The 69,512-nt window shown below is 52.7% G+C and overlaps 3 protein-coding genes across 5 annotated transcripts in view; all 3 read right to left on the bottom strand.

Annotated features, from left to right (window-relative positions):
• Window positions 1–11,758, bottom strand: part of PPM1F (protein phosphatase, Mg2+/Mn2+ dependent 1F) — a 21,704-nt gene extending 9,946 nt beyond the window's left edge. The window contains exons 1-3 of the mRNA XM_037823626.1: window positions 11,705–11,758; window positions 5,608–5,859; window positions 2,148–2,290 (exon numbers count right to left, since the gene is read on the bottom strand). Coding sequence (XP_037679554.1) covers window positions 2,148–2,290; window positions 5,608–5,798 — 334 coding nt within the window. The 5' untranslated portion in view covers window positions 5,799–5,859; window positions 11,705–11,758. The remainder of the gene's footprint in view (window positions 1–2,147; window positions 2,291–5,607; window positions 5,860–11,704) is intronic.
• A 4,344-nt stretch (window positions 11,759–16,102) lies between these two features.
• Window positions 16,103–47,724, bottom strand: TOP3B (DNA topoisomerase III beta). 3 transcript variants are annotated; one of them, XM_037823615.1, is made up of 18 exons: window positions 47,664–47,724; window positions 41,268–41,427; window positions 31,962–32,093; window positions 30,755–30,861; window positions 29,957–30,031; window positions 28,167–28,363; window positions 27,702–27,858; window positions 27,394–27,507; window positions 24,731–24,821; window positions 23,453–23,607; window positions 23,234–23,339; window positions 22,759–22,905; window positions 22,495–22,668; window positions 20,131–20,259; window positions 19,544–19,693; window positions 19,091–19,191; window positions 18,420–18,621; window positions 16,103–16,681 (listed from the first exon to the last, which is right to left on the bottom strand). In XM_037823615.1, exons 2-18 carry the CDS (start codon window positions 41,335–41,337, stop codon window positions 16,200–16,202), a joined length of 2,589 nt encoding a protein of 862 aa, XP_037679543.1. In that variant the 5' UTR covers window positions 41,338–41,427; window positions 47,664–47,724; the 3' UTR covers window positions 16,103–16,199. The 3 variants fall into 3 exon arrangements, with proteins under 3 accessions (XP_037679543.1, XP_037679545.1, XP_037679544.1); XM_037823617.1 differs by lacking the exons at window positions 29,957–30,031; window positions 30,755–30,861; window positions 31,962–32,093; window positions 41,268–41,427; window positions 47,664–47,724 and adding an exon at window positions 28,654–28,787; XM_037823616.1 differs by lacking the exons at window positions 29,957–30,031; window positions 30,755–30,861; window positions 31,962–32,093; window positions 41,268–41,427; window positions 47,664–47,724 and adding an exon at window positions 28,467–28,628.
• A 6,656-nt stretch (window positions 47,725–54,380) lies between these two features.
• LOC119524834 (leucine-rich repeat-containing protein 14-like) lies at window positions 54,381–55,666 on the bottom strand. The gene is made up of 2 exons (XM_037823466.1): window positions 55,374–55,666; window positions 54,381–54,933 (listed from the first exon to the last, which is right to left on the bottom strand). Exons 1-2 carry the CDS (start codon window positions 55,664–55,666, stop codon window positions 54,381–54,383), a joined length of 846 nt encoding a protein of 281 aa, XP_037679394.1.
• Window positions 55,667–69,512: the final 13,846 nt, after the last annotated feature.

Below are 69,512 nucleotides of genomic sequence, written 5' to 3'. Positions count from 1 at the left end.
AATGGGGAAGTGACTGAAACGGGAACTGGGACCTGTGATAGTCCTTGAAATTTGGTCTCTAACGGCTTATCAAATTGCACTTGCAGAGTTATCACTTCTACGCATATACGCTATATACTACAGTTTAATAAAAGGAACAAAAAAGGTAACTGCAGGGTCAAATAAAAATGTGATGTTTACAGAGTATAGGAGCATGCAGAATGCCGATGCCATGAAGTTAGGTGAAAAAAGGAGGATAGTGCCTAAGAGTCTCCCCGAGTGCCTCTTTGTTGCTCAGATGTGGCCCTCTCTCTCTCTAACTGAGCCACCTCGGCAGGTGAACTCGCTGCCCTCCCCTCTACGTGGGACCCGACTCCCAGGGGTGTAAATCTCCCTGGCAATGCACAATATGACTCCTGGGGATGAATGTGGACCTGGCATCGTGGGATTGAGAACATCTTCTTGACCAAAAGGGGGATGCAAAATGAAACGAAATAAAGCTTCAGTGGCTGAGAGATTCCAAATGGAGTCGAGAGGTCACTCTGGTGGACATTCTTATGCACCATATAGATAACACCTCTTAGGCTTTAATGCATTGGAATAGCTAGAAGTAAATACCTGAAACTACCAAACTCCAACCCAGCAGTCTGGACTCCTGAAGACAATTATATAATAATGTAGATTACAAGGGGTGGCAGTGTGATTGTGAAGACCTTGTGGATCACACCCCCTTTATCTAGTGTATGGATGAACAGCAAAATGGGGACAAAAAGTAAATGAATAATAGGGGATGCGGAGGGGTACAAGATGCTTTGGGTGTTCTTCTTTACTTTAATTTTTATTCTTACTCTTATTTTTTTTCTGTGGTAATGAACATGTTCAAATATTGATCGTGGTGCTAAATGTACAACTGCATAATGGTGCTGTGAACAAGTGTATGCTTTGGATGGCTGTATGGAATGTGAATTATATCTCACTAAAATTGAATTTAAAAAAAGAAAAAAAAACGAATTACTTGGGGGAAAAAAAAGAGCCACTGCAGAAACCATGATGATTAAAGGAAATACATGGCCCTGGATGGGATCTAGTAACGGAGCAAGAAAAGCACACAACGACAATACTGGGACATATAAAATTGGAATAGACGTCAAGCCTTCTATCAAGGTTGAAGGTTTTGAATTTGATAGTTAAGGCAGATGTGTAAGTGGATATTCTCTTCCCTAAGAAACGCACACGGATGCATTACGCGTTCAAGGGGCATCACGTATGCAATCTGCTCTCCAATGTTTAGGCTACAAATGGGTGTACAGAGAGAAGAACACGGCAAAGCAGCAAAACGTTAAAACTGGTGGATCTGGGTATATGGAGAGGGGCGTACACTGCAGTGCTCTGTACGGCTTTTGTATTATTTTTGCAACTGTTAGGTTCGAAATTATTTAAAAATGAAAACTATAAAGAAAAATAAAGGAATGTCTCAGAAAAAGTAAGGAAGAAAGAGGCCTGCTCGCTTATGGTCGGATCTGCAAAACCGAGAGCCAGTCGGTCAGTGGCCGGGCAGGTCTCGGAACTTTCCTCCCGTTTCTGGGGCTGACTGGGCACCGTCCCGGGGGTCCCTGCTGACCCTCCCAGGCCAGGCCCGTCAGACACGCCTCGACCAGCAAAGCCCCCATGGGCCGGGAGCTGTGGAGTTTTCTCTCGGCTGCACCGTGCTGCCCACCACCAACCCACCCTCGCCATCCTGGTGGACACTGGCTGCGGCGGGACAGAGAGAGCACTTGGATCCGGCCGCGCGGCCTTGAGCGAGTGCCTCGGTTTCCCCACAATGGAAAACGGGGCGAGCATCATTCGTTTCCCGGGCTCCTCTGAAACTCAGGCAAGCCGGGACCCAGGGGTGCCCGGCAACCAGAGGCCACGTGGTGACACCGTCCCACTGGAGCCACGCCGTGCCCTTGCTGGCTTCGGGCCGGGGTGCTGCACGCTCCCTGCGCCTCGATTCTGCCGCCCCGCTGCGAGCAGGCCCCACGGCGCTGCCCCTCTGCCCCCCCGGCCGGCCTGCTCCCCCCAGCTGCACCTTCCGAGGAAAACGGGACAAAGCGTGGACGCCTCGGGCTCTCTGCGGCCTGCCCGGAGCCGTCCGCTCCAGCCCCTGGGGAGGAAGGGGAACTCACAGGTCACGGGGGCCCCCTCCTCTTCCTCATCACCCTCTTCCTCTTCTGGAACAGGTGGCTTCCTGAATTCAGCGAGGTCCGTCTGCAGCAGCCGGGAGACGGCGGCGTGCGTCAGGGACGCGGCGAGTGGTGCTGGCGCGTTCCTAGGGACAGGGCAGGGGTGACAGTGAGGGGGGCAGCCGTGCCCGGGACCCCTGCCCCTCTCCTCCCAGACGATCCTCCGGAGGTATCCTCCAGCCGCGGGCCCACGGGGAGCAGGGCGCCCACTGGTCACTCGCGAGACGTGGCGGCTAATCGTGCAATGAGGGCACACGTGTGTGCTCACACACGCCCTGAAGACGGGTGACCGTGTCCGCCACCCTGGGGACAGGCCAGGCGAACCTCCCGGAATCCAGTCTGTTGACGGCTCCCGTCCCGTGGGCTGTAGGATGAGGGACGAGCGGTGGCTGGGGAGCCCCTGGGGGTCGGCGAGGCCATGTCGGGTGGGGCAGACTCAGTGGTGGGGACGGTGTCTGGCAGAGGGAGGGTCTGTACGTGTCCCTGGGGGTCCTGGGTGGGGCAGGTGCTCGGGGCAGCTGCTGAGAGGGTGAGTTTGGGTGGGATGGGGGTGACCACGCTGAGCCCGAGAGGTAGCCGTCCACACGGTGTGCACATGTGCCGGGGTGGGTGGTGCTGGTGGGCCCCAGGGGGACGGGGAGGAGGATGCAGGGGCCAGGAGGAGCTGAGAAAGGGGTTAAAGGACAGCAAAGCGGAAGAAAGCTTGAGAAGGAAGATGTGGTGAGCCATCTGCAGCTTCACAGCCAGGCCGTGCGAGATGGAGCTAAACAGCGGCGTCTGTGGTCAGGGGTTGGGGGTGACGTGGGCACGAGCTGTGCCCATGGGGTGGGGGGCTGCTGCAGCGATTGCAAGGGGAGGGGACGGGGCCCGGAGCTGAGAGCCCTTCTGCACACTGGCGAGGTGGGGCAAGGGTGGCCGGGGTGAAGGGAGGGTTTTGGGACACAGAGAGAGGGGGCCCCCCCATGGCTGGGAAAGAAGCCAGTGGGCAAGTTTACTGGAAGTTCTAAGACACGCCACACCTTTCCAAGCCTGATACCGCTGCCACCAGGAAGCCCTCCCTGATACTCCGGGGCAGGAGTCGCTCCTCCTGGTGCCCTACACTCTCCAGGATGGATCCCGACTCCCCAGAATCTGCCTCCCCACGCCACGGGGGACCCCGCAAGCGGAACAGAATGCACTGCGCCCCGGGTGCTGCCCCCAGTGCCTGGGCCGAGGCCAGAAGGAGGGAGACCCCGCGGGAGCTGGTGTCTTCTGTGGCGCGTCTACGGTCTTAGGCTCTACAAGGGGGAGCGGATGACGCAGTCGGCCAGGACGGGAGAAACGGGTTCCTCCGGGCTGGGGAGGGGATTTCCTGACAGCTGCCGGGTTCCCTTTTCCACCGCGGAGCAGGGACGTCCCCGGTGGGGTCAGCCCGGGGCTTCCTGGCTGGGGCAGGAAGGTGGCTTCCAGCGCAGGGACGTGGGGACGCAGACAAGGCCTGCGACATCCTGCTTCCGGGACCACCCTCCCGCCTCGTGGACCCAGCATGGCCAGGGGGTCCTGTGCTGTGGACGGGCCCAGGGACCCTCCATACGAGCGGCTGCACCGCCCCAGGCCCAGATCAGCCGCAGTTCTGGTCCCTTCCAGGATGGGGCTCCCAAGCACATCTAGAAGGTTCTCCGGCAAATGAGCCAACGTGCGTGCAAGGCCACGGCCCCCCCAACCTGGGGGTCCACAAGCAGAGACGGGAAATGCATGTAAAAACGGTGGGGGGAGGCCCAGAAGGTGGGACAGGAAACGGGAGCAGCGGAAGGGGACACCGGGAACCCAGGGAAGACGCCATTTAAAATCTGAGAAAGTGTGGGGACCCCACCTCGGGCCGGGGCGGAGTGAGGGGGCTCGGGGAGGTCCGTGGGCCAGGCCCGCACACTCGGGGTGCCCGTGGACAAACACAGCGGGAGTGAACCCCAAACGACGCAGGCAGTGACGCCGTGACGACACTCACGAGCACCCGTGTCCATACAGGGGAAAAAAACAATACTAGAAAAGGACACAATTGCAAGTAAATCCACTAGGATGGCTGCAAACGGTGAGGTTTTAAGTACTACATTTTAGGGTGCTTCGGGGTGGATTCGCAGGGAAGTGCTGAACCCCACGGGTTCAGGGAGGCTGGCAGGGAGCCCCCAGGGCTGGTGGTCTGCCCGTCCCCCACCGTCAGCTTCGGTTCGCTCCCTTCAGCTGTGAGTCACCCACCCGTCACCCACCCGTCACCCACTCGGCTAGACCCTGTCCCTGCCGGGCCTCATGGAGCCCGCTTGCCCCACTCACCCCAGACAAGTCCTCTTTGTTCCCTGCGTCTCGCTCGGACTTCCCACCCCCCATAACTCACACCCGCTCACCCGAGGACCCCACGCTCGGCTCCTGCTCCAGCGGCCACCTCCCTCTGCCCTCCCCACGCCTCGCACCCCGTCCCTTCTTCACTGCCCCCACCAGGGTCCCTCTCCCCCACCCGCTCGGAGGCTGGCACTCGTGTGGGGACCCTGTGCTCTCCTCAGCATCTGTGTACACCCCCACCCCGAGGCCCAGTCATCCCCGGGCTCCAGGCCGCTCGTTGCGTTTCCTCTGCACAGCCCTGTCTCCGGACCCTCTCCCCGCTGCTCACGCAGGCCACGGCGGCCCCCCGACTGCGGGGTGGGCAGACCCCAGGAGCCCCCACATGCCCTGCCAGCCCTCTCCCCACCGTGAACCCCAGCCTGCGTCCTGACATCACCTGCCTCTAACACGCTTTCCCCAAAGCAGAGCAAAACGGGCCAACACAGCCTTCGTAAGAGCTGCAGCCCCTAGAAGACGCAAGGCTCCAAGCGCACTGGGGGGCCACTCGGGGACAGGACAGGATGAAGGAGGCACTCAGCGGTCGCCAGAGCCCCGCTGGCAGGTGCACGGGGAGACGGAGGCTGGGGCACTGGGCAGTGCTGGGGGGACATGGCCGGAGAAGCCACGGTCAGGGCAGGCCACGGCGTTAGGGGATCTGAGGGTGACTGGGGTGACGCCGGAACCAGCCTGCAGGAAGGGAGGCCCGTCAGCCTCTCACCCGCGACACGGCGGTGCCGGCAGCTTCCTGAGCCAGTGGGATCTGACGGACTCTCGCCCTGTGTCATCTTCAGGGGGTCGGGGGGACCAGAGGCCCGGCCTCAGCTCTCCTGAGAGTGGCTCCAGGCCGGCACAGGGACACCCTGTCTGCAGCCTCTTGTCAGACACACAAGCCGCCTCAGCCCCCTGAGCCTTCACCTCCTCCCCCGGGGAAGCAGGACCCAAAAGGGCTCCACTGCCGGGCGCTGCTACCAGAGCTGTGGGGATCACGGGGTCGGTGCAGGGAACGTGCCCGCGGGGCCGGCCTGAATGCATGCGGGGGGCTCGGCCCTACCTACTGCCGAGGAAGCTCAGTGCCAACTCGGCCAGCTCGCCCTCCACCTCCTCCTGGCTCAGGGTGGCGCCTGGGGCCCTCCAGGGCAGGGGGCTGTCGGGGTCAGGCGGGCCCGGGAAGTCCTGGAGGAAGGTGTCCAGGAAGGCCTGGGTGTCCTCGGGGCTGCTCGGCTGGGGGGCTGCAGAGGCCATGCCGGGGCATGCCGGGCACCCGCGGCCAGGCTGGGCGAGCACGAGGCCGACAGTCTTCTCCCTGCAGAGGAACGGACAAGTCAGCCCGGGCACGGCAGTGGGCACAGCCCCCTGATGACGGGGCCCCACCCTGCAGGGCTGAGCGTGGGGGGCTGGGTTTCTCCCCTGCGTCTCTAAGCGCCAATGCGGCTGGTGCCCGCCATGGGGGGCAGAGCCCCCCGAAAGTGCAACGAGATGTCGCTCACGTGCACCGGGACGCTGATTATTAAAAAAACAGGGAACCACCAGTGCTGGCGGGGACACGGAGAGACGGGACTTCGGGTGCTGCGGGTGGGAATGGAGGACAACACAGCCGCTGCGGGACACAGTTGGGCGGCTCCTCGAGAAGTTAGAAAACACAGAATCACCGTGTGGCCTGGCCATCCTGCCTCCAGGGCTGACACCCGAAAGAAATGACAGCAGGGACTCAGAAAGAAACCTGCACGTCGGTGTTCGTCGGAGCGTTATTCACAATCGCTAAAAAACGGAACCCGCCCAGGCGTCCGTCGGCAGATGAGGGATGGATAAAATGTGTTATATCCGTACGATGGAATATTATTCGGCTGTAAAAAGAAGTGAAGTTCCTCTACGTGCTGGATGAACACAGGAAGACACGTTGAGTGAAATAAGCCAGATGCAGAGGGATAAATATGCTGTAATTCCGCTTAACAGAAGTGCTTAGAATAAGCAAACTCAGAGAGATCGAAAGCAAAACGCGACTATCAGAGGCAGGGGTGAGGAACGGGGAGCTTTTGCTTAACAGTTCAGAGTTTCTGTTTGGGGGGATGGAAAAGTTCTGGGGATGGAGGGTGGTGACGAGGCACGACACCGGCCATAACTAACGCCACTGAGTGGTATACTTGCAGGTGGTTAAAATGGGAATTTCAGGTTGTGTACACCACACCACGCTAAAAATATTTTTTTAAAAGTAAAGGAGGCAGGGCCTGTCTGGCCTCGCGGTTCGGGGCGGCGTGGTGAGCGGGAGAGGGGCGCTGGGGACGGGCCGGCCCCCGGGCTGCGGACCCCAATGCCCCCCCAGTTCCGGCTTCTTGGGCTCTCCCTTCCCCGTATCCTCAGGATCACCCAGCACGTCCCTGCCACCAGGCCCCACAGCTCCACCGCAGCACCCCTGGGGGCTGGACCAACACCCCTTTTTACAGAGGAGGACGCTGAGGCTCGGGGAGCAGCAGCAGCTCTCCACCCTTCCACGCTGCTCCTTTTGGGCCTGTAAGAGGTGCGAGGGGCCTGGGGGTCCCACTTGCACCCCAACATCCCTCCTCCATCCTCCTCTCCCCTCCTCCCCAGAGAGGGGCTCCAGCTCTTCTCCCCTAGCTCAGAACCTCCTGTCCAACCCCCCTCTGCAAACCAGACTCCACAGCTTTCTCCCCAATCCGCCCTACCCTCCATGGGACCCCATCCTAGGGGGTCCCCATCCCACCCACCCCGATGGCCAAGCCAGAAATGCGAGGGTTGGCTTGGTTGGTGCCAGGACCCCCAGCCCCCCAGCCCCAAGTCAGTCCTAGATCGCCTCCATCCTAAGCTCCACGAGGATCGCCTCACCCCAAATCGTCCCCCGGCACCCCTTCTGCTCTGCCTTGCTGCGGCCAGGCCCCCCCCAGGACGCGGCCGGCGAGGGCTTCCTCACATGCCAATCCGAGCATGTCACGTTCCCACCGACATCCTCCAGGGCTGCACACCGGCCCTTCTCCCTCCGGGCCGGGCACCCTCAGGCCCACTCCGGAGAACTAGGCCTCTCCTGGTCAGCTACGGGGGCACTGTCCGCGGCCTTCACCCCATGCCCGAGCCAGAAAGCGTTCCCCAGGAGAAAAGCCCGTGGGTGTATGATTCGGGGAAAGAACCAGCATTTCTTTAGGGTGACAAATCAGCTGCAGAGTCCCAGAGGCACCCCCTGTCCTACGAGAGAGGATCTGGGGAGCAATCTCGTAGCCCTGAGGCCGCCCAGGCTCCAATGAGCGACTGGAGAGGACAGAACCACAGAAGAGAATCTTCTGGAATCACCAGTCTCACAGTATCCACAGATTCTGCTTTCAGACTTTACCAAAAGGGCAACTACATACATGCATTTGGAGTTAAAGGATGAAGAGAGCTTAAAATAAGGAGCAACAAAAGAGCTAACTGCCTACTAAAGAACACTGCACAGGAAAGGGGTCTTATCAAGAATTAGGAAGTCAGAACAAGTCCTCTGTCAGGATAAGAGGAAATGGGGGTGCAGGGGAGAGGGGCTGGGGTCAAGATGCCAAGGTAAACTCTAGTCTTTGGAGTTTTAAGAGGAAAGACAAAGGATGTGACAGTTAAGTTAACGTGTTGACTTGGCTGGGTGATGGTGTTTGGTCAAGCAAGCCCTGGCCTGACTGTTACCGTGAGGGCACTGCGTGGACAGATTTGCATCTACAGTTAGCTGACTGCATCTACAACCCACAAAGGCAGTTGCCCTCAGCCAAGGGGGGAGTGAGGCTCCTCATCCAGCCAGGTGAAAGTCTTAACAGCCAGAACTGAGGATTTCAGACGTCAGAAAGAATTCCTGCCTCTACTTCAGCCGGCCAGCTTCTCCTGGGGAATTCAACTTCACGTTCATCGGAATTTCCAGCTTGTGGCCTGCCCAAAGGAATTCAGGCCTGCCAATTCACCAGTCACATGGGCCAATTCCTATAAAAAACCTTTCGACACACATCTCCTGTCAGTTCTACTTCTCTGAAGAATCCTAATACATCACAAACATGGTAAATTAGAAAAACACAAAACCTCTCTCCCGATAGGGACAAGAATCCTAAAATAATTTTTTTAACGCACACACACAAATCACATAGAAATAGGGGCACTTGCTCTTGAAGGTTACCGGGACAGACTTAAATCCACTGCCACCTCTCACGTTTACTCAGGAGTAGAAGTCAAGGAAATGTGTGGCACAAGTTACAAAAGGTAAACTGTAAAAAGGTTAAGAAAACAAAAGCCGAGGATGGCAGGAGGGACAGTTCACCGATCAGCAGATCACCACAAAGCTAGGATGTGTGAGATGGAGAAATGAGGGGGGCAGGGGGAGCACAGAGAAGGCGAGGCTAGCAGTGCTGTGGACTGGAAGTTAAGCCAAATAAAACAGAAGATGGCGTGACTGCCCAGTCAGCCAGCTCGGAAGTCCTTGGGTGGAGAGAGAAGCCCGGTGACCCTCCGGAGCTCAAACTGCCCCAGCTTTCTGTGGCTTATGGGATGGGAATCCGTGTCGGGCAGAGCTGCCGCCCAGCAAGGGCAGAACCTGGAGCCTTGGCTTTGGGAAATGCTGCCCAGCTCCCGGGCAATTACAAGCACAAAAACAAACACTGCACAGGCCTAGAGATCTCGAGCAATGCAAAATATGCTCGTGTGCATTTCTGATTGGGATCCACGTCAAGTGAATCGAAGGGCCCACAGACCCTCCCGAGATGACACTGGCAGCCTGGCCCACAGCCTGCAGAGTGCAGGGTTCTAGAACCTTCTTCGCCTGCAATCCTGCTTTGCTGGTGGTGTCTGTTGGACATTTCGGAAAGCAGGTGCCTCATTCCGGCCTCTGGGCCTTGGGGTGTCCTAACCGCCTGGGCCTTCTTTTCCCTGAGCATCGGAGGCCCCTCTTCTCTGCTAGCAAGATCTTCTCTGCAGACCTCATCTCGCTCTGGCCATGCTCACGTGCGTCCGGCACAGGTCTCTCTGGCCATCTACGGACTGCCTTGTGCGTGGGGTCCGTGGGACAAGGAGCACAGAAGATGCTGAGTACCAGGCACCGCTGGCAAGGGCAGCGGGGACAGCTGGCGGGCCCTCAGAGCAGGCCCCAACTGCCCTTTTTTTCCGCCATAAGGGTGGGTTCCCCAGGAGCCATCTGGCTTCCTGGTTCCCAGCAGTCTCATTTCTGCAACGCCCGGCTATGGTGAGGGGTGTGGAGAGGAAGCCCGGCGCAGCTTTCCTTTTCCAGGGCTCAGCTGGGGTAAAGGACATGCATAATTTCCTTCCTGTCCCTTCCTTTATCGAACAAACTCACGAACTGTGATGCACACAGGCCGAGAGGAGCAAAACAATCCCTGCCCTCGGGAGCTCAGGGCCTAGAGAGAAAGACATGTAGGCAGCCAGAGGGAGAAAGTCCTAACCCAAGTGGTGGACGGGGAAGGAGAGGCCACCCTGGGATGGATGGGAGGGACGCTGGGCTCCCGTGTCCACCCGCCTTGAGCAGTCCGGCCAAGGGTGACCTGAGACGGGCCCCCTGACATCCCGGCCTTGCACTTCTCACCAGCTGGCGGCCACAGTGGTGGTGACAGCAGTGGCATCAGCTAGTGAGCACATGCGCAGTCCCTGCTCTGAGCACTTCCTGTATTCGCTTTAACCTCCCAACCACCGGGGTGGGAGATGACACCTGTTGCCACTACCTCCATCTTAAAGGTGGGGCTACAGTGACCTGTCCCTGGTGGTAGGGGATTTGCATCACATCGGGAAGCCTGACGCTGCAGCCCGGCTGTCCCCACTGCCCACTCGAGACCTCAGGAAGTCGTGCTGACCCTCCTGCCCCGGCTCCTGCTTTCATTTCTGCACTCACTGCCCCAGTGTGGCCACTCAGCCTCGTCCCCTGCTCCTTCTCTGCTCTCCTGTTCCCTGGCTGACTTCGTCTGCCTTCGATTTGCCCCGGGATCTTTCTGATCCTCTGGAAATGGCCCTCTCCCAGACCTCAGGGCCAGCCTCCGTGTCCCCGTGACTCTGCACCGCTCTTCCTTGCACCTGACTTGACTGTGACTTGTGTCTCTGCCCTCTCGGGGTACCCCACAGAGCTCTGTGCACGGTGGGCAGCCAGCAAGCATGAGGCTTCAGGTGGCGCTTCTAGAGAGTTCTACAAAAGCATCTTCTGTAGAAGTTACAGCTTGCAGAGGTTTTATTGGCCTCTCAGAACCACACAGAGAGATAAATATCATTACACGCAGGCTCAGACGGGATCAGGGAACTCAGATCACGCAGAGAGGAAGGGGCAGAGCTGGGACTCTTCGCCACGTCTGCCTCGGTTACCACGTCTGCCTCGGTTACCCGAAGAAAGGAGTGAGATCTGCCAGGAGGCTGGATCCGTGCAAATGAACTCAGGCTCAGCCTTACAGTGCAAGCTCCGTGAAATTCACCCCAGGGAATGCCACAAGGAGTCACGCAGGGGGCCCTGGGGCAGGACTCCAGGAATCCACTCCCAGGGCCGGGGGCTGGGCAACTGGGCTCAAATCCCCAAATCCCCGCGAGCAGGAATTTCCCCTATTGCACAGAGAGGTTAGGTGTCTGCCCCAGGTCACACAGCCCCCCTCAGGGACGCTCTCCTCCCCGTGCCTGGTTAACGAAGCTGCAGCGCAGACACCTGCTTTAACTTCAACACGGGCCTTGGCGACACCTGGGGCCCCGCACGGGAGTGGGGGCACCTGGGGCGGGGAGGGGGCCAGGCCTGGAGGCTGCTGGCGGTGCAGAGGGGCTGCCCCCCGGAGCAGATGGGGGCGGCCGCCTCTCAGCCCCGATTCGGCCCCACTGGCACCCCCCAATCTGGGCCTCGACTCGGCCACGCCCCTGCCGGCCCAGGGGACCCCCAGTTCTGCGCTCCTGGCTCCCCAGCTCCCCCATAATGCCCCGTCTCGGGGTGCTCGGGCCCCCGAGCTCCCCCGCTCGCCGCACCCCATCCGCCCCCGTGCCCCCCGCGACCCTCGCCTCGGCCCCCCGGCCCCCCCCGGCCCCCCGATTCCGCCCCCTCGGCTTCCCCAGCACCGCGTTTCGGCCCCGGAACGCCTCGGGCCCCACCTGAGCCCGCCCCGGACCCCGCAGCCCCGCGCCCCCGGCCCCTCACCCCCGGGTCGCGGGGTCCTCACCTGCCGCTCGGCCCCCGCGCGCCCCACGAGCTGCTCCCGGCGGGCCCCGCCCACTTCCCGTCCCGCCGCCGCGCAGGCGCAGTCGGGCGGCGCGCAGATGGGCGGGGCCGGGCGCTCGGGTGCCCCCTGGCGGCCCCGCGGCGCGCGCCACCCGGAGGCCTCGAGCTGCTTCGCTGCTGCAGCTTTGGGGATGGGGGGCCCCCAAATCCCGAGCTCGCAGTGCCCGGAAATGCAGCCCCGGGCGCAGGGTCAGCAGCCGGTTCAGGGGCCGGGCAGGGACGCAGACCCGTGGGAAGGCCCGGCAAGTTAAAGGCGGGCGCCCATCATCAGTTTTAGGGTTGCAACCTATCACCCCAAAGTTAGCAGCTTCAAACAGCGTGCATGGATCATCTCACTGTTCTGGGGGTCAGGAGCCCGATACGGGTCCGCAGGGCTTAGGAGCGAGGTGTCAGCAGGGCGCATTCCCTCCAGGAGGCTCTAGGGGAGGTCCAATTATAAAACGTGCCCCCGGGGTCAACGTGGAACAAGCCAGGCTGGCTTTATTCGGGGGCTGCTAGGGCAGGGGAGGGGTCTCAAACTCAGGTCCGTTGAAACAAAGGACATCTGGGTTTTTAAGGGCTGGGGGTGGGTGGGAGGGAAAGCACTGAAGATAGGAAGGGGGGTGGTGACTGGGGTGGGTGGGGGACTTACTGAGGATGCCATTAGAGATGAGCACCCCTTGTTTGGGAGGGAATGCTCTCTTTTGCAGTAATTAGGCCACCCGGTGTACGTAAGGGCTGGGAGATAGGAGAAGGGAGATAAGGAACCAGCTGTCTAGTTAGGGTCCTGGTAAGTGGAAGAGAAGAGGGGGAGATGGGGGCGAGATCAACATTTAGAATAGTGTTTGAAGTTATCTTTTTTTCCTTTTCTTTCCCCACCCCTCTGCAGTCTGAGTTATTTTTTCCTGCACCGTGGAGCTGCAAGATTCCTTTCAGGGTAAGTCAGGATGGGGAAGGAAGTGGGTCGGGGCACGAGAGGGGCAAGGCCAGTGGCTCTATCAAGAGAAGGAAAAGCAACCTCGGCCAGGGAGAGTCCGTTTCCTGGCCTTTTCCGGGTTCTGAAGGCCGCCCACATTCCTTGGCTTGTGGCCCCGTTGGCCATCTTCAAAGCCAAGTCCTTCTCACACTGCCACCTCTCTGTTTCCTTCTGATTCCTTCATCCACTTTGTTTTTTTAAGAGCAGCTGTAAGTTTACAGAAAAATCATGCAAAAAGTACCGAGTTCCCATACACTGCTGCCCGGTGCAGTTTTCCCTATTACTAACATTTTGCATTAGCCTTGTACATTTGCTACAATTGACAAAATGATATTATTATAATGAAACCATTAACAATAGCTCATAGTTTACAAGAGGGTTTGCTCTTTGTGTTTCTCTCCCACTTTTAAGGATTCTGGTGATTACAGTGGACCCACTCGGATGATCTGGCATGATTTCCCCGTTTTAAGGTCAACTGATCGGCAACCTTAATTCCACCTGCATCCTCGATTCCCTTTTGCCACGTAACCTAACATGATCACAAGTTCCAGGGGTTGGAGTACATGGAGTATAGACATATTGGGGGGGGTGTGTGTGCATTTTTCTGCATACCCTAGAGGCCCACAAAAATGTTCCCTTTTGAAATCAGAAGGCATGAACTTCTAAGTCAAATAAAATGTTTTAATGTATAATATTAACATACTCATCTGCATACCAATGCATTTGTAAGGTGTAAGTTTAAATATATGTGTAGATATTTGTTTATGGAGGAAGGGGTCTTTGGAAGTCCTGCTGCTGCCCTGCCCACCTGATTTTTCAGTTCCACACATCAATCTTGTGCCCTTCCCAGATACGCAGGTCTTTGGGATGTTTCCTTAGCAGGAGGTTTGGGGGAAGCCAGGAACCTAGAGACCTAGTGGCTGGCAGATGTGAAAGGAAATCATCTTTGGCGGGGAAGGCGTGTGCAAAGGCAGGGCAAAGCTGAGCAGACAAAGCGGGGCTGGCGGAAAAAGTCCAGGGGCAGGGGACGCTTGCCCCACTCTTGCTCAACCCTTCCTGTGGTGCCATGTCCCCTCGAGGACCCCGAGCAAGGCTTGAGGCCACTTCTCACAACCTGAGTTCTTGGGCATCCTCCTTAGCTGGACCTGGGCCTCAGTTTCCTTAATGGAAACATGGGATGATAGTGACCGTGTCTCGTAGATCATGATTGTGTTTCTCAAAGTGTGCCCAGGGACCACCTCCATCAGAATGGCTGTGGGGGCAGGGTGGGGTGAAGTTTGAGAACCGTTGCAAGAGAGGCTGGCGTTAGACCCCAGAGCACTGGTTCTGTCTGAGGATGGTGGCTCGGAGATGCCAGGCATTGCCTCTTGGGAGAACGAGGCCCCCGTGGCTTCTGTCAACGTGCCTCCGTTTGCATTCCACTCCTGCCCCCCTCAGTTCTGGGGGTGACGGCCTCACCCAGCCAGCCAAGGCCAGGCCGAGCACAGGGGTGGGGGGCAATGGAGGGATGGGGACGGGGCCAGGGCTCTCAGGTGCTCCTCAGCCCTGGTTTCCCTCCCCCATCTGCCCCGTCTGACTGAACCCTCTCCCGGTGCCCAAATGTTGCTTGTCCTCGACCCCTGGCCTGAGCCCTCCGCTCCCTCCCTCACCCAGCAGCAGGCCCTTCTGCCACCTTCCGCCCACTCTCCTTTCAAACCGTCAGCGATGCCCATGACCGTGGGAAGTGCAACCCCTCACCTGACTTCCAGGGCCACTTGCCACGGTGTCATCCCGGTTTCTTGCCTACAGGAAACCCCGCTGGGTCTCTCTTGTGGCAGCCGGTTTCATCAGGCCACGAGGGTCTGATCTATGGGGAGTTCCCACCCTTAGATCCCTTCTGCCAGCAGCCCTGGAAACAAGTGGGGTTTCCTTACAGTGTCAGCCTGTGCCAGGGCCTCAAGGTGACAGGGACGGGGTTCTGTCAAGGACCACAAACTGGATCCAGCCCCTGTGGCGGGCCAAACAACCAGGCCCCGCTACTGGGAGCAGTGGGCCAGGCCGGAGAGAGGCTCGCTCGGCAGGAGCCCGGAAGGTACGGTCCCAATGAACACAGCTGCTCGGGAGGCAGCTCCGGCCTAAAACTGCCTGGTGTCTTCTCTCTTCTTGGTGTTTCTGAAGCTGGGTCGGAAACAGCAGTGAAGTTGCCTGCTACTTGCTTGATGGTTTGCAGTAGAAGCGCACGGGAAGGCGGAATCTGGCAATTTAGAAAACCAGGGACTCCCAGGGCGATCCATGCACAAGAGACAACAGCAGGGAGTAATATTTTAGTTCTCTGCTCACGGCTGAAACCTTGGGGTAGACTCGTGGGGGAAGGCAGGTCTAGACAGGTCTACGGCCCAAGCTAAGTCCAAGACCGACCTGGCCCAGGAGTGAGGGGCAGCTGGGTCTTCCTGGGGCCCCTCCCTGTGCCCATGGCCCTGCTGCCTAGAAATGTGGGGAACCCTCCAGGCAGGGCAGGGAGAGAGAAGGGGCCCAGCCTTTCTGTGCACCCCCCAGCCTGGAAATGCAAACCACTGCAGCTCCTCCAACTGTAGTGAAGCCCCCCCGGAGCCCCCCACTCAGTTGACCCCCCACCCCCACCCGAAAAAAAAATATTGGTTTTCAGAGCTTCAAGAGGAAGGTTCTGGTGGGTTGGATGACTGGGAAATGTTGGGTGAGGGAAACAGGTTTATTCAGGGAAACTTCCCAAGCCTTAAAAGTTCCAGTGGGAAGTGTGCACCCTGGATGCTTCTGATCTGCCCTGTGCCCAGCCTGGGGGGCTGCGGTACCACGTCCTGCCTCCTACAGTGGCCCACGGGGAAGGGAGGGCGGAGGGCACTGTGGCCTCCAGGGCATTCTCTGACCCTTGCACCTGACTGGCTTCATGGGGTGCTTGGGCAACTCCCCTTCCCCACCCCGTGAAGGTGCTGGCCTGGCCCAGCGGCAGACGGTGAAGGCCTTGCTAGGAGCACAGGACCAGAACCAGGTCCCAGGAGGCAGCCAGTCCCGCTGAGATGGGAGCAGGGAAAGCGTGCAGAATAGGGGGTCAGGAGGGCTGGGCACCTGGGAGTGGGGCAGGTGCAGGCCAAGGGGGTTCCCGAGGCAGGGGCAGAGAGGGCCCGTCTCCCCTCCGACACCTGCCGGGTGCTCTGCTGCTGTCAGCCCCTTCCTCCCCGTAAACAGCAGTGGCATTGCCTGCTACTTGATGGTTTGCGCCAAAAGCACGCGGGCAGGGGAGGGGAAGCCCCCCAGGACGCGCGTGCAGGCTGAGGAGAGGCGGGAGCGCTGGGAGGGGAGGAGGGAGCCCCAGGGACGCGCTCCATTCTCTGACATCTTTGCACCAACAAAGGCGGCTGAGCTCCTGGCTCTGAAGCGAAATGCAAAATGCGTTTTAATGGAGTCGGGTGGGTGGGAGCGGGGATGGGGACGTCCCAAATGAGGACCGCGCGGGGGTCTGCCGCCCTCACACGAAGTAGGCGGCCAGGGCTGACATCTTGTCCTTGGGCCGCCGCGGGGTGGGCTTGCCCACCGGCCGCCGCCCCCGGCCCCGGCCCCGGCCCTGCCTGCGCCCCGGGCCGCCGCGGTGCATGGGGTGGCAGGCGGCCGCGTGCTTCAGCTCCACCAGCTCCTGGAAGACCGGGTCGCAGAAGACGCAGCCCGTGTGCTGCGTGTCGTCGCCGGGCAGCGGGGACTTGGCCTTGTTGAAGTCCACGTCGAGCAGGGCGGCCTCGCAGGCGGCGCAGGTGTCGGGGGCCACGCGCACGCGGTGGGCGTTCTCGAAGCAGTGCGCCACCACGCTGCAGCGGTTGCAGGCCACCTTCCACTTGGGGCCCGACGTGGGGTCCAGCACCAGCACGCCGCTCTCGCACTCCACGCACTGCCCGATGCCCAGCATGCTCAGCGAGTGCGCGCAGCTGGGGTGCGTGCACTCGTTGCAGCCCATGCCTGCGAGGACGCGCGCGTGCGCGGGGAGGCGCGCGGCTCAGAAGGCGCGCGGGCCCCGCCCACCGCGACCACCCCACCCATACGCCTACGCGTCCACCCGCCCACCCGCTCTTCAGCCCACCTCGTCCGCCCCGCCCACCGCGACCGCCCCACCCCGTACGCCTACGCGTCCGCCCCGCCCACCCGCTCTTCAGCCCGCCTCGTCCGCCCCGCCCACCGCGACCGCCGCACCCCGTACGCCCACGCCCCCACCACGCCCACTTCGTCCGCCCCGCCCACCCGCTCTTCAGCCCACCTCGTCCGCCCCGCTCACCGCCCCACCCCGTACGCCTACGCCCCCCGCCCCCACCACGCCCACTTCGTCCGCCCCGCCCACCCGCTCTTCAGCCCACTTCGTCCACCCCGCCTGCCCCACCCCTACGCCCACGCCTCCGCCCCGCCCACCACTCCCCACGCCCGCCCCACCCTACGCCTACACCCCGCCCACCGCGCCCCACGCCCGCCCCGCCCACCCACTCTTCAGCCCACTTCGTCCGCCCCGCCCACCGCTCCCCATGCTCCCCTCGTCCGCCCCGCCCACCCGCTCTTCTGCCCACTTCGTCCACCCCGCCCACCTCGCCCGCCCCGCCCACCGTTCCCCACGCCCATCTCGCCCGCCCCGCCCACCCACTCCCCACGCCCGTCTCGACCGCCCCGCCCACCCGCTCCCCCACGCCCATCTCGCCCGCCCCGCCCACCCGCTCCCCCCCGCCCATCTCGCCCGCCCCGCCCACCGCTCCCCACGCCCCGGTGGCTCCAGGCAGCACTGCCCCGCTTACCCTCTGCCCTGCAACCCTGTAACCCCCTTCTCTAGAGGTCCAAGATCCTTCGCCCCAGCGGGAAACACTTCTCAGACCCACTCTGGGGGGAGGGGGAAGGCCCTTGCTCACTCCTGGCCCAGGGACCTGTACTGCGCCCCCATCTCCCCCACCCCTGCTTTTCTAAAGCCATCTCAATTTTCAAGGCTCAGCTAGGACACACACCGCCTCCAGGAAGCCCACCCGGCTGCCTCCAGCCAAGGCCACAGGCCCTTCCCTTTGTTTCCCCAGCTCTTGTGGCCCTCCTGGGCCTGGGCCTCCTGAAAAGGCTTGGCTGCTCTGGAAGCTGCTGGAGGGTAGGGCTGGTGCCCCACTCCCTTCCTGGCAGCCCAGGCCCTGTGGGCTCCCCGCAGACCCGGCAATGCAGGTGAATGCCTTACTCTCTGCACCCCATTCCTCGTCTGCACTATGTGACGATGATACACCCTAAGGGGCGGTGTGGAGTGCAGAGGAGATGGCCCTGCTGTGGAGATGGGCAGAGCCCTGTGACTGCCTTTGGATCCCCGGCTGGCACTCTCTACCGCCCGCACACTCGCTCTGTACACACCCTCCACTCTCCAACAGTAAGGCCCGGCGCAGTGACAACGGCCGCCAGAGAGCAGACCTCCTGCCAGTGGGTGCCACTATCTGCTACTTCTATCACCCCAACCAGGTGACGACCCAGCAGCCCCTGCTCGGCTTTGACCGCCAATTCCAACTTGGAGAGAAGATGTTAGACCACCTGGGCAGCGGGACCCCCTAGAGAACCCCCCGTCACCCCACCTTGGCTCCCGGGAGCTCCTGAGGGCAGGGCAAGGGGCTGCCCCCCACCCTGGGGCCAGACTGGGGTCGGCACAGAGATGCGATGGTGGGGACTGTGGGGGTGGCCCAGGGGCGCTCACTTTTCTTCATGTCCCGGAAAGGTGGGTGGTTGTAGCAGTAGGGGCACAGAGGGTAGCTCTTGCCCCGCGAGCCAGAGGACCACAGCACCAGCTCGAAATCGTCCAGCGGGCACCGCAGCTCCTTGTAGAGCTTGATGGTGCCGTTCTGGGGGAGCGTGTAGGTCTCGTCGCAGTGGGAGCAGTGCAGGCGGCTCGGCTTGGCCTGTGGTGACACGGGGGGAGGCACAGGGCCATGGGGCCTCCCCACTGCCTGTCTGCCTCTACTTCCCCTCTGTAACTCGGACATGCTGCTCGCCTGGAGGCACCCACTCAGGCAAGGCTCCCCACACACGTCAAGCCCCCAGCACCCCATGTGACGCCTGGCCATTCTAAAACCCATCATGTAGGTGAACACGTGTGACAGCAAGTAACGTGGTGCTAGGAAAGCTGGGCAACGTGTCTAAGTTATCTGGCAGCCGTGTGCTCCCTGGGCTGTGGGGAAATTGTGGGTGCCTGTTGGCAAGGCTGCTTTAGGCCTCCCAGTTGTTTTTGTGGAGCAACGAGGAAAATAAATAACTTCCTGGACGATCGGAGACAAAGCAGAGGCCTAAAAAGGACTTGCCCAAGTCTGCAGCGAGGACACCTCAGGCTGAGGGATGGCCACGGAGCACCCTCCAGCTCCCCCCACCCACCTGGATGTACTTCATGAACCGGTGGCACTTCCCACACCGGGACAGGGGCTTGCCCGTGGCTGCCAGGGGTGAGAAGGACACCTCCATCAGCTCGTCCATGCCTGAAAAGGAAGGGGGCCCAGGAGAGTCATGGCCATCCCTGGGATGGAGGAGGCTGGGTGGGCGGCAGGCTGGGTGGGGGAGGACCCTGGGCACAGTGCTTAGGTGCCCGTACAGGGCTCAGGGCCCTGCTCTACTGGCCCACGGACACCTCAGTGGGACTGGGCAGGCCAGGAGAGGCCGGAAGGGGCTGGCACATCAGGTCAAGGATCTCGGTGTGAGTGTGCCCCTCAGGAGGGGCAGACAGAGGCCCGGGGCACGCAGGCCTGAGCTGGGGGCTGATGCGCTTGGGCTGGGCCAGGGGCCCTGACAGAGGCTCCTCGTGCCAAGGGGCATGAAGCAGGCAGACCCTACCGGCGATGGAGTCGACGAAGTAGTGGAACTTCCTCTTGAAGATGTCCAGGGTGTGCTCCAGGACCTGCTGGTAGTCGGCCTTGCCCTGGGCGATCAGGTTCAGCTGCTTCTCGACTGCGCTGCGGATGGTGGGCAGCACCAGCTCCGCGTCTGCCGGCAGGACGGGCGAGGCTGTCGTGAGCTCGGGGACAGTCCCAGGCCGGCCCCGCGCTCACCATCAACAGGCCCCGGGAAGACCCCGGGCACAGTGGCCGGGCCAGCCTCTGTCTCTGGGACGGGGCTGCAGACAAGCTCCTGGCAGTCCTCAGGCCGGCTCTGCATTTGTCCATCCCTGGGTCCCTGCGGGGTCTTACCGGGTGGAGCGGAGACGAGTGCCACGGCTAGGACCCCAGGCCCTCACCGCCCCTTTGGGTTCCCTTGCACAGCTCTGTTTGTCCATCACGTGCACCCAGCCCTGCTCTTGGTGGGTCCAGGGGGTCCCCGGTGCAGCACCCTCACAGTGGGAACTGGAGAGGGGTAGGCAGGGAACCCAGGCCCATCTGGAGGCGGCTCTGGGCTGATGGGCCAGGGGGGCCATGCCAGCTCACCAATCTTGTAGTAGCCGTGCACCAGGACGATGCCGAGGTTGGTGGGCCGGAGCCGGCGCCCGGTCTCCACGGTGACGTAGTTCCGCTGGCAGATGTTGTTGATGTGCACGGGGATGCTGGCATCCGTCCCTGCAAGGGCGAGGCTGCTCTGTGCCCGCCCCGCCTCTCTCCCACACTGTGTTTGCCACCCGCGGGCACCGGGCACACTGCATTTTGTGGGCTAAATCCAGGGGCGGCTCTCACGGCACTGGAGGAATGACCCCATTTTACAGACGAGGACACGGGCCCAGAAGGGTTAAGGAGCTCGGCCAAGGCCACGCAACTTGCTGTGCCCTGCTCCCGAATCGGCTCTCTAGTACCCGCACCCTCATGGTCCTGTCCCCTTCCGGAACATGAGAGCCTCTCCCCACCTCGGTGCCCTCCTTCCCTCGCAAAGCCCTGCTCCCATCTCTGCCTAGGGCGGAATATTCCAGAGAGAGCAGCCAAGCCGGGGAGACTGACATGTGCCCCTCCCTCACTGTGCATGGGGCATGATGGTGCCATGTGGTTTCAGGGCCACTTTGGCTGTTTTCAACGCCCCAACGCCCTGCCGCCTTTTGCCACGTGCTTCGGCTGTCGTAACCCACCGCCGTGCAGGGACGCACAGCCCGTCTTGCCCAACTCGTCTGTGAGGACGTCATGGACAAGCTATCAGGTGTCCATCCGGAGGGCACGTCCACTGACCCACTCGACCAGCACTTTAAAATCACAGTATGGTGGATGGGATCAGGTCTTGCTGACTCCAGAAGTGGGGTCAGCGGTGAGGGTGGGAGCTCCCTGCCCAGGGGCTGAAAATCCCCCACGCCCAGAACCACACCAAGAGGGGGGTGAGGGGCCTCGGGGTTCAGACAGCCACCCCTCGTTCACTGCTTCCATGTGTCCCCGAGATTCCAGATCACAGACCACCACAGCCTGGGGAGAGCGAGGAGGGGCGACTTCTGTTTCCTTACACATCCGAAGTCAGCCTGCCCCAAGGACCTCTCTGGAGACAGGCCGTGCCACCAGCGAGAAGCTGGGCAGGGCTGAGACGGAGCTCCCTGCTTACAGGCTCCAGGCCGTCCTGGGGCTAGGACAGGGGCCAGCCTGACACCTGTTTCTGTAAATGAAGTCTTACTGGAAACTCCCGTCAACACACACAGACCCAGGTGATGCTCACAGGCACGCCCCCCCCTTCCGGACCCTTCCAGACCTGGCCGGTACCAGCCCGTGGCCTGTGTCCTGCCCCCGCCCCTTCTCAGGGTCCCTCTGGAGTGTGGCTTTGCCTCACCGGTCCCAAGGGCAGGCCCCACCTGCCTGCACACCCTGAAAGCCTGCTTGGAGAAGACAAAATCGAGGAGGAGGCATTTCTGGCTGGGACCGTGCCCGTTGAGGGGTGAAAAAGATGAGCTTCTTGTGCATTTGCCAGACACACAATCTGCTTTTTCCCTCCCAAAGCAACTCTGAGGAGAACTTCACATGTGAAGGGACCAGGGTTCAGTGGCCAAGGGGCCTGGGGTCGTGCGGAGCTCAGAGGCCAAGGGGACAGCAGGTGGCACAGCTCACAGGGAGGAGGCTGGGCCCGGACCCAGGTCTGGCAGCTCTGAGAAAGCATCATGCCCGCCCGCTGCTGCCCTGGGCGTCTGCAAAGCCCCCGTCCCCCATGCCATTGTCCCAACCCAGCGAGGGTGCCCCTGCCCCAGGGCGAGAAGGGGTGGCCCACACCCAGAGGACAGCTCAAGCACCCCAGGGCCCTGGGGCGGAGCAGGCTGGAGCCCAGGCTCCCCGGCCAAAGGTGCTGAGGCCACTTCAGGACCCAGAGCATGGCGAGAAGCTCCCGAGGGACCTGCCAGGCCGACAGCTAACGGAGGGAGCCCGCTACCCGGCCCTCACTGTCCCAGCCCCGTCGCATCCCTGGGCGGGTCTGCGCAGCCAGGGGTGTGCGTCGGGCCGGGCAGCGCTGGCGGAGCGAGTGCTGGGCATGGAGACGGGCCGCAGCCCCCAGGCCCGGGGCCCTGGCAGGGGCACCTGCTCCCCAGAAGGCCGATGCCTCCAAGCCCCCTGCCCGTTCTGACCCAGAACTGCTGCCTGTCCCCATCCCAGGGTCTCCCACTGCCCTGGCAGGGCCACAGCTCCCGGGAGAGCCTGGGGACTGCCAGTTGCTCGGTTACGGGATGGGCACAGCTGGTTACGTGGACTTGCTGGGGATTCTGACCCGACTTTTGAGGGTGTGTCAGCCCTGTGGCACCCCAGGGTGCAGCATGAGGCCCCACGGAGGCCCGGCCCCCTGCCCTCCCCCGGAGATGAGGGTCCCAGTGGACGGGCTGGGCCCCGGGTGGGCGCACCCACCGATGCCGTGCTTCTCCATGAGCGTGATGAGCTCAGCTTCCGTCAGGTAATCAGGGGGGTTGGTCTGCTTCTCCAGCAGCTTCACCTCGCTGACCGGGAAGGCGTCGCCCCTCTGGCAGGCGGGCAGGCTCTCCTCCAGGGGCACGCTGTGCCAGGGCATGATCTCCGTGAAGCCTGCACACACACACACACGGGGTGCCGTGGATCGGGGGACCCCTGCCCCAGGTCTGAGGGGGAGGCGGTGGGCGGGGGCCTGGCTTCTACCTGGCGAGAGGACGGTCCTCCCCGAGCAGGAGAAGTGCTCGGGCCCGATCCTGAAGGAGATGGAGCTCTGCAGGTACTTGCAGTCGGCGCTGACCGTGGCGATGAAGTGGCGGGTGATGTACTCGTACAGCCGCCAGGCGTCGCCCCCTGGGCCGGGGACAGGAGGGGGTCACCTGGGAGCCCGGTGGGGGGCCCCAGCTCCCACAATGCCCAGCCAGGGACAATATGGGAGGAGTTGCTCCCCTTCTGCGTCCTGTCCCCTCTAAAGCCCTCTCATCTCCCGCCTGGCCTCGTGGCCCCAGGGCCTTTGTACGCTTGCCCGCTGCACTGCACTCGGCTCGCGCTGCACATCCTGGACCCCCGCCCCGTCCCTGTCCCCTGTGATGGAGCACAATGGCCTCCATGACCCTTTAGCTTCCCACCCCGAACCCCAGGGCCCGAGGAGCGTGTGTGTCGGGGTGGGGGGAGCGGACACCTAGTTCAGCCTCCGTGGCTGCCCGCATGGGTGTGATTGGGGGGTGGTCCCCAGCATCGTGCCCTTTCCGGGGGCGGTTGATGCCGTCCGCCAACAACTGCTTCACCTGCGGGGCAGAAAACAAGGCAGAGTCTGTGTCTGGGCCCGGCCGTTCGCCTGCCAGGGGGGGAGCCGGGGCCTTGGGGGCGGCACGGGGTCCCCCGCCAGCCCCCCACGCACCGTGTCGGCCCAGTAGGGGTGGTTGGCTTGCTGCCGCAGTGGGCCCTTCAGGTCGAAGTTCTCCGGGTAGTGAGTGGTCTCGGTCCGCGGGTAGCTGATGTAGCCCTGTGTGTAGAGCCGCTCCGCCGTCTGCATGGCGTGCTGCGGCCCCAGGCCTGCGGGAGACGAGGGGTCAGTGGCCGGGAGTGTGCGGGGGGCCCCCAGGGGTGCTCTGTCCTCACAGCACCCCCAGGGCTGATGGAGACTGAGTCTCGTCCCCCACAAAGTGTGAACCTGTTGAAAATGGGATCTCTTAAGACCCCACTGAGCTGAGGCCACACTGAATCAGGGCCTCGATCCTAGATGACGGGTCATTACAAGCACAGGAGATTTGCAACGGTACGTTCCTGTCGTTGAAGCCACCTGGTGTGTGGTATGTGTCATGGCCACTCCGGCAGATGTGGACCCTGGTGAGAGGGGGGTGGCTCGGCTCCTGCTACCCCCACCAGTGGAGGCTGGTACCAAGTCCATGCTGTCCTCCTGCGCACCGTTTCCCGAGGCCCCGGGCTTCCGGAAGCAGACGCCGAGAGGCTACCAGCGGGTCAGAGACCACCAGCTTCCCAGCCCAGCCCCTCTTCACCCCCGAGGGAGCGAGGCTGAGGGACCCTGTTCCAGCACGTTCCAAGCCGGTGGCAGGAGGGGCCTCGGACACTGCCCTGGGACTAACGTCAGGACGTCCGTCTCACGCGTGACATCCTCATCACTGCTGTTAAGATATACGCTTCAGGTCATTTAATCCTCATGTAGCCCAGAGAGGGGTGCTGTCGCTGCCCACTTTTCCTCAGGAGGCCACAGAGGCTCCAAAACAAGGCCCCAGAGCTGGAACCCTCCTGGATTAAATGCTTCTGCAGGCCCTGCCCTGGAGGTGGGACTTTCCGGAACCTTCCCTGTGTTTGCTCCTGCTGGGAGCCCCTCGGACACCTGGTAGGAGCAGTCTGTCCGTGTGACAGGATGAAACATCCATGTTAACCCCACGCAAATTCGCAGAAGCTGTCGAGGGTCAACCAGCCACCCTGCAACACGGAATCCTCTCTCTGGCAGATTTTCACTTGCTGCTACCCTGAACCTTCTGAAGATGGAATCTGTGTGCGGCCCCGGATTCCCTCCGAGCCGTGTGTCCCCGCGCGGAGGGTGGTGCTGAGCCGAGGGGAGGGTCAGCCCTGCGTCCCCTCACCCCAGGTGGCCGCCGGGTGCCCGCCCCCAGATGCCCGTGGGGCTTCTGGAAACGCCCGCACGTACCCAGGGAGGAGCTGGCCACACGCAGCATCTCCACGGTGTTCAGGGCCAGCGGCCTCTGCTTGGCCTTTTCCTTCCTGCTGGTGGCCTCCACCTGGAGGGGACAGAGGCAGCGAGGTTAGGGGAGGAAGACGCCATGATACCAGACGCCAAGATGCGTGGTTCCCGGATGGGAGGGTCTGCCTGCTTCTCAAATCCACTCTTCCTGGCTATCTAGAGACTTCATTAAATGTTTATTTAGGGCCAGAAAGGGACAAAGAGTGAAAATTCTTTTCTAGGAAAAGAACAAGACCTGGAGTTATGGGAGCAAGAGTCAAGAGAAGGGGCTCCAAGTTCAGAATCTTCCAGAAGGCAGACAGGCAGCCCACAAGGAGGGGCTGGCTCTGGGTGCCTGTCCCAGGGTGGGCCCTATTGCCCGCTGGGCCTGCTAGGATCACTGTGTCTTCCAATTTCCCACACAACGCCGGAAATCAGGATTTTTATGTGAAACCTTGCAATTTTTAAATGCTTGTAACGTCTCTGAAATTTTTGTAAATGCCACGGAGGCCGTGGGCAGCACTCGGCTGGCTTTTCCAATCTCTGGACCAAAAAGTTGTCAGAAGAGACAACTTTTTGTTTTGCCTACAGCAAAAACAATCCAAACAACCCAGCCCCTTGCCCATGCCACGTGGGGCTGGCAAAGGCAGGGCCCTCTGGGTTCCAGACAGACAGATGTGGGCACTGACACTCGTGCAGGGTGGTGGTGAGTCCAGACTGGATGTGGGCAGGAGGGAAGGCCGGGCGGCCACCCAGGGGGAGCTGCAGGGGGGACGGTGTCCCTGAAGGGAGGCTGCTGATGGGGTACGCGAGGAGCAGCTCTGGAAGCCAGGGGCAGCTGCATGGGAGGCAAAGAGGACACCCAAAGACGGGCCTGAGGAGGACGGGGGGCAGGCTAGAGGCGGCCTGGCCAAGCCCCAAGACTGCAGGGCATTTGCTGCAAAGACCACAGTTGGTCCCTGTGCCAGTTTGAATGTATTATGTCCCCCAAACGCCATTATCTTTGATGCAATTTTGTGCAGGCAGATGTATCAGTGTTGATTAGATTGTAATTCTTTGGGTGTTTCCATGGAGATGCGCCCCACCCAACTATGGGTGATGACTCTGACTGGATAATTTCCATGGAGATGTGGCCCCGTCCATTCAGTGTGGGCCTTGATTAGTTTACTGGAGCACTATATAAGCTCAGAGAGAAGGAGCAAGCTTGCTACAACCAACAGGGACACTTTGAAGAACGCACAGGAGCTGAGAGAGGAGCTGCAGATGACAGTTTGAAGACAGCAGTTGAAAGCAGACTCTTGCTACAAAGAAGCTAGGAGAGGACAAACGCTCCAACAGCAACTAAGAGTGACATTTTTGAGGAGCTGCGGCCTAGAGAGGAACGTCTTGGGAGAAAACCATTTTGAACCCAGAACTTGGAGCAGACACCAGCCATGTGCCCTCCCAGCTAACAGAGGTTTTCCGGACGCCATTGTCCATCCTCCAGTGAGGGTACCCGATTGATGATGTGTTACCTTGGACACTTTATGGCCTTAAGACTGTAACTGTGTAACCAAATAAACCCTTTTAATAAAAGCCAATCCATTTCTGGTGTTTTGCATCCCGGCAGCATTAGCAAACTAGAACATCCCCACAAAAAACATGCTCAAGCCTCGAGCTGCCTTCCTGGAGTACAAACCCATTTGTAAAGTTTCTCTGAATAAGTTATGATGAGTCAGGGTGAGGACTCCTCTGTGAATGGGGTTATCAGAGACCCTGCTTGGCTGTGGCCACACTGGAGGAGGTGGGCCTGCCTCTGTGTGCCTGGAGGCCTCACAAAGAGCGGCATTGCGGGAGCCGGCAGAGGGGACCACATGACAGGCAGCGGAGACAGAAGCCACGGAGCCCCCGGGGCTGCAGCAGGCCCCACCAGGACACCACAACTTGGGGGAGAAAGCAGGGCCTTGCTGACGCCTCGGTTTGGACCTCCGGCCTCCAAGCTGTGAGCCAATAAATGCCTATGAGGCCACCCACTGTGCACAGCTGGTCACAGCGGCTCTGGCAAACTGAGACAGCCGCGCCCGTGCAGCCAGGGCCTTGCCAGGCCACCCCACCCATCCCACCCCCTTCCAGCAGCCAGGTGGCATTTCCTTCTGGTGCAAGAACCCTGACGAGGAGACACGAGGCGGTCAGAGGCCACAGAAGCCGACTGAGTTCGTGTGACACTGTGTGAGCAGGTCAACGTGCACGAGGTCCAGCCACAGTCAGGGGCTTCCGGTGTCACAGGAAAAGGACACCCGTGCGACGTGGAGTCCTGCCAGGAGGCAGCGCCCACCGGGTCGTGTGGGAAGGCGAGTGGAAAGGGCCTGGCAGGGCCGTGGGGTGTGAGTGTGGGAGTGTGTGGCGAACAGTCTCGAGCAGGTGTGTGACACACTGTTGCCAGCGTGCGGGGCACAGATACCTCCAGGGGAGGGACTTAGACACGTGTGTACGTGCGAGAGTAACCGTTCTTCGTCCCCAGAAGTGTCTGCATTCGAGACGGGGGAGTAAGATGTCACCCTGGGTTATGAGCCATTTGTCTGGCCAGAGGCTTCCGAGAGCCGCCCCCACCCGAGCCGAAGCGCGACAGGTGTGGGCAGAGCCGGGCGCACCTGGGCTTCCTTCTCCAGCTTCGTTATGTTTAGGAACATCTGTGCGATCTCCCGGTCGAACACCCTCACTCGGTCCCAGTCCAACAGGAGAACTCGGTCTTTGTCGGCGGTCACCTGCGGGGAGCAGGACGAAAGAGGACCCGTGAGAGAAGGCCACGGTGCAGTGCGGGCAGAGAGCTCGGCACGGCCCCTGGCCCGCAGGAGAGCCTGGCAAGCCTCAGGGAGAGTTTCAATCATGTAATTACACAGTGAGGAGCCCCTCTGTAACCCCGGAAAGCCCTGGCGCGCCCCGAAAATGGACAGCGAACCTTGGCCTGTAGCACCCAGTAGGTCTCCGGACGGAAGGACTGGATTTTGTCGTGTCGCTCCACGCAGAAGCCCAGCGTAGGGGTCTGGCAGGGCCCGAAGGAGATGAGAGAGCTGTCTAAATCGCCGTATTTCCCCTGGAAATATTTCGTCTGGAACCTGGAGCGAGAGGCGGGTGGGGGGCCGGGGTGATGTTTGCCTCAGGCACTGGCTCGGGACGTTGGCATCGAAGGTGGGTGTGAGCCCTGCACTGGGCCAGGCGAGGCGGGTGCTGGGAGGAGGTGAGGGCCGTGTAAGGGGCAGCCAGGACACACAATTTTCTTGGGGCTTTCAAGACGCTGACAACCTCCTAACTCACTGCCGCTCACGCGGGGCTCGTGGAGGCCTGGGGCCCATGGACTGGGGGGAGTGCGGGCAGGTGCCCTGGCTGAGGGGGTGTGGGGTGCAGGGCCGGGCCGGCCGCCCACCTGGTGAAGGCACAGCCGATGCGCAGGTCCAGCTCCTGGCGGGCATCCACCGAGAGCGCCTCGTTGTGGTCGGGCTCGCCCAGGCGGGCCATGGCGCTGCAGATGTCGGTGTCTGTGATGGAGCTGAACTTGGCCCGGAACACGGTCTTCTCGCCACTGGAGGCCTTGTTCATGATGGGCAGGACGGCGTCGAGGACCTGGGGGACAGGGTGGGTGTGGGACCCCTGCTGCCGGGCCTGTCAGGCCCTTCCCCTGTCACCTTCTCTCTCCGGGGGCCTTAGGCTCCCCACAGTTCCCTACCATGGGGCATCCTTGTCCTTCTAGCTATAAGATGTCCAAATACCGGTTTCTTGCTCCCGCTACTCCAGCTGCCAAGTCTCTCCTCTTCCTCCTGCCTCCATCCCTTCTTAACCAAGAAACGCTACTACCCAGGATGCAAGGGACACCTGTAAGTGCCAAATCCATCCCACGCGACGCATGTCCCTGCCTTCTAGGAGGAGGGAGTGCTGGGGGTCGGTGTTTGCAGGTACTGGAGAAAAAGAGCGGGACGGACGAGTGACGACGTCAAGGAAAAGGGCAGGAAGAGTGGAAGGCAGCTGGCGGCTCCTGGCTTGCAGGTGGGGACTCTGGCAGCTCGGGGCTGACACGGATCCTCCGTGGAGCAGACGGACGCTGCACAGAGCGGGTCCTGGAGCCCAGGCCCCCGAGAAGGCTGCGCAGGTGGAGGTGTCACCATGGGGAAATGGCTTTGTTTCTGAAGGGGGAGAGCCCCAGAGCTGTTGGGGGAGGGACGGAGGGCAGCGCTGGGCCTTGGGGTGCTGGGTGCTCCCCTGAGGGTCTGCTGGGCCCTGGGAGAGAGCTGGTGGGGGGGGCAAAGGCTCGAACATGGCCCCGTGAGGAGTCACAGCTCGGTGGGCCCTGGAGAGGTGAGTACCTGTGGCCCAGGGAAGAGGGTCACTGGCTTCCCTGCAGGGACGGCTCCTGGGACAGAAAGGGGGCCCGTGGTGGATGGAATGATGGAGCCCAACAAAAAGCACGTTCTTAATTGTCACCCAGGCCCCCGTGGGCGCGCAGCCGTTTGCAAGCAGGACCCCGTGGAGATGTCCTTATCTTGAGGTGTGGCCGGCCGAGCCAGGATGGGCCTCAGCCTGTGTTCTTGGAGGCGCCGGAGAGGAGCCAGAAGTCGGTCCCCAAGGAGAGGGAGATGGCCGCACGAAGATGGGGGGCAGCGACGCAAGCCCAGGGAGCCCCAAGGATGGCGGCGAGCCCGTGCCAGACCCCCAGAGACTTTGGGGAGAAGGCAGAGCCCTGCTGACGCCTCGACTGTGCCTGATTGCACCATAAATGCCTGGTGTTAAGCTGATGCGCTGCGTGGCATCTGTCATGGTGGCAAACGGAGATGGGGCTGCACGGAGGTGAGCGGAGGGGACGGGGTGTGCTGCGGGGCAAAGCCGAGGCTGGAACGTCCACGTGACGGCGGTCATCGACCCCGCGGGCCCAGAGGACGGCGTGCTGGGCCCGGTTTGGCCCCACTCTGCCACTTGCACAGACGCCCCTCCCCGACCGTCCCTGCTGCCCTAGAAGATTCCGCCCCTTTGGCATTTGCTCACACAGTGTCCGAGGCAGTGTCCCCAGCAAGGGAAGTGTTTTTAAAGCACCCAGAAAATTTCCAAAATAAAGGGGGGGAAAAGGCACTTTGACGCGAGCAAGGTCTCCTCCCCGCCTCAGCCCAGGAGCGGTGTGGCGGGGGGCAGCCGTGTGCGGGGTGACAGGAGAGGCCCCCCACTCACCTCGAAGCAGATGTTCTCCCCCTCTTTGTCGCAGTCCAGCCACAGCACGATGTAGTCGCAACCCCGGCCCTCCACCTGTCGGGCGACAGCCCATTTCAACGCACACCTGCCTCAGGTGTGAGCCCCAGTGAGGCCGGCCGCCAAGGGGAGCCGCGCGGCCACTGAGCTCACGTCTGATGTCGCCCCCACCCTGCTCTGAAGTGGACCACGGCCCCCGGGTCCAAGAACTACCTACCCCCATTCTAGGGCAAGTTTCTGGGCTGTGCTGGCCACTGCAAGGCTGGCTTAGCCACTCAGAAAAGAAGTCAGTTTAGAATCACTGTTTTCTTGGATAAAAAAAATCCCATCTGTGACATGATCTTAACTCTGGGGAAAAAAATAACTGCACAGAAAACAGGGAGAAAGAAGCCCAGATGTTCGCGGTGACCGCCTTTGGCAGCGTGACTATGAACAGCTTGTTCTTTCTCCTTGTCTGTATTTTCCGGTTTTCCATCATGAACGAGCGTTTGTTTTAAAATTAGAAAAAACAAACCCTTTTTTAAACACAGAAGCCCTGCTCTCAGTGCCAGGTGGGCGGACGGTGGGGGGGGGGGGGGCAGCAGGCCTGAGAGGGGCTCAGGGGTTGGCAGGGGGCAGTGGGCAGAAAGGGCAGGAAGACTGGGGGCTGCGGGCGGTGGGCCTCCCTTTCCGAGATGCGGGGAAGGACTCGCGGGCCGCTGACCCCCGAAAGTGCTTGGCAGGGACGGCCGCTCAGTGCAGGGGCTGGCAGGGGACCCCGCTGTGCCCAGCCCCACACACCTGCAGGAACTTCACCATGTTCAGCTTGGGGTTGGCCTCCTTCTTCTCCGTCGGGGCCTGGCTGAACAGCTCCGCGGGGTCCACTTTGTCCCACTTGTTATACTTCCCTATAAAGCACAGCCCCCAGGACAGGGATCAGCCTTCTCCGTTTCAGAGGCTGCACCCCACAGCCGCCACGACCCTGGGAGAACGGTGGTGGAGTCCGTTTCATAAATGGGAGGCTCAGAGGGGCCCAGCTCCACAGGGAGAGCTGGGGTGAGAGTTCAGCTCTTTGCGTAAAGTCCTGCCGTGACTTCCTTCTTTCCTTCCGCTTGGCTGCTGGATGCCCACTGCACCTCCTAGCCCCTGCAGGAGCTGAGGCAGTTGGGCAGAGGCTGCTGCTCCCGGCCCCCCTTCCGGCACTTTCCCCTTGGCCCGGCTTAACTGGCCAGAACACTGCTCGTGCCACTTGGGCCTCTTGTCTTCAATGCCAGCCTGGATTTCCCTAACCCTGCCCCCTACGTTCACCCCACCCCATTCGGCACATGTTGGCGCTCGATCCGTCTCCCCAGAGGACCAACCCTTCTGCTTCCGATCCCGCACGTCCCCACAGTTGTCTACTTAAGGCCGGCTCTGCTTCCTTTCAGGCCCCACTCCCTGGAGAACAATCTCACGGAGTCGAGTTCAAATCCTGGCTCCCACCGGCCAGCTGACGACCCAGCTCAGGGTCCAAAAGCTCAGCCACATACCCCAGCACCGCCATCGTCATCATGGCCATCACCGAGTGGCAAGAACCACCCGGAGGCCTTCCCTGGGCTAAGCTCTCTGTCCTCGCAGCCACAGTAAGTCCTTGAATGGCCCTGGGACAGGATGGCACTCACATGACATGCAGAAGCTCGTGGGGGTCCCCGCCCCTGGCCAGGGGGCAGAGCATGGGTCAGAGCCCAGGGGGGGATCCCAGCCAGGCCCCGGCACTGCACCTGGGCCCAGCGGGAAGCACCTGCGGGGTGGCGGACACCTTCCTTCCAAGACAACGACCGGGGAACGGGAACGGGGTAAGGACGGCCACCAAGTGACCGAGGCCCAGTGGCCACACTCGTCAGGAGCAGCAGCCCCTCCACCCCCACGGGCAGCTGGCTGGGGGCCGGGCGGTGGCTAAGGGGTGCCGGAAACCTCTCTGCCCGGGACGCTCCCGAGCAGGAAGCAGGGCAGGCTGGGGAGGGCTCACCCAGGAAATCCAGGGTCATCACGTGGCCACAGACGGAGGTCATCTTGAAGTGGACCGACTGGCCGGCGAAGGTCCCCGGATACTTGTGCACCGAGCACACTCCGTTCAGCCCTTTGTGCGAAGACATGTTCCCTGGGGAGGGGACACGACGCAATGGCAGCTCCCGCTGGCTGTAGCCGCCGCGGGTACCCCAGGGCCGGAAGCCACCTCCAGCGGGTCAGTTTCTGCGCAGAGCGGTCAGCGAGACCTCCTCAGGCCACCGTGGGTCAGCAAGGACTGGGAGACTTTTAAAGGTTCTAGGAGGGCGGGGCAAGATGGCAGACTGGTGAGCTGTATGTTTTAGTTACTCCTCCAGGAAAGTAGGTAAAAAGCCAGGAACTGCGTGGACTGGACACCACAGAGCAATCTGTCTTTGGGCATACTTCATACAACACTCATGAAAACGTGGAACTGCTGAGATCAGCGAAATCTGTAAGTTTTTGCGGCCAGGGGACCCGCGCCCCTCCCTGCCAGGCTCAGTCCCGGGGGAGGAGGGGCTGTCAGCTCCGGGAAGGAGAAGGGAGAACTGCAGTGGCTGCTCTTATCGGAAACTCATTCTACTGATTCAAACTCCAACCATAGATAGACTGAGACCAGACACCAGAGACTCTGAGAGCAGCCAGCCCAGCAGAGAGGAGACAGGCATAGAAAAAAAACAACACGAAAAACTCCAAAATAAAAGCAGAGGATTTTTGGAGTTCTGGTGAACACAGAAAGGGGAAGGGCGGAGATCAGGCCTTGAGGCGCATATGCAAATCCCGAAGCAAAGCTGATCTCTCTGCCCTGTGCACCTTTCCTTAATGGCCCTGGTTGCTTTGTCTATTAGCATTTCAATAACCCATTAGATCTCTGAGGAGGGCCGTTTTTTTTTTGTTTTTTTTTTTTTAAATCCTTTTTGCTTTTTCTAAAACAATTACTCTAAGAAGCTCAATACAGAAAGCTTCAAAGAATTGCAATTTGGGCACGTCAAGTCAAGAGCAGAACTAAGAGAGCTCTGAGACAAAAGGCAATAATCCAGTGGCTGAGAAAATTCACTAAACAACACAACTTCCCAAGAAAAGGGGGGTGTCCGCTCACAGCCACCATCCTGGTGGACAGGAAACACTCCTGCCCATCGCCAGCCCCATAGCCCAGAGCTGCCCCAGACAACCCAGTGTGACGGAAGTGCTTCAAATAACAGGCACACACCACAAAACTGGGCGTGGACATTAGCCTTCCCTGCAACCTCAGCTGAATGTCCCAGAGCTGGGAAGGGGGAGCAGTGTGAATTAACAGAGCCCCATTCAGCCATCATTTGAGCAGACTGGGAGCCTCCCAACACAGCCCAGCAGCCCAGAACTGCCCTGGGGGGACGGCACTCACCTGTGACATAGCACAGTCATCCCTCAACAGAGGACCCGGGGTGCACAGCCTGGAAGAGGGGCCCACTTGCAAGTCTCAGGAGCCATACGCCAATACCAAAGACTTGTGGGTCAGTGGCGGAGACAAACTGTGGCAGGACTGAACTGAAGGATTAGACTATTGCAGCAGCTTTAAAACTCTAGGATCATCAGGGAGATTTGATTGTTAGGGCCACCCCCCCTCCCCGACTGCCCAGAAACACGCCCCACATACAGGGCAGGCAACACCAACTACACACGCAAGCTTGGTACACCAATTGGGCCCCACAAGACTCACTCCCCCACTCACCAAAAAGGCTAAGCAGGGGAGATCTGGCTTGTGGAGAACAGGTGGCTCGTGGACGCCACCTGCTGCCTAGTTAGAGAAAGTGTACTCCACGAAGCTGTAGATCTGATAAATTAGACATAAGGACTTCAACTGGTCTACAAACCCTAAAAGAACCCTATCAAGTTCAGCAAATGCCACGAGGCCAAAAACAACAGAAAATTATAAAGCATATGAAAAAACCAGACGATATGGATAACCCAAGCCCAAGCACCCAAATCAAAAGACCAGAAGAGACACAGCACCTAGAGCAGCTACTCAAAGAACTAAAGATGAACAATGAGACCATAGTACGGGATATGAAGGAAATCAAGAAGACCCTAGAAGAGCATAAAGAAGACATTGCAAGACTAAATAAAAAAATGGATGATCTTATGGAAATTAAAGAAACTGTTGACCAAATTAAAAAGATTCTGGACACTCATAGTACAAGACTAGAGGAAGTTGAACAACGAATCAGTGACCTGGAAGATGACAGAATGGAAAATGAAAGCATAAAAGAAAGACTGGGGAAAAAAATTGAAAAACTCGAAATGGACCTCAGGGATATGATAGATAATATGAAACGTCCGAATATAAGACTCATTGGTGTCCCAGAAGGGGAAGAAAAGGGTAAAGGTCTAGGAAGAGTATTCAAAGAAATTGTTGGGGAAAACTTCCCAAATCTTCTAAACAACATAAATACACAAATCATAAATGCTCAGCGAACTCCAAATAGAATAAATCCAAAAAAACCCACTCCGAGACATATACTGATCACACTGTCAAACATAGAAGAGAAGGAGCAAGTTCTGAAAGCAGCAAGAGAAAAGCAATTCACCACATACAAAGGAAACAGCATAAGACTAAGTAGTGACTACTCAGGAGCCACCATGGAGGCAAGAAGGCAGTGGCACGATATATTTAAAATTCTGAGTGAGAGGAATTTCCAGCCAAGAATACTTTATCCAGCAAAGCTCTCCTTCAAATTTGAGGGAGAGCTTAAATTTTTCACAGACAAAGAAATGCTGAGAGAATTTGCTAACAAGAGACCTGCCCTACTGGAGATACTAAAGGGAGCCCTACAGACAGAGAAACAAAGACAGGACAGAGAGACTTGGAGAAAGGTTCAGTACTAAAGAGATTCGGTATGGGTACAATAAAGGATATTAATAGAGAGAGGGAAAAATATGGCAAACATAATCCAAAGGATAAGATGGCCGATTCAAGAAATGCCTTCACGGTTTTAACGTTGAATGTAAATGGATTAAACTCCCCAATTAAAAGATATAGATTCGCAGAATGGATCAAAAAAAATGAACCATCAATATGTTGCATACAAGAGACTCATCTTAGACACAGGGACACAAAGAAACTGAAAGTGAAAGGATGGAAAAAAATATTTCATGCAAGCTACAGCCAAAAGAAAGCAGGTGTAGCAATATTAATCTCAGATAAAATAGACTTCAAATGCAGGGATGTTTTGAGAGACAAAGAAGGCCACTACATACTAATAAAAGGGGCAATTCAGCAAGAAGAAATAACAATCGTAAATGTCTATGCACCCAATCAAGGTGCCACAAAATACATGAGAGAAACATTGGCAAAACTAAAGGAAGCAATTGATGTTTCCACAATAATTGTGGGAGACTTCAACACATCACTCTCTCCTATAGATAGATCAACCAGACAGAAGACCAATAAGGAAATTGAAAACCTAAACAATCTGATAAATGAATTAGATTTAACAGACATCTACAGGACATTACATCCCAAATCACCAGGATACACATACTTTTCTAGTGCTCACGGAACTTTCTCCAGAATAGATCATATGCTGGGACATAAAACAAGCCTCAATAAATTTAAAAAGATTGAAATTATTCAAAGCACATTCTCTGACCACAATGGAATACAATTAGAAGTCAATAACCATCAGAGACTTAGAAAATTCACAAATACCTGGAGGTTAAACAACACACTCCTAAACAATCAGTGGGTTAAAGAAGAAATAGCAAGAGAAATTGCTAAATATATAGAGACGAATGAAAATGAGAACACAACATACCAAAACCTATGGGATGCAGCAAAAGCAGTGCTAAGGGGGAAATTTATAGCACTAAACGCATATATTAAAAAGGAAGAAAGAGCCAAAATCAAAGAACTAATGGATCAACTGAAGAAGCTAGAAAATGAACAGCAAACCAATCCTAAACCAAGTACAAGAAAAGAAATAACAAGGATTAAAGCAGAAATAAATGACATAGAGAACAAAAAAACAATAGAAAGGATAAATATCACCAAAAGTTGGTTCTTTGAGAAGATCAACAAGATTGACAAGCCCCTAGCTAGACTGACAAAATCAAAAAGAGAGAAGACCCATATAAACAAAATAATGAATGAAAAAGGTGACATAACTGCAGATCCTGAAGAAATTAAAAAAATTATAAGAGGATATTATGAACAACTGTATGGCAACAAACTGGATAATGTAGAAGAAATGGACAATTTCCTGGAAACATATGAACAACCTAGACTGACCAGAGAAGAAATAGAAGACCTCAGCCAACCCATCACAAGCAAAGAGATCCAATCAGTCATCAAAAATCTTCCCACAAATAAATGCCCAGGGCCAGATGGCTTCACAGGGGAATTCTACCAAACTTTCCAGAAAGAACTGACACCAATCTTACTCAAACTCTTTCAAAACATTGAAAAAAATGGAACACTACCTAACTCATTTTATGAAGCTAACATCAATCTAATACCAAAACCAGGCAAAGATGCTACAAAAAAGGAAAACTACCGGCCAATCTCCCTAATGAATATAGATGCAAAAATCCTCAACAAAATACTTGCAAATCGAATCCAAAGACACATTAAAAAAATCATACACCATGACCAAGTGGGGTTCATTCCAGGCATGCAAGGATGGTTCAACATAAGAAAAACAATCAATGTATTACAACACATTAAAAACTCGAAAGGGAAAAATCAATTGATCATCTCAATAGATGCTGAAAAAGCATTTGACAAAATCCAACATCCCTTTTTGATAAAAACACTTCAAAAGGTAGGAATTGAAGGAAACTTCCTCAACATGATAAAGAGCATATATGAAAAACCCACAGCCAGCATAGTACTCAATGGTGAGAGACTGAAAGCCTTCCCTCTAAGATCAGGAACAAGACAAGGATGCCCGCTGTCACCACTGTTATTCAACATTGTGCTGGAAGTGCTAGCCAGGGCAATCCGGCAAGACAAAGAAATAAAAGGCATCCAAATTGGAAAAGAAGAAGTAAAACTGTCATTGTTTGCAGATGATATGATCTTATATCTAGAAAACCCTGAGAAATCAACGATACACCTACTAGAGCTAATAAACAAATTTAGCAAAGTAGCGGGATACAAGATTAATGCACATAAGTCAGTAATGTTTCTATATGCTAGAAATGAACAAACTGAAGAGACACTCAAGAAAAGATACCATTTTCAATAGCAACTAAAAAAATCAAGTACCTAGGAATAAACTTAACCAAAGATGTAAAAGACCTATACAAAGAAAACTACATAACTCTACTAAAAGAAATAGAAGGGGACCTTAAAAGATGGAAAAATATTCCATGTTCATGGATAGGAAGGCTAAATGTCATTAAGATGTCAATTCTACCCAAACTCATCTACAGATTCAATGCAATCCCAATCAAAATTCCAACAACCTACTTTGCAGACTTGGAAAAGCTAGTTATCAAATTTATTTGGAAAGGGAAGATGCCTCGAATTGCTAAAGACACTCTAAAAAAGAAAAACGAAGTGGGAGGACTTACACTCCCTGACTTTGAAGCTTATTATAAAGCCACAGTTGCCAAAACAGCATGGTACTGGCACAAAGATAGACATATAGATCAATGGAATCGAATTGAGAATTCAGAGATAGACCCTCAGATCTATGGCCGACTGATCTTTGATAAGGCCCCCAAAGTCACCGAACTGAGCCATAATGGTCTTTTCAACAAATGGGGCTGGGAGAGTTGGATATCCATATCCAAAAGAATGAAAGAGGACCCCTACCTCACCCCCTACACAAAAATTAACTCAAAATGGACCAAAGATCTCAATATAAAAGAAAGTACCCATAAAACTCCTAGAAGATAATGTAGGAAAACATCTTCAAGACCTTGTATTAGGAGGCCACTTCCTAGACTTTACACCCAAAGCACAAGCAACAAAAGAGAAAATAGATAAATGGGAACTCCTCAAGCTTAGAAGTTTCTGCACCTCAAAGGAATTTCTCAAAAAGGTAAAGAGGCAGCCAACTCAATGGGAAAAAATTTTTGGAAACCATGTATCTGACAAAGACTGATATCTTGCATATACAAAGAAATCCTACAACTCAATGACAATAGTACAGACAGCCCAATTATAAAATGGGCAAAAGATATGAAAGACAGTTCTCTGAAGAGGAAATACAAATGGCCAAGAAACACATGAAAAAATGTTCAGCTTCACTAGCTATTAGAGAGATGCAAATTAAGACCACAATGAGATACCATCTAACACCGGTTAGAATGGCTGCCATTAAACAAACAGGAAACTACAAATGCTGGAGGGGATGTGGAGAAATTGGAACTCTTATTCACTGTTGGTGGGACTGTATAATGGTTCAGCCACTCTGGAAGTCAGTCTGGCAGTTCCTTAGAAAACTAGATATAGAGTTACCATTCGATCCAGCGATTGCACTTCTCGGTATATACCCGGAAGATCGGAAAGCAGTGACACGAACAGATATCTGCACGCCAATGTTCATAGCAGCATTATTCACAATTGCCAAGAGATGGAAACAACCCAAATGTCCTTCAACAGATGAGTGGATAAATAAAATGTGGTATATACACACGATGGAATACTACGCGGCAGTAAGAAGGAACGATCTGGTGAAACATATGACAACATGGATGAACCTTGAAGACATAATGCTGAGCGAAATAAGCCAGGCACAAAAAGAGAAATATTATATGCTACCACTAATGTGAACTTTGAAAAATGTAAAACAAATGGTTTATAATGTAGAATGTAGGGGAACTAGCAGTAGAGAGCAATTAAGGAAGGGGGAACAATAATCCAAGAAGAACAGATAAGCTATTTAACGTTCTGGGGATGCCCAGAAATGACTATGGTCTGTTAATTTCTGATGGATGTAGTAGGAACAAGTTCACTGAAATGTTGCTATATTATGTAACTTTCTTGGGGTAAAGTAGGAACATGTTGGAAGTTAAGCAGTTATCTTAGGTTAGTTGTCTTTTTCTTACTCCCTTGTTATGGTCTCTTTGAAATGTTCTTTTATTGTATGTTTGTTTTCTTTTTAACTTTTTTTTTCATACAGTTGATTTAAAAAAGAAGGGAAAGTTAAAAAAAAAAAAAAAAAGAAAAAAGACAAACAAGGAAAAAAAAAAAAAGATGTAGTGCCCCCTTGAGGAGCCTGTGGAGAATGCAGGGGTATTCGCCTACCCCACCTCCATGGTTGCTAACATGACCACAGACATAGGGGACTGGTGGTTTGATGGGTTGAGCCCTCTACCATAGGTTTTACCCTTGGGAAGACGGTTGCTGCAAAGGAGAGGCTAGGCCTCCCTGTATTTGTGCCTAAGAGCCTCCTCCTGAATGCCTCTTTGTTGCTCAGATGTGGCCCTCTCTCTCTGGCTAAGCCAACTTGAAAGGTGAAATCACTGCCCTCCCCCCTACGTGGGATCAGACACCCAGGGAAGTGAATCTCCCTGGCAACGTGGAATATGACTCCCGGGGAGGAATGTAGACCCGGCATCGTGGGATGGAGAACATCTTCTTGACCAAAAGGGGGATGTGAAAGGAAATGAAATAAGCTTCAGTGGCAGAGAGATTCCAAAAGGAGCTGAGAGGTCACTCTGGTGGGCACTCTGGCGCACAATTTAGACAACCCTTTTTAGGTTCTAAAGAATTGGGGTAGCTGGTGGTGGATACCTGAAACTATCAAACTACAACCCAGAACCCATGAATCTCGAAGACAGTTGTATAAAAATGTAGCTTATGAGGGGTGACAGTGGGATTGGGAAAGCCATAAGGACCACACTCCACTTTGTCTAGTTTATGGATGGATGTGTAGAAAAGTAGGGGAAGCAAACAAACAGACAAAGGTACCCAGTGTTCTTTTTTACTTCAATTGCTCTTTTTCACTCTAATTATTATTCTTGTTATTTTTGTGTGGGTGCTAATGAAGGTGTCAGGGATTGATTTGGGTGATGAATGTACAACTATGTAATGGTACTGTGAACAATCAAATGTACGATTTGTTTTGTATGACTGCGTGGTATGTGAATATATCTCAATAAAATGATGATTAAAAAAAAAAAAAAAAAAAAAGGTTCTAGGAAAGAGCTGACGATGGTGTGTTTGCAGGACACGGGCCCAGGTCGGCTGGCAGCAGGCGGGGAGGCCTCTCCAAACAATCTCAAGAGGAGCGGACAGGTGGGACGTGTGCTGGGAGGTGGTTAAGTGTTCAAGGAGCAGGGTGCAAACAAGCTACTCTCAAAGTTTAGAAAACAGACGACAGACAATGGCATACGACAAACGTGGCAAAATGTTACACGTTGGTAAATCCGAGTATCTGAGAGAAGAGTATGTTGGAGTTCTCTGCATAGATTTTATATTTTTTTGCAACTGTCCTCTAAACTTGCAATTATTTGAAAATAAAAAGTTAAAAAAAAAAAAAACGAGCAGATGCCCCCGGCTCTTTCTCTGTTTCTTTTTCCGCTCGTGAATTCCATCTCTGCCCCCCTTCCTTCGAATCTGAATCCCCCCCGTTACCGGGGACATCCAAACGGGCAGACCCCTGGCGTCCACCCATAGCCCTCGCTGCAACTCCCTCAGCCTGAGGGGGCTGGGCTCCCCTTTCGGACTGTGACGGCTCAGCCGCTGTCCTGGGTCCTCCTTGTCCCCCACCTGCTGGGCCGAGGTGGGGTCAAGGTGGCCTCTGACATTTCTGGGAACCCAGCCTCTACACACCCTTTATTTGGAGGGAATTCCACAAACGGTGGGGACACAGGAGCCCAGAAACCAGGCATCCCCTTTCCCAGCTCCCCAGTGTCTCGCGAGTGCCCGCGGCCAAGGCTCGACCCGTCGGCCGCTCCTGAGTGACGCCAAGGAGCAGGGGCTGCCGGGGGTGAGAGGCGCTGGCCTGGTTGGACTGAGACCAGGGTGGGCTTGGCCGCGTCTCCTTTCCCACGATCCCTTTCCTGCTTGAGTCAGCCGGGGCTGCTAACCCTGACGGGCAGTGCTCTGAGCCGTCTGCACCTGTCACCGGCCTGGAAGCTGTGCCGGATGCTTCCGGGAGCCCCAGCCCTGCACCTGCAGAAGTAGGCGCATCCCACGGCGACGAACCCCAAGGTCCTCATGAACGCCCACTGGATCTACTCCAACTGGGGGTAGGGGTGTGTGTGGGGGGTGGTGGAATCACACTTTGGAAAAAGGAAGGGACGCCCTGTAAAGTATAAACAGCCGTGCCCGAGGTGCAGGGTTGGCGGCTCCTACCTCGAGAGAGGATTTTGGCGATGGACTGTGCCAGCGATGGTTTCTCGGCAACCATGAGCACGGTCTTCATCTTCGCACTCCAGGTTCGGGGAAAACGGCAAGGAAAAAAGGCTCAGAAACGGCTCTTCTGCAGCTAAATGCTGTTGCCAAACTCTGACTCCTAAAGAGAAGAAGAGACACTTAGAAAACAGCAAGGCTTTCCACCGGAACCCATACCACTAACTGGGAAACTCACGGAGAAAACTTGACTCCAGGACATTTGACACACACACGAGGGTCCAGGTCAACAGGCCTGGTTGAGAGACGACCCCTGGGATTTGGCTTCCTTTGGGAGAAACTGAGGTGGCCCCAATGATCTAGGTTGATTTTGCCCCTGGATCTGTGCTAGGAAGATGTTGTGGCCCCTGGACCAGGCCTGGGCCTGGGGTGGCTGGATGGCCGGCCTCAACCCTGGGCTTGCTTTCCCACCTCCGAGGAGACTTGTGCAGAGAAGCAGTGGCCTCTCCTCCTGGCATTGGTTTCCACCGACTCCCTGGGGCCGAGAGCGGGCCCTCTGCCTTGGCTGAGCGTTTGGATGCCCTGGGATGATTTACAAAATGCAGATGTGCAGGCTGGGTGTCCCAGCTCGTCTCGATGAGGATTCAGTCCTCAGTGGAGCCCGCAAGGGCCTTCCATGGCCCAGCCCGCCTGTGTAGTCCCTCACTCCCCCTCTTGCTTGGCAGGCCATGCTGTGGCCAAACTAAAACAGACCTGTCACTGAAAGAATGTGTGTATTTTCAAGCCTCGGTTCCCTCTGCTTGGAACACACCGCCAAGCTTGGAGGATGTAGCTCCAGAGGTCAAAGGCCCAGCTCAAGTGCTAATTCTTTGAAGGCTTCTCCCACTACCTGCTGGCAGGGCTAATCGTTTCTTCCTGTGCCCCGTAGCTCCCAGGATGGACTTCTGCTACAACCTGCTACACAACGGGCCACAGCTAGTTACTGTCCTGTTCTCTGCTGGGACACGAGCGGCTGTGTCTAAAGCAACTGTCGGCAGTTGCTCCAGCCAGCTCCGTGCCTGACAGATAACATTTAATACCCGCTGGCTGAATAAAGCAAGTGTAAGAACGCTTCCTGTCTCCTGGGTCATCGTAAATACAGCACTGATGTTTATAAACATAACATCAGATTAAAAAAACAGGTATTGGGACAACTGGGCAACCTACTGGAAAACAAAATAAAGTTAAGAACACCCAGATCCCTATCTGAGACTCTACAAAAGTTTCACTCACTAAGTTTATTCTTCAGAAACTTAAATCCTCCAGAGAGCTCCTCTGCCAGCTAAGTCCCAAAACCCAGAGGCAACGGCCTCTTCAAGAACATCCGCCAGATGTGTCCCCTTTTCCCATAATGTCGACACCCCTTTTCAACATGAACAGGTTAGGGTGGTCACTGCCTGGACATCCCTGAAGATCCGGAAAGTGATTAAACTAGAGGAAGGGGTAGAACAGACAAGATGGGATTTATCAAAGGAGTATGAAAATTGCATCTTTATACAATTTTCTTTTTCTTACTTGCTAGGGTACGACAATAGTTAGAAGGAAAGAACTGAAATGGTAGAACTGTAACCCATAGCATTGCTTGAAATTTGTTCTATAGCTACTTGTTAAATTGTAATTTGAAAGTTATCACCTTTTTGTATACATTACATTTCACAATAAGGAAATAACTGAAACTATGGTACTGTAACTCATACTATTTTTGGAGATTTCCTATATAACTACTTGTTAAATTATACTTTGAAAGATATTACTTTTTTGCATATATGTGATATTTCACAATAAGGAAATAACTGAATCTGGAACTGTAACCCATAATATTCTTTGAAATCTGCTAACTACTTGTTAAATTGCACTAGGAAAGTTATCACTTCTATGTATATACGTTATATTTGACAATAAAAAAAATATGATAAAAAAGAATAAAATAGAGTTGTACTTCTATCTCACACCTTCCACGAAAACAGATTCCAGACCTAGCAGAGTGAAGTAAAAATAAAACAAAAAACAAAAAACAAAACAAAAAAAAACCCAGAGGAGAACACTAGAAGAAAATATGACCTTTAAAGCTAATCTCAGTATGGAATAAACAAATTAAAAAAAAACAAAAAAACAAAAACAACTAAGCACCTCCAAACTCAGAAGCATCTCTTCATGTTTAAAAGCACTTGGTTTCCTGTTCTCTGAACTGTCTTTTCATATGTTTTTACCCGTTGTTTTCAGTAGGATTGTTGTTTTTCTTACTGGTTTCTAGGCGTCACTACATAACGAGGAAATCAGCCTGTCTGCAATATGAAATGATGTCCAACAACGCACCTGAGAGGAAAGCAAACTAGAGCTAAAATGCATTTGTGCTTATCTCACTAGCAAAGATCCAAAGCCTGAGCCCACAGAGTGGATGAGGGTGTGGGAAAATGGGCAAACTGAAACATATTTGGTCGAAGTTAAATTGGTGCAACCTCTATGTGGAACAAGACAGTATCTCCCAAAAGTAGCGTTTTAGTTTCCTGGCTGCTAAAATCAATACCATGCTGTGGGCTGAACTTATTGGCTCACAGTTTTGAGGCTGGGAGAAATCCAAAATCAGGGCATCAGCGTGGCGATGCGTTCTTTCTGAACACTGAGGCGTTCTGGGGCTGACTGTTGGTGATCCTTGGTCCTTGGCTTCTCCGTCACATGGCGATGCACATGGCGGCCTCTTCTTCTTTCTCTTCTGGGTTCTGTTGACTTCTGGCTTCCAGGGGCCCCCGCGGCTTCCCTCCGTGTCCAATTCCCTTTGCTTCTAAGATTTAAGCCATGTTGGTTAAGGCCCAAACATCCTTCAGTTTGGGCAGAGCTTAACTAATCACATCTTCCAAAGTCCTACTGACAATGGATTCACACCCACAGGACCAGGGGTAGGGATCCAATCCCCAACAATTAAAACTGCGCATCCCCAGCTGTATTAGTTAGGGTTCCTCTAGGGAAACAGAACCAACAAGAGATATCCGTAAATACAAGATTTTATAAAAGTGTCCCAAGCAACTGTGGGGATACATGAGTCCAAATTCCGTAGGGCAGACAGCAAACTGGCAACTCCGATGAAGGTGTTCAATGAAATCCTCAGGAAATGCTTCACTGGCTGGCCAAAGAAGTGAAGGTCCTCTCTCTTCTCTCTTAAAAGTCTTCAACTGATTGGATTAAATCCAACTGACTGGATTCTCTCATTGCAGAAGACACGCCCTTCACTGATGTAATCAGCCAGAGATGCAATCAACTGCCTTATGATTTAATAAACCAGCCTTCTGGTTCATTAACCAGCCACAAATGTCCTTGCAGTAACGGTTAGGCCAGTGCTTGCTTGACCAGACACCTGGACACCATCACCTGGCCGAGGTGACACATGAACCCAACCATCACAGGCAGGGTGGGCGTGAGTAGGGTGGCATCTGGGGGAAGCAGGTCTGGGCAGGAGGACATGGAAGGGGGACACTGAGGGAGGACTGCTGGCCTGTCGGAGACAGCGAGGAGGCCAGTGAGCAGCCCGTGCCAGCAGACAAGGGCAGGAGGGGAGCAGGACACAGAACCTGGGGCCTTGCGGGTGATGGGAAGGACCATGGGCGTCACCCTGAGGTTGATCTGGGACTTCATGTGTTTCGGGGTCCCCTCTGGCTGCCCCTAAAAGGGAAGGGCTTGGCCCCAGGGCAGCAGTGGAGGTGGCGAGAAGTCAGGGTCTGAGCAGATCCCGCAGGTAGGGCTGACAAGACCGCAGTGAGCGGGGTGGGGGAACGTGCGGCGAGTTAAGAATGACTCTGAGGCTCTGTCTTAAGCAACTAAAGGATGGAATCACCGTTAGTGGAGATGGGAAATTCTGAAAAAGGAACAGGTAGGGTTGGGGACCCATGAGACGGCCGAGGCGGGCTGTGGAGGAGGCGCGTGAGTGTGCCGAGCGGGAAGGAATCCGGGCTAGAGGTGGGGAGAGGAGGAGAGTGGCAAAGGAGTCCAAACAGAGTGGGGTCCTGAAAGCCGGGAGCTAAGGCACCTCCAGGGGAGCCATCCCTGTGTCACAGGCTGCTGATGGGCTGTGTGAGGGGACAGCTGGGGATTGACCAGTGGATCCTGCAAGCTGAAGGGCACTGTGACCTTGAGAGTGAGGCACTGTGGTGGGGGGATCAAAGGAGGTGACTGGGCAAGGGCAGGGGTGAGGCCCACGGAGGAGCAGGGGAGGCCAAAGAAGGGAGTGGCCAGGGAAAGGCAAGCTGTCCCCACGCACGGTGACTACGGTGACTCTCGGAGAGGCACAAGAGGGGCAGCCCTGGAGGGCAGGGGCTGGGCGCGGCACTGCCTGGGATGAAACACCGCCAGGGAATTTTCAGGGGCACATGGTTAGTGATAAAAATTAGAAATGGCCTCATGCATTAACCACGGTGTGCTAGTTTGGATATATTATGTCCCACCAAAAGCCATATTCTTTAATGCAATCTTGTGGGGACAGACGAATTAGTATTGATTAGATTGGAATCTTTGGATTAGGTTGTTTCCATGGAGATGCAATCCACCCAATTGTGGGTGATACCTTTGATTAGATTATTTCCATGGAGATATGGACGCTGTCCATTCAGGAGTCCTATTAAAGAGCTCATAGAAAGAAGGACTTCAGAGCAGCTGAGAGGGACATTTTGGAGATGGCTGCTGAAAGCAGACTTTTGCTGTCACCTTGGAGATGCTGGTCCAGTGTTTGCTCCAGAAAATCTAAGAGAGAACAAAACGCTCCAAGAGCAACACTTTGAAGAACGCACAGGAGCTGAGAGTGGAGATAGGACACAATCTGGGATCAGGAGACACCAACCACATGCCTTCCCAGCTAACAAGAGGTTTTCCAGACGCCATTGGCCTTCTTTCGGGGAAGGTATACTCGTGTTGATGCCTTAATGTGGACATTTTCATGGCCTTCAGACTGTGAGTTTGTAACCAAATAAACCCCCGTTATATAAGCCAACCCTTTTCTGGTATTTTGCATAACGGCAGCATTAGCAAACCAGAACACACAGGGAACTGGTTTTAAAAAAAAAAAGAATGGCATATCTCTAAGGTGGGACACTGGCCACTGTCAGAAAGACATGCACCTGCTCTGTAAATGCAAACATGGGTTGGATCACCCAGGTAATGCCAGGGAGGAAGTGGGCTGATGCACAGAGCAGTGCCGTCTGTGATCACAAACGCAAACACGTGCGTGTGTCTGTTTACAGACTGGAGCATCTGGGTAGAACTCAAAGGAAACGGGCTCAAGTCCGAGGGGGGTTAGAAAAAAGTCAAGATCACGTGGCCGTGCCAGCACTGGCGATCTGCAGGAGCTCCTTGGGTCCTTGCCCAGCCCTGATAATCACCTGCTCCCACCGCCTTGCTGTGTGCACCCCACGCCTGACACCCCAAATGCCTCCTCCTCACCCCTGGGGGCAAAACACCCCTGGATGCACGTCCTGCTTTTCCCTGCCTCTGCCCCTCTGCCTAGGGCACCCTGAGCTCGACTGGCACTTCTCCCCAGATGTCTACTTTGCTCTGACGCCTCCCAAAATTTGGGGGCCCAGGAGTGAGGTCTTAAGAAATTCCTTTTCTCCGACTCAGAGAAGCCAGAGACCAGACAGGAAATCAGGTTCCAAAGGGAGATTGTTCTGGGAGAGGTTTTGAGATTTCCATCCCCTCCAAAGTTGGAAAACAGTTTCCTCCTAAAATGCTTCCTTGGATTTTCTCATTTCTGGATTGCAGGGGTAGCTAGCAGCCCTGTGTGTCCTGCACTTGGGGAGACCCTATTTCTAAATGCAAAAGGAGCTCCTCCTCTGTCCTGAGCAGATATCATGTGATTTTATTTCATCTGGCGACAACGCTGCATGGTGGGTGCCCTAATTTTTCTAACCACGAGGAAACTGAGGTTCAGAACAATTCAGACTATTGCCAGGGGACATCCATTTGGCTGACTCCCTGCGACCGGCCTCTCTCGTCCTGTCCCCAAAGGCGGGGGCGACGCAGGCAGGAGGCCATCCCCTCCCTTTTCCCCTTGCGGGGAAACGACAGCCCCTGGATCTGTTCCCCAAAGGGCCCTCCCGGCCTCGTCTACGCGCCTTCAGGTCCGACTCCGGGCCCGGGAGGTGGCGATGGACGTGGGGCCGCGGCCACCCGGGCCCGAGCCTGGCCTCCACCTCCGCCGCGCTCCCCCGAGCCTCAGTTTCCCCACCTGGGGGGACGCAGGCAGCAGACCCCACCTCAAAGGGCGCGGGCGCTGGATCCCCCCGTTCCTGAACCCTCCCGGGCGAGCGGCGGCGAGAATGCAGAGGCCCCGGCCCGGGACCCTCTCCCCAGCCCGGCCCGGCGCCCGCCGCTCACCCGCAAGCCCACGCCGCGGATCCGGCTCCCGCTCCCGCTCCCGCTCCCGGGCGGCCCCCGGCGCCCCCCACTTCCGGGTCCGGCCGCTTCCGGTGTCCCGGTGTCCCCGCATCCGCCTTCCGGGCGAGCACTTCCGCGGCCGCCGGTTCCGCGGCTCGCGCGTTCCGGGAACGGGGTCCGGACTGGGCTCTTCCCTTTCGAGATCTGCAAGGGGATCCCCAAACTCTCCACCCACATTCCTCCCCTTCACAATCCGCAAGGGGGTCCCCCAGATTCCTCCCTGCCGCGATCCAAAAGGAGGTCCCTAAACCCTCTAGCTTGAACCCTCTGCTGAGAACCGCAAAGCCTTCCCTCCACCCATCATCCCATTCAAATGGCAGTAATGATAATTATCATTACAGGGATTGTGCAAACTGTATAATAAACAGGAAAAGCATATACATAATTAATATACTGTATATAAATATGATATATAGAATTAAAACAACTTAAAACTACAAGTGTGCATGCCACGAGCTTCTTTCACTGTGACCATTCATGGCAAGACAGAATGAACTGTGCAAAACGTATCTGGAAGAAGAATTGAAAAATAAAGTTGGTTTGTTTTTTTTTTGCATTAGAGCATTAAGATTTAGGAAAGCTTAAAATAATTTTAATAAACTCATTTTAGTATCTTTTGAACAAGGACACACATTTTCCTTGCTTCCTGTAGACTCTTTTCTGAACTTGCCTTTATTGGAAGACTAGACCCAAAAGATACTCTAGAAAAAGAAAAGTTGTAGAGTTAAATGAAAGTTAGGAGATGCCACAAATTAAAAGTCTCAATGAACTTACAGTTTCAAAACAGAATTCCTGATTCTCACCTTAACTCTGAAATGGCAGCTTTATCCTGCTCAGGAGTGATGACTTGAAGCATCTAGAATCCTGTCTCTCACACTCCTTACCCAACCTCAAATCCTCCTAGCAGGGTCTTCAAATATATTGACAATCCCATTACTCCTCCCTGATGGCCACCCCCGATGTGAGCATCACTGTCTCCCCCTAGCCCCCTGGGGTCCACCCTGCCCCCTACACTCTGTCCTCCTCAAGGCCCCCCAGATAATAGAGGATCAGTCACGTGGCCAGAGCTAAGGTTAGATCTGAGTGACCCCAACAATTGGCAGAGAGATGGAACCAGAGCTCTCTGCTCACTGACTCCATCTCAGGGGCTCATTCTGCGGGGTTGGAGGCCTGGTCCCAGCAGGGGGTGCCGAGATGCCAGCCCTGGAGGCCTGGGGGAGCTGTGAGCCAGGCTGCTCCCCTCCTATGAGCCCTTAGGTTGACAAATCACCCAGACTTGGCTCCAATCTCTAGGCTTATTGGGGGTATGTGCCAGTTAGTATATATATTATGTCCCCCAGAAAACGCCATATTCTTCAATGTAATTTTGTGGGGGCAGATTAATCTTTTTGATTAGGGTGTTATCCCTTGATTGAATGTTTCCATGGAGATGTGGTCCCACCCATTCAGCATGGGTCTTGATTAGTTTACTGGAGTCCTTTAAAAGGAGCAGACCCAGACGCTTGCTGATGCTTTGGAGATACTAGCCCAGAGTTTGCTCTGGAGAAGCTAAGAGAGGACAAAACACCCCAAGGGCAGCTGAGAGGGACTTTTGGAGAGATGCTTGGGAGCTGACGCTTAGTGATGCTTGGAGATGAGGACAGAAGGACACTTGGAGATGCTAAACTAAGAGGAACCCAGAGACATATTGGAGAAAGCCATTTTGAAACACAACCTGGGAGAAAAGGACCAGCAGATGCAAGCTACATGCCTTCCCAGCTGACAGGTGTTCCAGATGCCATCAGCTTTTCTTCAGTGAAGGTATCCTCTTGTTGATGCCTTAGTATGAACATTTTTATGGCCTTAGGACTGTACATTTGTAACCAAATAAACCCCCATTATAAAAGCCAATCCATTTATGGTATTTTGCATAATGGCAGCATTAGCAAACTGGAACAGGGTCCTCTCCCAGTGTGAACTCTGGTCATAGAGAGTAATGGCCAAGGGTCAACTCTGCTGTAAAGACCTCATCCCTTTCCCCATGCTGGGGAGAGGCTGGGCTCACCAGAGCAGGATGAGCAGATCTGCACGCAGAGCCCCTTCTCCAAGGGGTGAGGAGAGGCCATAAGCAGAAGCTGGGGCTTTGGGTGGCAGAGCTCTGGGGTATCTCCACCATGGCCTGGACCCCTCTCTTCTTCCTTCCTTCTCCTTACATGCTACCCAGGGGCCTGGTTATGGCGGGCAGGATACCTGGAGGCTCCTCGGTCCCTTCTCTCCTCCCTGGTTGAGCACAGGCTGCCCGTGATCAGATAATTAATACTCTTCATAGTTAACAAACATCTTCTGCTTACTTTGTTCTAGACACTTGGCTTTTTAACTCATTTAATCCTCACTACAACCCTGGGAATTAAATATTATGATTATCCTCCTATTACACATAAGGAAACAGGTCACATGGATGTAAATGGCAGATCCAGGCTTCAAAACCATGTGGTCCAGTTCTGTTCTCCTTCGGTTTGTCTTTCCATGTTCCGGGGCCCAGTCTGTGCTGACTCAGCCTGCCTCGGGGTTGGGGGTGCTTGGGAGTGGCAGCACTATTAGGAGGATATGACCCCACTGGAACCAGCATCTGCCAGGCCAGGTCCCCTAAATCCTTGTCTACAAGAACAATTGACCCTCAGGGGTCCCGACTTGGTTCTCAGGCTCCAAGGTGACCCTCCCCTAGACTCCAGGCTGAGGACAAGGCTGGCGAGGACTGTCACTTGTATGAAGCCACTATGAGACCTGCAAGGCTCAGAGCTCCAGGCACAAAACTCCCAGCTTCTCCAGCACACTGATGAGGTTGTCTGTTGGATCAGTTGTATTCTTTGTTGTCACCAAGACAGTCTGTGAATCAATTCTTGCATTTTGGGGTCTTTTTGTACTAGCTCCATAGATATCTCTGCCTTCGTTCCTTTTCATGGCCGAATAATATTCCACTTACGTATACGTCACATTTTGTTTATCCATCATCTGTTGATTGACATTTGGGATGCTTCCATCTTTTGGCAATTGTGAATTACACTGTGATAAACATCGGTGTGAAAATAACTGCATCCCTGCTTTCACTTCTTTGGGGTACAAACCTAGATGTGGGCTTGCTGAGTCATACGTTAATTCTAAACTTTCTGAGGCATTGCCCAACTGTTCTCCACAGTGGCTGTGCTGGTCAGGAAGAAACAGCTATTACCACCCCCAGGGGTGGAGTCTCGCCAAGGGGAGGGTGGCCAGAGCAAAACAATTCCTGCCTCCAGGAACTCAGTCCTGGGGGAGCCACCCCACTCCATGGTTTGCAGGTGTGGGGTCACCAATGGAAACACAACTCATACACCAGCGGATGGAACATTTTACTGACATAGAGAAATGACAGAGCAAGTTTGGCTTCACCATTAGGTGTTGGTTCCCCGAGCCAGCGAGCCTTGATCCGTGGCTGATGCAGGCGTGTGTTGTATACACAGCATCCTCCTCTTGTGTGTGTACACTGCAGCAGAGGAAGCCTGCTCTCTCCCTGCCAGGGACAAATATATCACTGGGGCATGAGCCAGACACCATAAAACATGTCCACTTAAACCAGACTGTCCCCAGTGAATATTTGCAACTGCTCAGGGCAACAGCAGAAGGAATGTTCCGGCAATTTCATATGCTAGGCCCACACACTTGGTCCTGAGCACAGGATGTATTTGTGGGTCCAAGGGAGAGGCAGTGGGGTACGTTAGGACTGTCCCCTATCCCAAGCTGCACCATTTTGCATTCCCACCACCAAGGTTCAAGGGATTTTGTCCTCCTCAACCTTTGTTTCTTCAACACTCATTACTTGTCTTATTATTTTTTAAAATAATAGCCATTCTAGTGGGTGTGAGGTGGGATCTCATTGTGGTTTTGATTTGCATTTCCCTAATGGCTGATGATTTTGAGCACCTTTTCATGTGCTTATTGGTCATCTGTCTATCTTATGTGGAGAAATATCTATTCAAGACCTCGGCCCATTTTTTAAATTGTTTTGTCTTTAGGTCGTTGAATTATAGCTCATTATATATTTTAGATATTAAACCCTTTTCAGATACATGGTTTCCAAATATTTATTCCCATCCTGTAGGTTGTCTTTTCACTTTTTTGGATAATGTTCTTTGATACACAAAAGTTTTTAATTTTGATGAAGTCTCCCTAATCTATTTTTTTCTTTGGTTGCTTGTGCTTTGGGTGTGAAGTTTAAGAGTCCACTGCCACGTTCAAGGTCATGTAGCTTTTCTCCTACTGTCTTCTAGGAATTTGATGGTTTTAGCTACTATATTTACATGATTGATCAATTTTGAGTTCAGTTTTGTTGATGGCCTGAGTAGGGGGGTGACTTCATTCTTTTGCATGAGGAAATTCAGTTCTGCTAGCACCATTTGTTGAGGAAATTATTCTTTCCCTATAGAATTGTCTTGGTGCCCTTGTCAAAAATCTGAAATTCACCACACCCGTGAAAGCTTCTAGGCTCTCACTTCCATGCAATTGGTCTTTATGTCTATCCTTATGCCTGTACCATACTGTTTTGATTACCGGAGCTTTGTAGTAAGTTTTGAAATTGGAAAGATTGAGTTCCCCAACTTTGTTCATCTTTTTTTTCTACGATTGTTTTGCTTACTGGGAGCCCTTTGTCATTCCATATGAATTTGAGGATTGGTTTTTCCACTTCTGTGAAGAAGGCTGCTGGATTGTACTTTGGGTAGTACTGTCATCTTAATAATATTAAGTCTTCCAATCCACAAACGGGATATCTTTACATCTATTTAAGTTTTCTTTAAAATTTTTCCACAATGTCTTTTTGTTTCCAGTATACAAGTCTTTCTGCTTATTTAAATTTATTCCTAGATATATTCTTTTCGATGCTGTTGTCAATGGAAATATTTCCAGATTTTCTCTACATAGTATCAAACCTACAGCTTGTCTCCATGCCTTTGCACTTTTCTATTACTCCAAGGGTTCGCCCCCTTTCAGGTCTCTTTGAATGTTGCCTCCGAGCAGACAGACAGGGCTTGCCTGATGCTTGAGATTATCTCAAGTGGTTCCTACACCACCCACGTCACCAGTGGGCTCCATTCTCTTGGCCACCGCCCTCGCCACCATCTGAAATCCATACCTCTTATTTGTGAGCCTATTTATTTATACTAGAGAGCTGGGACTTGGTCTTATTTTTTGTTCCATCCCCAGCCCTTGTACAAGTTCCTGTCCTCCAGCAGGCACTTCACTAGGATTTGCTGAATCAATGTATGGATGGATGGATGGATGGATGGAGAATGTATGTATGTATGTATGGACTTTGGAAGATGGCTGACTGCGTGGTCTCTGAGCTGGTTCTCCCTGGGAGAGGTTGGGAGTTGGAAGAGACAGTGGGTGTAAAAGGACCACCGCCATAGCACCCCAAGCAGACGCCCTCTCCCCATCCTGTATCGGACTCACTGAAGGAGCTCCTGGATATTAATATAACCCAAGTTCAGGGCAGCCAAGGAAGGGTGGGACCTGGACCAGAACTGCTTGGAGCCTGGTGAGTACAGCTGCCTTCCCCATCTTTGGTTCTGGGGGTCATGTGGATGGTTCTAGAAGCTCAAGATAGAGCCTCAGTGAAAAGGTTAATGACCAGGCTACCCAAACAGGCCTATGGGTCCAGTTCCGGGCAGGCCCTGGTGTTCCTTTGCCCATCCCCCCCCAGCTCACTAGGGAATGTTGGGCCCAGTCCACTGCTCCCCCATCTGCCCACACACGGCTGGGATTCTGCAGCTCCACCTGGCCCCGGGTGCCATGCTGATCCAGATATTTCAGTGTGTCTTGGGTCCTGGTCACTCATTTTGGCTTTCTTGGCCTCCTCGTGTCTCCATCTGTACCAGCCTTGAAGAGCATTTCACCCACGTGGTGCTGGGGTCTGGCTCCCATGACCTCTGACCTCAGGTCATGATCAGCCTTGCTCCTCTCTGGCCAAGCCTGAGCCCAAAGCCCAGCCCCTGAGCTTGTGGTGCCTTTCCCAGGATGCCTTGCTCCCAGCTCTGTTTCGGCCCATTTAGGCCTCAGCTCACATATCCTTTCCAGGGGTACCTCCTCTGACCGATGCAACCAGCCACTTACTTGGGTTTCTCTCACTCCGCCTTGTTTCCTGGACTTGCTAACTGCTCTCGTCTGCGCCTCAGGCCTGCTGCGTGCCCAGCTCTGAGGACAGCAGTATATGAACCTAGCATACGCCCAGTGACAACCCACTGACTGGATGTGCCTCCGTCAAATCTCCCAACAACCCTCTGAGCTTCCCTGGGCCCTGGTACCCAACGAAGGCCCAATGTTGTTCTGCCTAGAATCAAAAGACAAGAAAGAGAAACAGAGTGACGGGCCAGATGGCGTGGACTAAAGGGAGCGCTCCCTGACAAGGGCCGGGCCATGGTGTCTTCTGTCCCCAGCACCCCATAGCGGCACCTCAACAACGTGCGTGCAAATACCAATCACGTGAGCTGGGCATGCTGGGCCATGACCGTGGCCCGAGGAAGGGGCAGGATGGGGAAGAGAGGCAGGAGCTAGAAGGTTCCCAAGATGTTTCCTTTACGCTAGAGTTCCCTTGACACCACACACGCCCGGCTCTGCTCCTGGCCACTCCCTCTGCCCCCGGCTTCCTCACTCAGGCCACACCAGTCTCAGGGGCAGGGGTGAGGGCAGCAGACGGCTCCACTGCATGTCCGCCCGCTGCGCCGCCCGCAGCAGCTTCTGCATCTCGGCCTGCACCTGGCCCAGCTTCCCTTGGTGGACCGGGCCCCAGGAGAGGCCGTGCAGGTAGGTGCAGCATTCCACGGGGATGGGGTACAGCACCCGCTTCAGCTCCAGCAACCCGGCCGTGTGCTCCAGCAGGCTCAGGAGGCCGGCCCGGGACACGGGGTTGTCGGCGAGGCCCAGGGAACGGAGGCGGGAGCAGTGGCCCAGGGCGGGCAGGAGGGTGTGGAGGTGGCCGTCCTTCAGCCTGCAGTGGTTCAGGCCCAGGTGCTGCAGGGTCCCCGCAGCCTCCCCCAGGAGGACCTCCAAGGGCCCCGGCACCGTGTTGGCCAGGTTGTTGCCACTTAAGTCCAGTTTCTTCAAGTGAGGGGCGTGGGGGCTCTGGGACAAGTAGGTGACGTCAGTGACAAGAAGGGTACAGGAGTGGATCTGCAGGGTCTGCAGAGGGGTCTGCAGGCAGCTGCTGAGAGAGGGGCAGCGCTTTCAGGGCAGGGCCCGGGCCCCTGGCTGGGGACACCCACTTGCCCAAGGTTGAGGCTAGAGCTAAGGCCGGCTCCCTAGGGATCTCTAGAAGGTAACAGCCACCCTCCCTGATGCGTCCTGCTGGCCTGACCTGTGTCACCCGTGGTTCCTTCGCCAGGGTGCAGCGCCATGCCCCAAAGATTTACTGAGTAAATCAATGCATGCAATGTCTTGCTCTAAGGAATCTTTGTTTTTTCAAAGCACCCATCTATGGGTGGCCTCTGCACCCTAAGCTCCCAGCCCATGCCCTTGGTTTCCATGAGCAGATTAAGAATGGGCACCCCTTCCCGGCTTGTTCCTGACCTTATTTGACTTAGGGGCCTTCCTGGGGTTCTCGGGGGATTGGATGGGGGCTGGGGATGCTGCCCACCCATTCACCTGAGCACCTGATGCAGGTGGCCTGAGAGATGGGAGTAGGACAAGTAGAGCTTCCGGAGATGGACCAGCTTGCTGAGCTGGGAGAGGAGGTAGCTGGAAGACTGTTCACCCTCGGGGGTGAAAGCCCAGTGGTAGTAGGCCAGCTTAAGGCTGTGCAGATTGCAGAACTTTCCCAGCTGCGTGGCAAACAGGCTCTGCTCCGAGAGGGCCCGGAACCAGTCGAACACCTCCAGCTCCTGGACGAAAGCCAGATCTAACATCTTCAGGATGCCCACGAGGAAGTCGCAGGGCATCTCCTTGATATGCAACTTCCTGCAGCAGAGACGCAGCGAGCTGTGGCTCTGTTCCGCCTTTGTCATGAGCCTACAAAAGAACTTGTCTAACTTGAAGGAGCCTCGCAGGAAAAGATCGATGTGTAATTGCACTGGTTCCCAGCCCTACTGACGTCCTTTCCCGGCCTCCTCTGCTGACCCGGGTCTGGCCGTGTCTTGGGAGTTCTTGGCCTTAAATGTCGATGGTAACCAAGAAGGGAACTTGGCCAAGGCCTCCGACACCCCCTGCCCTTGCAACTGCTCAAAATCCAGGGTCAAATCCAGGACCCTCAGTTCCGACCTCCTGCAGGGAAGAGAGGCTTGCAGGGAAATGCTTGCAGGGAAGAGAGGCTTGTGGGACGAGGCTTGTGGGATGAGATGTGGACTTCCTTCTCCTAGGACAGGAGGCAGAGAATTTGCATAAAGCCCTTACTAGCTGGAGTCTTGGTTAAAGATGAGTGTAAGGAAAGCCCAGAGGACTCATTGGGAATCTGCTGGAAATGAGCTGGTGCAGCTGCACCGTGGTCTGATCTCGGCCTTCCTCGTGAGGGTTTGTTACTGCTTAGGGGACTTATAGCAACAAAGATGGGCTCGAAACCCACAGATCTGTGCTTAAACTCTGGCTAGTTCTCTTTCCAGCTGTGTGGTGGTGGTATGTTACTTAAAGTTCTCTAAAGCTCATTTTCTTTGCCTCTAACATGGGGGAAATAATTGTACATGTTTTAGAGAGTTATTGTGAGAGAATACATAAACCACAGAGTACAGAGCCTTGTGCGTAGTAAGCACCCAATTTACCCATGCTCTTTTAGCATTATGGGAATGAAGGAAAACTCTTGCCTGCTTTGCTTTCATTTCGTCCCAGTGGTCTATAGCAGCCTCTTGGAAAACCAGTTAGGTCAAAACAGATTCACCACAGGTTGAAGATTCGTTAAGGAACATGTGAATAAATTGGGTCACAGTCTATTAAAAGGTGAAATAACACTATAAAGTAGATTGTGACAATAGTTTAGGGACTTTTAGGTTTATGAAAGGATTCCCAGAAGAAAAGACTAAGTGACACTCTGAAGGCTATGAACTAGCTCCAAGAAGAGACTGCAGTAGCTAAACACTGTGAATGTTATTATTCCTACTCAAGTGTATAACTAATCATGGTTAAAAGTGGGTTAATTTGGTTCTATATATGCTATCACAATTTAAAAGATGGTTCCCATATCCTGATTCATTGCATGTAGAGTAATTTTGCATTATGTCCTTCATTTTGAGTCAAAGCTACAATGCTCTGCCACTTCACACCTGACAGTTAACTATTAATTTTAAAAATAAAGATAAGTGTTGAGGATGATATGGAGAAATTGGATCCTGGTACATTGCTGGTGGGATGGTAAAATTGTACAATCTTTGTGAGAACAGTATGGCAGTTTCTGGAAAAAAGCTAAGCAAAGAATTACCATGTGACCTGGAAATTCCACTTTTAAGTATGTGTCCAAAGGAGTCGTAAGCATGGACTCAAACAAATAGTTTAACACAGTGTTCATAGCAGCATTATTCATGATAACTAAAAGCTCCACCATTTGAGGTCCTGGATGATCCCAAAAGTCCAATGGCAGCTGAGTGAAGGAGACCTCGGAGAATCAGAAGCATCTCTGACAAAGAAGTGCCAAAAAGGAGAGAATAGTCGAGGGTAGGATGCAAACCTCAAGTATCCACACCACTGGGAAGTCTCGAAAATTTGGGGGTGTGTGGGGTGTGTGGTCTGAACTGATCATTACTTTTTATCAGCTACTTCAAGTCACTGGGGTGGGGTGGGGGGGCAGGTCTGAGAGAGACCTTCGTTCCAACCCTCCTCAGGGAAAAGTGGAAGAGGTAGTACCTATTTTTCCCTCTCTTGTCTCTTTCCAGTTCCCATTTGTGGCCAAAAATAGTTTGGAAAAGTCACAAATTAACAACAATTAAAAAAAAAAAAAAGCCCTAGCAATCCACAGGAGTGGGAGAACTATTTCCAGAGTTATAACAATATAGTATTCAGAATGTCTAGTTCTCAAAAAAAATTGCAAAATACATAAACAAACGGGAACGTATAGACCATTCATAAAGAAAATATATTTGTCAGAAACCATCCCTGAGTACGCTCAAACATAGAACTGTTAAACAGAGACTTTAAATCAACTGTCTTTGGTATGTTCAATGCTTAAGGAATCCATATGGAAACAATGGAAAAAACATTGTCTGAGCAAAATAAAGAGAAAGAATATAATATATAAAAAAGAACCAAAACAGAAATTTTGGAGCTGCAAAGTACAGTAATTGAAATGAAAAACTTATTAGATTCAACAGCAGATTTGAACAGGTAGAAGACAAGATCAGTAAACTTAAGGACAAATGAAATTATTCAGTGTGAGGAACAGAAAAGAAAATAAATGAAAAAATGAACAGAGCCTGAGGGACCTAAGTGCACCAACGTATGTATCATTGGAGTCCCGGAAGGACAATATTGAGAGAAAGGGGCAGAAAAAGAAATTAAAGAAATAGCAGCTTCCCAAATCTGATGAAAGACATGAATATACATATCCTGGAGGCTCAGCAAATGTTAAGCAGGACAGACTCTAAAAGATCCACTAAGACACATTAGAATGAAACTGACAAAATCCAAAGAGGATTCTGAAAACAAAAGAGCAGTGACTTGTCACATACAAGGGATCCCCAGTAAGATTAACAGCAGACTTCTCATTAGAAACCATACAGGCCAGAAGACAGCAGGATGGCATATCTGAAGTTCTTAATGTAAAAAAACAAAAAAACAAAAAACAAAACCACAAAAAAAACAACTTTTATTTTGCTAACTACTTGTTAAATCATACTTTGAAACTTATCACTGTTATGTATATATGTTGAAGTTCACAATAAAAAAAATGCATTAAAAAAAACTGTCAACCAGGAACCTATATCTGGCAGAATTATCACACAAAAAATGAAGGCGATTTTAAGACATTTACAGATAAACAAAAGCTGAAACAAAAATATTGGCTGCTTGCCTTGGCAGTGCTGGGTGCGACCCCCTTTTCTGAGCAGTGAGAGGAAAGTTTGTCAGAAGTTAAAATTAAAAGTGGGGCTTTCCAAAAAAAAAAAAGTTGTAGTTCAAACAGCAATTGGAAATAAGCTGATTTTGGTACAATAGAGATAACCTATCAGAAATGGACAAGTATGCTATAATAACCAATCTGTGATCATTCCCCTCTTTGTAAGATCCTCCATTGTAATATGGAACTTAATTATCCACCAATAATTGCAACTTCCCCTTTGCAAATCCCCTAATTGTATTTATAAGTCAATGTAACTTGCTAACTATTGAGACTCTTACTTTGGTATGAGATCTCCCTGTTCAAAGAGTGCCTTTTCAATAAACCCATTATATTGGTTATTATTGGTGACTCAGTTTCTTTTGACATGAATTAACAGGCGAATGTGCAAGATAATATTTTAAGTCTATGTTAATGGACATATAATGTATAAAGATGTAATTTGAGATAATAATTATACAAAGGGGAAGGGACAGAGGTATATAAGAGTGGAGAGTTTGTATACCAGTTAAACTAGGTACTAGTCAAACTAGGTTGATATTAAGTTTAAGATGTTAATTGTAATTACAAAGGTGATCATTAAGGAAATAACTAAAATTATAGGGAAACAGAAAGAAGGGAATCAAAATAGTACACTGCAAAAAAAGCAACTAAATACAAGGAAAAAGCAATAAAGGAGTAATTGATCAAAAAAACATACAAGACATACAGAAAACAAATGGCTGAATGGTGAAGGTAATCCCTTCCTTCCCAATTATTACTCTAAATGTCAATGGTTTAAACTCCCCTGTTAAAAAAGGCAGAGATTGGTAGATTGGATGAAAAATCATGATCTATCCATATGTTCTCTACAGAGACTCACTTCAGATACAAAAGCACAGAGATGCTGAAAGTAAAAGGGTGGAAAACAATAATCCAGCAAAGAGTAATCAAAAGAGACCAGAATGGCTATATTGTCAGGCAAAATAGACTTTAAGCCAACAAAAGTTTACAACAGACAAAGAAAGATAATAAATATTTATAAACTTTGAACCCAGTGAGAGATATAACAATTAAAAATATATGCACCTCATGAGCCTAAACATATAAGAGAAAGCTCTACAGAATTGAAGGGACAAATGGTTCTATAGTAATAATTGGAGACTTCAACATATCACTTTCAATTATTGATAGAACATCTAAGCAGAAGATCAATAAGGAAATAGAAGACTTTGACAACACTATTATTAACAATTAAACCTGTTAGACATATAGGGAACACTCCACCCAACAACAGCAGGATATACATTATTCTCAAGTGCACATGAAACGTTTTCCAGGAGAGATCCCATGTTAGGCCATAAGTCAAATCTTAATGGGCAATCCAAAAAGAAATTAAGAAAACAATTCTATTTACAATAGCATCTCAAAGATAAAATATCCAGGAATAAACCTATCCAAGGAGGTGAAAGACCTGTAGACTGAAAACTACAAAACATTGCTGCGAGAAATTAAAGACCTAAACAAATGGAAAGATATCCCACATTCATGGATTGGAAGACATAATATTGTTAAGAGGTGAGAGGTAGGTGTCCACATTCATTCTTTTGCATGTGGATTTCCTGGATAACTGGAAATGTTCCACACCAAGGCAAGGTGTTAATAAAAGGGTGGTATATAAAAAAGAACCAAAACAGAAATGAACTCTTGGCTTCAAAGAAACCAGAAACTGAAGGCCTGAAAAAGTCTGGGCTTCCAGGGGGTGAAACCCCAGAAGCTACAGCCCAACGTGAGGATGCAACCAAATATGGAACCCAGCTGCCATCTCAGAACAAGCCAAGATTGGAGAAGGAGTTAAGCAGAAAGGATTTGTGGAAAGTCCTATTGTCTGATGGCTTTGACCCTTGTGTGCTTCATGCAAAGCCAACAGAATTCTTGCAAGATCTTTATAGACAGAGCCACTGCCGGTCTGCACTGGAGGAGACAGACAAGGAACAAATTGAAGGAAAAATTTCTTCAAAGACAGAGCCATGGAGGTTGAGGTCTGGAGCCAAGAGGCCTTGGGCTGGGAGAGCGGAGTGGCCCCCACACACATGGAATGGGTGAGTTTGCCCTGGAGGTCGAGGACGGGCCTTCTGCCTCGATGCTCAGGGAATGTTCTGCCACCCCAAGCCCCAAAGAGGGTGGAGCACATTCCCAGAGAATTGGGGAGAGCCTGGCTGCCACCACACTGTTCTGAAGGGGTTGAGCGTGTGCCCCGGAAATGGAAGGGAATCCGGGTGCTCTGATGTTTGAGGAGGGTGGAGCCGAGAAGGTGGTCTCCCCAATGTGTAGATTTGTTGGAGAACTCACTCCAGCGTTCAGAGAGGAAAGGGCTGCTGAAAAGGCCCTTGGGAAGGGTTAGACTCCTGCTCTCTCAAGCCCCAAGGATGCAACGTCATTCTGTTAATGACTCTCAGACTTTGAAATCTAATGGAGTTTGTCCTGAGGGTTTTAGGAACTGTTTTGGTCCTGTTAACCCTGTTTTCCTTTCAGTTTCTCCTTATGGCAATGGGAATGTTAATCCTATGAATGTCCCTCCTTTGTATATTGGAAGCACATAACTTGTTCTAAGTTTACAGGTCCATAGAAGGGCATTTTGCTTTTTGACAGACCACATCTATAACTGATTTAATGGGATCTTGTACTTAACTATTGTTACTGAAATGATTATAAGTTTTTGTGATATTGTGATGGGATGAATGTATTTTGTATTTGGAAAGAATATGTTTTTCTGGGGTCTAGGGGGTGGAATGTGCTGGTTTGAATGTATTATGCCCCCCAGAAAAGGCTATGTTCTTTGATGCAATCTTGTGGGGCAGACATATTAGTGGGGATTAAGTTGGAACGTTTGGATTGGGTTGTTTGCATGGAGATGTGCCCCACCCAACTGTAGGTGATAACTCTGATTAGATATTTCCATGGAGGTGTGGCCCCACCCATTCAGGGTGGGCCTTGATCCGTGGAGCCATATAAATGAGCTGACAAACAGAAGGAACTCAGTGCAGCTGTGAGTGATGTTTTGAAGAGAAGCTACAGCCAAGAGGGACACTTTGAAGAATGCACAGGAGCTGAGAGAGGAGCTTCAGCTTACACAGACATTTTGGAGATGGCCTTTGAAAGCAGACTTTTGAACCAGAGAAGCTAACAGAGGACAAATGCCCCAAGAGCAACTGAGAGTGACATTTTGGAGAGAAGCTGAAGACTGGAGAGGAACGTCCTGGGAGAAAGCCATTTTGAAACTGGAACTTTGGAGCAGACGCCAGCCACATGCCTTCCCAGCTAACAGAGGTTTTCCAGACACCATTGGCCATCCTCCAGCGAAGGTACAATTGTTGATGCCTTACCTTGGACATTTTACAGCCTTAAGACTGTAACTGTGTAACCAAATAAACCCCCATTATAAAAGCCAGTCCATTTCTGGTATTTTGTATTCTGGCAGCATTAGCAAACTAGAACAGCAGTAAACATAGATTTAGCATGTAACCCAGCAATTCCACTCCTCGGTATATACTGAAAATTATTGGAAGACAGGAACTCAGACAAACTTTGGGACAATGTTGTTCATAGTAGACTTATTCACAATAGCCAAAAGGTGGAAACAATTCAACTGTCCATCAACAGATGAATGGATAAACAAAACATGGTACGTCCATTCAATGGAATATTATTCAGCTGTAAAAAGAAGTGAAATGTGGTCCATGCTACAGCATGGATGAACCTTGAATTATGTTGAATTAAATAAGCTAGACACTAAAAGACAACTATTACATGATTTCTCTTATATGAAATACTTAGAATAAGCAAATTCATAGAGACAAAAGGATAGCGGTTACCAAGGGTGGGGAGAGGAGGAAAAGGGAGTTATTGCTAAATGAGTATGAGTTTTGGTTTGGGATGATGAAAACAGAAACAGATAGTGGGGAAAGTTACATGATATTGTCAATGTACTCAATGTCAAAGAATTGTTCAGTAAAAATGGTTGAAATGAGTTTTATGTTATATATATTTACAACAAAATAAATAAATAAATCTTTTTTAAAAAAGGAATGAAGTTCTGACTACAGCATGGATGAACCTTTAAGATACCATATTGAGTGAAATAAGCCAGATACAAAAGGACAAATATTGTATGACCTCACTTATATGAAATAATTAGAATATGCAAACTCTACAACAGAATACAAATTACTAGAATACAGGTTACCAGGAGCTAGGGTGGGCATACGGAATGGGGAGTTAATTCTTAGCTGGTACAGTTTGTTTATGGTGATGGAAAAGTTTTGGTAGTGGATGATGGCAAGGGTAGCACACTATTGTGATTGCAATTAACACCACTGAATTGTATATGTGAATGTGGTTAAAATGGGAAATTTTAGGTTGTATAAATGTTACCAGAATTAAAATATTAAAAAGCTATAGAACTATACAACATGGTGAACCGTGAAACAACCTATGAACCACAGTTAATAGTATAAATATAATAATGTTGTTTCATCAATTGTAACAAAAGTACCACAGTAATGCAAAGTATTAATAAAAGGGAACACCGTGTGTGTGTGTGGAGGTGGTATTTGGGAATTATGTACTTGCTGCATGATTTTTCTATAAACCTATTACTTTTCCAAATTAAAAAATAAAAAACAAATAAACCAACATTTTAAAAATGACCTGAATGTATCCTCTTCAAGCACATGTCCAAGACTAAATACCAGTGAATAGATGATGCATCTAACAGAATCAACAAAAGACTCTGCAGAAAGTGACCCATGTTCACAGATTCTGACAATGAAGTTACTCACCATTATGGCCACACATTGTAAAGACACTTTCTGGGTCCTTGTTGCCTTTATGGCCACAGAATTTCATGCATAACTTAGTAAGAATGAGTCTCCTTGCTAAAGGGATGGGATTGAGCACACAAAGAACTCAACAAGGTCACACGGAACATTCCTTCTCTGGAGAGATTTGTGTCCTCAGAAGTGGAGAGCCCACCCACCCAAGACTGTTGCACACTACACGGGAGATTTACTGGAGGCAACTGGTCTACCGCAGCCACTCTCCTCTACTTGCAGACTCTGCGCCCCGGGACGCTCAGGCCCCTGCTCCTGCCCTGGGACCCTCTAGAAGAGGATGTCACCATATAAATGACACCAGCAGGAGCCCGGCCAAGTGCCAGCTCTAAGGTCCTGGCTGAACTCCCTTTACTTCCCCAGTGCCAGGCCTCTCCTTTCCAGAGAGGTCAGGGAGATAGACAGGGGGAGACAGCAGATCCCAAGGGGTCTCCCTTCCCTGCCAGAATGGGGAGGAAATTCCAAAGTGGAGACCAGGCCATGCTGTGCAAACACTGTGGCTGCCATCATCACTTCATAGCACTGAAAAGCTCCATGCATGCTAACCTCCTTTTACAATTGACATGTAATTTTTTTCTTCTCAAATCTAACAGGTCCAAAGTTCATTGGTTCTCTGGGGTCTTGGTGCATGCACTTCAATATTTTTATGAAAACTTTGGAGCTTCAAGTTTAGATTCTATTAAGTTAATGAAAATAACTGCCCTGTAAGCCTATTAGCAATGCCAGTGATTACTGGACAACAAAGAGCCTGGTTAATTTGGCAGATAGAAGCCTGATTTAATTGTTCCATTTATAGAAGAGAGAGGTGAACCCAGTGAGAGTCTAGGGCAGGGCTGAGGGGTGGAGAGGGACCACAGGCACCTTCATGGATGGAGCAGTGCAGACTACGGGGGTTGATGAGGGATGAGAGGGTGAAGGGCAACCTCATGGGTGACTCACCTGTCGGGCTACCTGAGGTCCGGCTCTTTCGTCTACCTGGCAGCTGATGGGTGAGATGCTGGATGTGGATGGAAGGTGCTTCCCAGTAGGCTCAGATGTTGGACAAACTCTGAGACTTCAGCAGCCCGAGCTGGGCGACGTCTCTGAATGGAGCTACCAGATCTTCTCCAGGGATGGCCTCACCTCACCCTTCTATCATCCCTAGAGCTCTTTCTTGTCCTTTTATTCTCCTCCCTCATCCACTCCCTTTCCCTGTCTAGAACCACCTGTCGTATCTCCAAATTACAGCTGATATTTCCTCCCTCAACTAAGACCCCTCCTGTTTTCTTAGGAGGGTTGGTCTCCATGGGGCAGTGGTGACAAAGCCTGGGGCCTCTGGAGTCACATTCTCTGGTGTAACCCGACCCCACCCTCACAGACCCGTGGCCTTGGAGAATTAGTTCCATCCCTGGGTGCCTCAGTTTCTGGCACCCAGAAAAGGAAGGAAATAATAACCCCTGCCTCAGGGTGTTAGTATCAGATTGAATGGGGCCATAAAGTTGTCAGCCAAAGGCCTTCACAGATGGACTGTTTACTACTACAATTATTATTTTTATGATGTCACATTATTGTCACTCATCTTTGGAGGGGCCCCATAGATGCAGAAATATATGTGCCTTCCATGCTTCAAGTGCATCAAGGAAGGGAAGACAAACAAAAGCAGGTATGTTTCCATCTTAAATGGAAACAAACTCCCATGAGACAAAGAATACTCAATGCCATAAGTGACAATAAGAAAAGAAGATACTGAAATCATTCTGGGCTCCTAAGTCCCCACCCCACCCCACCTGATGGCTTTACCTCTAAACATTACCTCATCTGGGAAAGGATTATTCCTGCAAACTAGGTTGAAAGAAAATAAAGTCATTGGGAGGAACCCAGCAGGGAGCCTGGGAAGGTCTGAGGGGAGGGTGGGAAAGGAGCCAAGATGCCCACGGGGAGGAGAAGGGACAGGAGAAGATATCTCAGGGTCCATTGCGACCCGAGTCCTTCCATCCCCATCCCATGCAGGGCCCCTCCTCCAGTTCTCTTCCCCGGCCAGGCCACCATCTTCCCGGACATCAATGCCACACCCCTTTCATTACATACTTTTCCCAATGGTATAGAAGGGAGATGTGTCAAAGATCTGTCTAATTCTTCAGACAGAAAACTAGATGAATGGAAAAGCCAGTTCCAAGTGAATCTGTGAGACTGATTTCATATTTAGGCACTTGAGATGGCTAGAATAAATTGCTAAGTAAAATTCAATACTGAGTACCTAGAGTAGCCAAAACAATCCTGCAAAAGAATGAAGTTGAGTTCAGACATCCCAATATCAAACCTTACTACCATGCAAGAGTGTTCAGTACATTGTGATAATGGCACAAGGATAGACATATAGATCAACTGCATCAAATTTAGAGTCCATAAGTAGACACACACCGCCAAAAGAAACGTTGCTGCAAGTAGAAAGAAGAGAGCTTTATTAACAGTTTAACAATTCACAAATTGGGCAACAGCAAGTAAAGGCAGGTGTTCCAAAGTCTGTGGGGGGAATTGGGAATTTACAGATACCCCCACTAATAAAAAAAAAAAAAGGGAAATGGTACTTGCCAGGCAAGTTCTCTTCTAACCACTTATTGGAATATGGAGGCAGAAGGAAACTTGTTCATAGTAATTGGTCTTTTTCCTGTCCTATGGCCTTCCTGTAAGTCTCGTTCCCCAAACTGTCCATTCCTGAAGTCTGATGGCGTCAGGGCTTGAAGGTCAGGGCTTGAAGGTCAGTTTAGAGTTCCTGTAACGAATCTATGGTCGACTGATTTTCAGTATGGCTGCCAGTTCCATTTGATGCAGGAAGAGTAGACCTTTCAACAGATGGTGCTCGGACAACTACATATCCACACGCCAACACATGAGGCTGGACTCTCACCACATACCATATACAAAACTTAATTTAAAATGGATCAAAGACCTAAATGTAAGAGCTAAAAATATAAAACTCTTAGAAGAAAACATAGGATTAAATCTTTAGGACCTTGGCTATTGAAAAGGATTCTTAGGATACCAAAAAGAAAAACTGATGAATTGGACTTCATCATCAAAATTAAAAACTTTTGTGCCTCAAAGGGACACCAGCAAGAAAGTGCAAAGACAACTCACAGAACAGATGAAAATATTTGGAAATCATGCATCTGATAAAGGACTTGGATCTAGAGCATATAAAGAGCATGTACAATTCAACAACAAAAAGACAAAAAAAAAAAACAAAACAATAAAAAACATCAGCAAATGATCTGGAATAGACAGTCTCCAAGACAGAGATATAAGTGGCCAGTAATTATATGAAAGATGACATCAGTAGTCATTCACCAAAAGAAAATCAAAACTTCGATGGTATACAACATCCACCAAGATGTCTAGACTCAAAAAGTCAGATAAAGATGTTGAGAATTCAGAACGCTCGTAAACTGCTAGTGGGATTGCAAAATGGTGGAAAACAAAATGGTAGTTCCTTCAATGATTAAGCATAGTTATCACTGTTGGGGGGATAAAATGAGAAAGAAAATTTTCTCCCAACCAGAAAAACCCTCCACAAAGGTAGAAAAGAAAACAATTTCCATATTGAATAAACATTAAACCAGAATGTGATGCATCATAAGCAATCTGCTAAAGAGATCGCAAAGAAAGAAATCTCATCCTTTCATATAGTCAAACAGATACAACTCATTACATGCATAGTCGAAAGATAAACAATAACTAGTCGTCAAATAAAAGGACTTGACAGCATCATTTGTCAAATATAGTTCGTGGTTAATTCACCAAGTAAGTTCGGTGATATCTGTGTTTGCTAACTGCCTGCCTCTATCCTAATGAAAAATAAAACTTCCTATCTCTATGACACTAGATAGTTATAATTTGGAGCCAGAATTCTAAGCTAAAGTCCCAAAGAAATGGGAGGATAAGGATGATAACTTCCCTGATGTTTACGTTTTTGAGGAATGACTCCTGAATCCCTGAGAAAGCCATTCCTGGGTTGTAATGGTGGCAAAAAGTCTAAATTAGCTTTTAGAAATACTTACATACTTTTCAAAGGGAAACGGAAAGGACTTACAGGTTTTCTAAAGAATGCCCTAGGAAGAGGAAAGTGAAGTAAAGAGAGGGGCCTCGTTCCCTTTTTCATCAGGGAAAATTACTGTTTTGTTTTGTTTTTTTCTTTTTTGATTTATTTTTCCCCTTACACCATATGCCCTAGCAATTCAATTCCTGGGTATGCATCGAATAGAAATGAAAGCATATGTCCACACAGAAACTTTCTACACAGCACTATTCACGCCAGCCAAAATGTGGAAACAACCCAAATGTCCATCAAAGGACAACTGCAATGGAATATTGTTCAGCCAGGAAAGGGAATGGACTCTGATACATGCTACAACATGAAAAAACATTGAAAACATGATGCTAGGTGAGAGAAGCCAGTCGTAAAAACTCCACATTGTATGATTCCATTCATATGGGACACTCAGAAGGGAGACAACTATCTATAGACACAAAAGTAGCTTAGTTGTTGCTTGGGGCTGGGGGCAGGGGAGGGCTGGGTAAGGGGGTTAGAGGAGTGATAGCTAAAGGTTTACAGAGTTTTTTAAAGAGGTGTTAAAAGAAAAGTTTTTCTTGCAATTGAGGCTCTCACAGCTTTTTGAGTGATTCATGAGTTGAGAATCATCCAAATAGAGAGTAGAAGGGAGCTCCGCCAAGGGGGTAGAAAAGGAGAAGCTTATGCAGGGCAAACTTGGAACCAAGAGAAGACATGTTCCGATTGGGTGACAGTAAGTTTCCCTTTTACATTGGGGGGGGTCTTGCAAAGTGCGGATCAGGGAGACAACAGTTATTATGGTGTGTTGTCTATTCTGATAAGTTCTCTCTACTGGACCAAAACTGGTTTATCTCCAGGTGTTGCTTATCTGCAGCACCTGTAAGGGTGTGTTCCATTATCTCCAAAAGTCCCTGTAGATCAACTGTTTTTGACTTCTGGAAAATTCCTTCTAGGAAAGGGATCCCTCCTGGCAATGTCCAATGCAGGCAACCATTTTGTTTTACTTAACAAGGGTGATGGAAAATGTTCTAAAATTGACTGTGGGGATGGTTGCATCTGTGAATATACTAAAAACTATTAAATCGTATACTTTAAACAGGTGACTTGTGTGGTATGTGACATATATCTCAATAAAGCCATTTAAAAAGAACTGGGCATTATCCTAGAGTGCAATAAAACTAACTTTGGGGATCACTTTTCTATTGAAAAATCATTTGCATATCTGCAATACAAAATGAATCTGCCTTAGAAGAATCATTGGCATGGTCTTCAGTTGACAGCTACCCCTGGATTTAGAAAATAACTTAACAGTAAATGTAAATTTGAACAAACTGGACAATCCTTGGGGGTGGGGAACTCTTGAGATGCAGCGGCTGGGTCAAGGTCAGTGGAAGGTGAGCAGTAGCCACCTGGGTGGGACAGCACCATATCCTGGGCCTCCTGGGGCACTGGGAGGGCCTGAATGAGGACCCAGTGGGAAGGGGGAGCTGGGTGACAGCTCTGTAGCCTGGATAATTTCTGTAGGGGTGGTGGACTCCCTCCAGCCACACCCCCAGAGGCTAAGGCAGAACCAAGTAGAAGACCCCCTCCCCCAGGGCCTGGGACCCAGGCAGCTCCCGGAAGAGTCAGGGATCAGGTTGCCAAGAAGGCTCCTCCCTCACCTGGGTGTGGTGGTGGGGAGGAGATCGTGGGGGGCAGGAGGGTGTCACCCACCAGCTGTGGGGAGGTAGAGGGCCCCGCCCACCTCCCAGGGTCTTGGGTCCAGGCTGCCCTGACTTGGCCACAGGATGGGAGACTCGGCCACGCTCAAGGCAGGGCTTTGGACAGTGAGG

Source organism: Choloepus didactylus, assembly GCF_015220235.1.
Source record: "Choloepus didactylus isolate mChoDid1 chromosome 23 unlocalized genomic scaffold, mChoDid1.pri SUPER_23_unloc1, whole genome shotgun sequence".
Classification (NCBI taxonomy): domain Eukaryota; kingdom Metazoa; phylum Chordata; class Mammalia; order Pilosa; family Megalonychidae; genus Choloepus; species Choloepus didactylus.
The sequence above is the reverse complement of the archived record's forward strand: the minus strand, read 5'-3'. Positions and strand labels throughout refer to the sequence as shown.

Coding starts and splice junctions, on each gene's coding strand:
- TOP3B (XM_037823615.1), bottom strand. CDS start 41,337: ATGAAGACCGTGCTCATGGTTGCCGAGAAACCATCGCTGGCACAGTCC. Junction 30,862..31,961: donor GATGACCCTGGATTTCCTGG/GTGAGCCCTCCC, acceptor TGTGCTTTATAG/GGAAGTATAACAAGTGGGAC. Junction 18,622..19,090: donor GGTTCATGAAGTACATCCAG/GTGGGTGGGGGG, acceptor GTGTCACCACAG/GCCAAGCCGAGCCGCCTGCA.
- LOC119524834 (XM_037823466.1), bottom strand. CDS start 55,666: ATGCCCTGCGACTTCCTCGTGGGCATCCTGAAGATGTTAGATCTGGCT. Junction 54,934..55,373: donor CACCTGCATCAGGTGCTCAG/GTGAATGGGTGG, acceptor CTCTCTCAGCAG/CTGCCTGCAGACCCCTCTGC.